The sequence below is a fragment of the Emydura macquarii genome, unplaced genomic scaffold (assembly GCF_026122565.2).
Source record: "Emydura macquarii macquarii isolate MOO-44397 ecotype Brisbane River unplaced genomic scaffold, CSIRO-AGI_Emac_v2 contig_3671, whole genome shotgun sequence".
Taxonomy (NCBI): Eukaryota; Metazoa; Chordata; order Testudines; family Chelidae; genus Emydura; species Emydura macquarii.
In genome coordinates, this window is record NW_027133808.1 from 410,364 (window position 1) to 482,452 (window position 72,089).

The 72,089-nt window shown below is 39.6% G+C and overlaps 2 protein-coding genes across 8 annotated transcripts; one reads left to right on the top strand and one right to left on the bottom strand.

The window, feature by feature from the left end:
* Positions 1-10,666: 10,666 nt before the first annotated feature.
* On the bottom strand, positions 10,667-43,738 carry ABHD13 (abhydrolase domain containing 13). 7 transcript variants are annotated; one of them, XM_067536813.1, is made up of 9 exons: positions 43,436-43,738; positions 38,538-38,705; positions 23,520-23,704; positions 23,242-23,411; positions 23,031-23,136; positions 12,727-12,783; positions 12,328-12,440; positions 12,080-12,230; positions 10,667-10,861 (listed from the first exon to the last, which is right to left on the bottom strand). In XM_067536813.1, the coding sequence occupies exons 3-9, from the start codon at positions 23,686-23,688 to the stop codon at positions 10,749-10,751; spliced, it is 879 nt and encodes a 292-aa protein (XP_067392914.1). In that variant the 5' UTR covers positions 23,689-23,704; positions 38,538-38,705; positions 43,436-43,738; the 3' UTR covers positions 10,667-10,748. The 7 variants fall into 7 exon arrangements, with proteins under 7 accessions (XP_067392914.1, XP_067392910.1, XP_067392909.1 ...); XM_067536809.1 differs by lacking the exon at positions 38,538-38,705 and adding an exon at positions 36,130-36,202 and having other exon boundaries at positions 23,242-23,704; XM_067536808.1 differs by having other exon boundaries at positions 23,242-23,704.
* Positions 43,739-43,947: 209 nt separating this feature from the next.
* On the top strand, positions 43,948-49,883 carry LIG4 (DNA ligase 4). The gene is made up of 2 exons (XM_067536854.1): positions 43,948-44,006; positions 46,030-49,883. The coding sequence occupies exon 2, from the start codon at positions 46,047-46,049 to the stop codon at positions 48,783-48,785; it is 2,739 nt and encodes a 912-aa protein (XP_067392955.1). The 5' UTR covers positions 43,948-44,006; positions 46,030-46,046; the 3' UTR covers positions 48,786-49,883.
* Positions 49,884-72,089: the final 22,206 nt, after the last annotated feature.

Sequence of the window (72,089 nt, forward strand, 5' to 3'; positions counted from 1 at the left end):
CCCCCTCCTTTTGTCCTAAAGCAACTAGTAGTAATAAAACGTTTGGCAGTAACAAAACTCAGTTCATGTCTGGGAAGCACCCAGGAAAACACTACATTGTGCCTTTTCTGTTACTTACTTGCTGCTGCAGTCATGGAGTGTCTGCAGGGATTAATGTGCTCTGCTACCTGCATTATCAGGGGGAGAAGAACTGGAGCAGGAAGACATTTGTCAGACGCAATCATATGGGTTGTCACCATTCTGCACATCTCTTCTCTGTGTCAGCAACAGTGTAGGCTAGGGTCTAGTTTTAAGCCAATTGTTATATCAATAAATAATGAAGATACAGACAATAATCGTCGACTCCGAAAAAGCAAATATTTGAGAAGACTAAACCAATGTGTGCAGAGTTGTAGCATCTGAGAATTTGACAATAGTATTGTAGGGATGTGGCTTGCACTACGATTATTTGGCCATAAGATCCTGTTTGGAAGGATTTGTAACTCTGATCTGAAAATTCATTACAGAAATTAAGTGACAGCCTGGAAAAACCCAAAGAAATGTGCTGGTTGACGGTATGCAAATAATACCCCTTATAACATTGATTAGCTGAGGGATCTGTTTTCTTTTCTCCTACAATTTAAAAATATTTTGGGGGAGACAAGGGAAGCAAAGACTCAGAGGACTGATAAGAAGATGCAGATATTTTCACTTTGGACCCAAGCCCATTGAATTGCTGCTTCATGGCTTTATGTCAAATGAAATGGTTCTTTGTGGACATGTGGCCACATCACATAATGACTGCTACAATTGGCACTGATTGGCAGTCCACGTAGACAGACCAAAGACTAATCAAGCATGGACCATTGATTTGTCCCTCACCTCAGAGCAGTTGAATTTTGGTGGGCCAGGGATACATTTCTTACTTCCCTTGTACAAAGTTAGTTATCTTTACAATTATTTGTATTGCAGGAGAGCCTGAGGGTCAGAACCCCATTGTGCCAGATACTGTACAAACACAGACAAAAGACAGCTCCTGCCTACAAGAACTTACAGTCTAAGTCTTAGATAACAGGTGGACACAGATGGACAAATTAATAGATTCCAAGGCCAGCAGGGACAATTATGATCATCTAGTCAGTCCTCCAGTATAACACAGGCCATGGAACATCCCTAAAATAATTGGAAGTGTGTATCTTTTAGAAAAAAACATCCCATCTTGATTTTAAAATTGTCAGCGATGGAGAAGCCACTACAGTCCTTGGTAAGTTGTTCCAATGGTTAATTATTATTAAAATGTTATGCCTTACTGACACCTAACTTCCAGCCATTGCATCATGTTACACCTTTCACTGCTAAACTGAAGAGCCCATTATCAAAATTTGTTCCCTAGTGAGATACTTATAGACAGTAATCAAGTCACTCCTTAATCTTCTCTTTAAAATAGACTCAAGGCGCTCAGTCTGTTTATCACCATAAAGCATGTTTCCTAATCCTTTAATAAGTTTTGTGGCTCTTCTCTGAACCCTCTCTAATATATCGACATCCTTCTTGAATTGTGGACACCAGAAAAGGACACCGTATTCCAGGAGCGGTCACACCAGTGCCAAATACAGAGGTAAAATAACTTCTCTTCTCCTACTTGAGATTCCCCTGGTTATGTATCAAGGATGGCATTAGCCCTTTAAGCCACAGTGTCACACTGGAAGCTCATGATCAGCTGATTATCCCAGTCCCCTGTGAGTGGCTGTATAAACCCCTGCATCAGTGATGAAGAGATTAAAGAGTTGCTGTGGACAAGGCTGGCCCCACCCTTCTGATCCTGTCAGTCACATCAGGAGTGGAATAAGGGCTTAAAAGCCAGAAGTTCCCAGCAGCTGATGGGCAGCTCTGGGAAAGAGCAGATGGTGGCTCTGCAGCTCCCAAAGGAGACTCCTGGAAGTCTTCAGGGGTACTGTTCTCGGGAAAGCCATTTACCAGGCCCCCGCTACTTGCCTCCCTCGTGCCCACTATTTACATTTAGATATATTAAAACACATATTATTTGATTGCACCCAGCTTACCAAGTGATCCAGGTTGCTCTGGATCAGCAACCTGTCCTCTTTGTTATTTACTCTCCCCCTAATTTTGTGTCATTGGTAAACTTTATCAGTGATGACTTCATGTTTTCTTTCGGGTCATTGATAAAAAGTAAAATAGCATAGGGTTGCGGGACCCCTTTAGAAACATACCTCTTTGATGATGATTACAATTATATATTGAGACTGATCAATTAGCCAGTTTTAAATCAATTTAATGTGTGCCATGTTAATTTTAATCTCATTCTAGTTTTTTAATCAAAATGTCATGAGATACCAAGTCAGATGGGGATAGCCCAAAGTAACGAGGATATGACAATGGTCAGCATGACAGGTAGTGGTCACTGCATACCAGGTGCTTCTAGCCGGATTCAGAAGTATGAAAGAAAGGCTCAGTTCTGCAGTATTTAAGCAGGCTATTTGTTTACTGAGGCCCTAGGGCTAACGGTATATGAGTGGCAGTTCTGCTCATCTTAGACGTCTTTCTCCTAACTTACTATCTAATGAAAAATAAAATAGATTAGTTATACAAGCCAATTTCCTTCTCTTGCCAAGAAAAAGGGTGGAAAAATCATCCTGTTTTCAGAACCTATTGCAACAAGACTAGACAGTTTAGGCTGCCTTCCAGTTCCTAGGCACAAAAGAGTAGTTCTTAATGTGCTTTCTTGTGCTGGGTGTTCCAGCAATATGAATTTTCCTGTTGTGCTGGTTTCCAGTGTGATCAGAGACATGCTCTGCTATGAATTCAAATCAAAGCTGGGATTTTTACTAGCATTTTGCATTTTGCTATGATTGGTATGCAAACAAGCAATCATGCATTTGGCATGTGACACAGCTGCCCTCTAGTGGCCATGTGCATGTGTATTGTACAGCTAAAACTACTAAATTGGACAGCTCACCAACAAGCCCATAACTGTGGCCAGTGATGTGGTTCCCAAGATAATAAGGTAGATGAGCTAAAATAGCTACAATTCAATTTAAAACTATCTTTCTCTCTCTTATCCTTTCACTTATGTGAAGAGTGGTGGAAACAGCGTAAAGGAGACAAGTGGAAATATGACGGTGAAGGAAGCCAGAAGAAGAGAAAGACTGGCAGGAACAGGGAAAGGATAAGGCAGAGAGAGGAAATGAAACAACAGAACCGTAAATGAAAGCAGCATAATTAAAATAGCAATACGGAAGATCAACTAAATAGGGATGGCAGTGCAGCCAGAACAATCAGCTGGCAATGGCAATAGTACCTGACTCTGTTGGCCACTGCTTCTCTTCTTCCAGGATTAGGTTTAGAGGAAAACATGTGGCTAGGGCTTCATCTGATGCAGTGCTTAATTTGGGCCAGAGCGTGCCAGGGCTGAGCCCCGGCACCTCTAGGCTTGGTAATTCATAGCCCTGACATCTCTGGGCTTGCTGCATCAATTCTGAATGTAAAAAAATTGCTTGAGCCCCAGCACCTCATTTATTACAAATTAAGCACTGATCTGGTGGGAGTGGACATGTCCCTGGGCAGAGTTTAGTCACAATCTTCTTGGGGAACAGGGGACGATACGTGGGGATTCTTCTCACCATTTTTCAGATGAGCATCTAGGAAACAAAGAAGTTGCCTTGGCCAGTATCCCAGGGTAAGTGTATAGCATAGCTGGAAAATGAACCCAGAACTCCTGGCTCCCAATCCTTAACTCTTCCTAGGTAACTACCTCAAATATCAGTGAGTGCCACAGTATCCACATATCATCTAAAATACTATACTGAACATGTGCCTGGTTTACAACTTTCCAGTACCTGCAGGTGATTGCCATGCCCCTCTCCAGCTGTTTCTCACTCAAGTTATACATATTTTGCTTTTATTCTCTCTTTATAAGTTAGTCTCTTCAGCTCCCTAATCCCATTTGCTGCTTTTCTCTGAAATTGCACCAGTTTGTCTATGTTTTTCTGGTACTGACGTGTGTTACCAGGTGAAAATTTATGGAATACAATTTGATATTACTGAGAGAACTTTAGAGTACAGAATTACCCCTAAAAAACTACTGGTACGGTAGTTCACTCTATTGGAATTTTCAGGGAAACAATCCTCCCTTGAAAGGCCATGGATACACCCCTCCGATCAAGATAGAACACATAAGCTGTGATACTTCAAAAACAGATACCAAGTTTATTTAAAAGTGAATGGTTACATTAAGTAGAAAAAGATAGAAATCAAGCTTGACATTGTAAGCTGATTTTTAGTTGCTTGACCACAGTTACTCCATTTTAGCTAGCCCCTTTGTTTTTAGAGACAGGCCAGGCCGTTCCACTCTGTACAAGGATCATGGAAAGTTTGCTGGAATACAGAAGGAGAGGAATGCAGAAGGAGATAAGCCTCGGCCAGATTAAGCAAGCTATGTAGCCTTGATAGATAAGATGTAGCTAATTGTGAAGTAGCAATAAGGTATAAAACTGTCTGTAATCCTTTGTTCGGGGTCTTTTTCCACTGTCCACTTGTGGGCTTGGGTATTGACCTTCTGCAGAATAAATGCTGTTGGAGACTGTCCTGACTGAAATCCTGTGTGGGTCTCTTATCGGTGCAGGGTAACGATCCTCACTTGGAATCTTTTTCCAACAGTTTGGCGACCGCGGCAGGACATGCTCTGCATGCCAACCACGAGTTCCTGCTCCGGACAACACCTCAGCCGGCACTGGGTGAGTTCACCCTGAAGGTTTTGAAAAGGGAGTGGAACTTGGTGGAAGGCTGTAAAGCGTCGAGACCCTTTGAGTCTCACAGTCTCCAGGGATTTCAGGTACCTCTATGTTTTGTGTTTGTTGTCTGTTTCTTTGTACTTGACAGGCTTTTCTCTTGGGAGATTCCAAAAAGGGCACCCTAGCATCGTCCTTGACGATGGCCATGGGTTGAGTTTGAGGGCTCATTAACGCAAAAGTCCAGGGTGGCACAAGTTTTTTTTTGTGCATGGAATCTCCCTATCCTTTCTTTGGTCTGTACCTTTAATTTTGCTTGTGGTAAAATTCCCCTGGAGGTAGGTTGAAGAGATATATGCATATCCTCAATTGTTCTGTGCACAGGGTGTCCACAGGGTGTGCTTGGGAGAAATACATGCTGGTTTAAGTACTAGGATTAGGGCTCAGATCAGATTGTCTGACCTGTTCTTTAAAGAACAAAACCAAGTGCTGTGTTAACACGGAACGCGTGCGAGTGTGTGTGGAGAGTGATAGTGCTGTGGACGGGAGATGGGGCTCGGTGGCACTAAAATCCCCGAGGGCAGCCCCTTAGGGGCGGTGTTAGCAGCATGGTCTGCGGGAAAGTTACCGGTACAAAAAGGAATGAAAAAAGCTCGAGCTAAAGAACTTAGCACAAAATGGTAGAAATATTATAGCAACGGTACCCAAATTTGGCCCTCACAGGATACTTGTATTTGAGGGTATTAGTAGTATTTTTGTATGTATACAAGTAGTTATAATGCTTTAAATGTAGTGCAGAAGAAATGCAAATAGGTATGCTGAACCCAGAACAAAAACAGCAGTATATAATATGTATGCTAAAATAAGAAAAATGGAACAAAGTTTAATGCAGTGTGGTGCTTTGCAGCACCAAAGCGGGGGGGGGGGGGGGGGGGAAGGGGAATTGTAGAAGTAAGGATTGGGCCCTTAAGAATCCTGGTTCGAACAACATGGCTTATGGGTAGAAGGAGAGGGAGGGCTGAAGATAAAATGCAGACAGGGTGAAAGCTCTAAAGAAAGACTGCATGGATCCCGGGTAAGGAGTCTAAAGGACTCCCCCCAAAAAAATTTGAAAATTCAGATAAAGGAGTATATAGAGAGGTTGAGGCCAGGGTCAGGGAGTGGGATGTGGTACCTTTTTGGCCCCAGGAGATTCCTCCTGCCACTATTGTGGACAGTTGGGACACTGGAAAGCAGAATGTCCAAAGCGATCTGGCCAGTCGAAGTGGACATTTGGGCCACCACCACCTCCTCCCCGAGACCAGACTCAACCTTTATATTAGGACAGCCTGGGGAATAACAACTTCATTAATGCACCCTTTTTGTTAATAGATTAATCAGGTCTTTATGTGTCTTGTCTTATTGATGGGAAACCAGTAAAATGTTTTATAGACACTGGAGCCAGCAGATCCACCTTAAAAGTTCAGGAGTTTTCTCTATTCCCTTATCAACGAAGAATGTAAATGCAGTAGAAATTTTAACCAATTAATGCCGCATCTAGTGTCTAAACCACTATCTGTTTCTTTGAGAACTATTTCTAATCAGCATGCTTTTCTTTTAAGTTCTTATTCTCCAGTTAACCTGGTAGGTAAAGATTCACTTTGTAAAATTTGATTGTACTATTTATTGTTTACCAGATGGGATTTATTTGTTATTTTCCTTGTGAAAATGAAAATTCTGTTTTGGCTGTATTTCTTGAACAAGGACAGGATCCTGAAATATCCAGCATACAAAAGGAATACGTCCTGTGATTATATCTCTCCTTAAACAAGGAATTATTGTGCCTACTCGAATCCCCTGTGACACCCCAATTTTCCCTGTTAGAAAACCTGGAAAAATGTTTATTGCTTTGTGTGGGATTTAAGAGCTGTTAATTCTGTTGTTTTACCTTCCTTTCCTGTTGTGAAAATTTAGATAATATGGTGTTTACAAAAAGTTTTGTTTTGATTCAAATGTGAATTATTTGCTCTTAGCCTTTCCTTCTTTAACAGCCTGTAAAAGGATTCTTTAACTCTGCTTTCTGCTCTGGCTAATAAGGGACACAAAGCCTCTAAAGGAAAATTGCAGCTTTGTCTGTCCCAAGTTCATTATTTAGGCCATGACATTTCCAACAACATGTAACCATATAACTATATATATATATTTATCAGAATACAACTATTAGAAAATATATTGTACAGAAAATAGTACTTAGATGACTATAACATATATGATATAAGAAAAACTACAACTTAACTCTATAACACTTAACACGATTAATCTGACAATAATATACTTAACATTTATCATTAAACATCTATACTTAAACAGCTATCATCCAGCAAGCGTGGATCAGGGGTTTGCTGGATGGGTGGAGAGGGAGGATTTCACTCAGACCACAAGCATCCAACTTTATTGACATGCAAACTCAGGTGCCCTATACTTACACAACCTTTGAAACATCCCTCTGTTCGTCAGGGAAGGTCCTTCTGCTCTGTGCATGAACTGGTAAGAGAGAGCTACCTCAGGCTCAGACACAGCACGGGGACTCAGTTAGCCCGGTTGTCCAAAGCCTAAGGTGCACCTTTGCTTTAGTGATGCTCACCGCTGCTTAGGTCTTGATACGAAGCTCCTTCCTTTCCCTGTTGGTTCTCTCGATCAGCCCTCCTTCTTATCTCTTCCTCTTCTCCGGTGATCTCAGCTCTCTGCAAAGCTTAGCCTGCTGATGATTGGCATATATAGCTGTCAGAACTTCAAAATGGATAGGGGAGCAGTGATGTTGGGAGGGAGTTCATCCAAAAGCCACCCAAGCTCAGCCAATCAGCTTGAAGTCCATCTAATATGCTAATTTGGCCATACCTGCCAGGTTAATTAGATACTGATATAAAAATACTGTAAGCCAATCAATTACTTAATATGCTAATTAGCCCCGCCTTCTATGCTAATTAGAATGGCAGGGCAGGAGGTTACGTGCCAGGGACAAGAGGGTTACGTCTGGAGTGAGAATGCCAAAACGGATAGGAGAGGGGCTAGGAGTGAGGCGGGAGTTAGGAGCAAACAGAGAGGGGAGCTATTTTCTAATTGCCAACGCCAGATTCATTTGCTAGTTTTTATCCTAAAGATCCTTTTCCTAAAACTTATCAATATTTTATGTAGCACAGAATGTCCAGATACTGATAGCACCCTTTCTCTATCCAACTGATGATTCTTATTTTTATTGAATTATAAACCCCTTCTGAGGGAGAGAGCCTGATCAGGGATAAAACTATAGCAACTGGGTCTGCAGTTGTACAGATCCAGTGGTTACAAAGCCTTGTTAATGGGGAGCACAGGGATTGCAGCCTCTTTTTCAGTGCAGGAACTAGAATAGGGGCTGTGGACCAGGTGTGGTAGAAAGAGAGAGTCCAGGCCCCTCCATATTTTCCTGCACAAAATCTATTTCCTCAAGCTTTCTGCAAGTTTAGGAGTGAATTTCACCCTAATGCATTTGGTCCTCTCCCTTCTGGGCCAAATGTGCCATACAGTCATTGAATTGTGATATACATTTAAAACTATACACTACCCTCAATCCACAACAGAACTCCCACTAGTGTCAATGCGAGGTTCATACAAAGATAAAGAGCAGAACCTGGCTTTCAGTAGTAATATAACTTTTAATTATTTATACATTACTTTATTGACACATTCACCACACTCAGTGAACAAATAGTCTACTCTTTAGACTCACCACTGCTTCTTCCCCTTTTTAATTCATCTTCCTTTTACTGTTATTATTTCTCTATCATTTCTTTCCCTGTAGTTATTCCTCGTTCCTCCCCAGTTTGTGGGCTTCACACTATCACCAGTGAAACAGTGCTTCCATTAGAAATGTTATCATTAGGAGTTAGAGATATCATCCCTTCAAACTGGACTAACAGAGATGGAGGAGCCCACACCTTTCAGAGATTGGTTCAGGATGGTATCAAGCACAAGGAAATCAACATTGTATAAGTCCCTGGTCTGTTCATATCTGGGAGGTTTTCTTCACAACGACAAGGTCTAGAAACTTACTTTTTATTATTAAATGAAAGCTGAGATTCTGTAGAATCTGACCATACCATGCAGTCCATGGAACTATAGCAAGTGGACCAGGTATTTGACACCACAGCACAAAAATGATAAGCATTATAGATGGCCACAATGTGATATAGCAAGTGTTTAAAAGAACAATGTGTGGCATCGTATTGACACACACAGAGGTCATCAGCAGTGCTGGATCATTTAGATCCATCACAGACATCTGCCACTGCAGGCGTGAGCTAATGCAGTAAAAGATAGCAATAGTAGGTTGTCATCTTTTATGTGCACCTGCACTGGATAGCAATGACACACTTTGCTAGAGCATAGTGGTGCTAACAGCTAGCCAGCTCAGGTCAAAACCTCAAAGAAGCATTAGGTGTACCAATTCACTCGTGCATGGGTATCAAAGAGATGTTAAGTGGGTTAGTGGACATAGGAAAATTTACTTGTGCTGGTAGCAATCAAGCCAATTCACTTTTCTGTTAGAATATTTCAAAGAAAAGTTAGTGCAATTGTCATGTATCTGTAACTTGTTAATTTGCATTATATATGTTTTCCCTGTGCTTAATTAACTCTAGATCAGAGGTTTGTTAGCATTAATATGAGAATTTGCTTGATGTGTAGACTTCCTGAAAACTAATGAATATTATATGTATTGTTTTCACTTATGTATTCCTATTAGAATGCAATGGCATGCAATTGCATATATGTATCACTGTAACTGGATTACTTGTGTATGCATAGATAATAGAAAGTTAATTTCAATGCAAGCAGTCCTTAATATGTTGACCCAAGGTCAAAGACTCAAAATGCATTATTCATCAAAAGGAGAGCCCATGCTGTGAAGGAAAGCATTTGTCTGTCTGGTTTTCAGGGAAGACAGCTAGAAAAGTGTGTCCTAGGAATTATCCTTCATCTCTGATCTACTTGGATGCTGTCCGGGGGAATTCCAGATACAAGACAGAGATCTCCAAAGCCATGCTGGGGAACCCTGAGAGACTTAGGGAAACTAGCAGACATTACATCACTGCTATTATTTTGGAGTTACAAACTTTGACTCACCTGTTACATACATTACCTGCTTTAACCTCTCAATAACTCTTATTTCTTTTTCTTTGCTAATAAATCTTTAGTTTACTAAAGAAACTGGCTTCAGTGTTGTCTTTGGTGAGATCTGAGCATACCTGGATCTGGGGTAAGTGACTGACCTTTTGGGGCTGGAAGTAACTAAATGTGTGATGAGCTTTGCTTTTAATAAGCTTTCATCATTATTGTTGTAGTTTCATATTTGCCTGCAGATTATTTAGCAGTTTCTCATATGCTGTACATTAATATGTATGTTGAGGGTTCTACTCTTCAGTGATTCTTTCTTATCCTTTGCTGCTTTAACAAACATGACTTCCTCAAGTTACTTCAGTACCTCCTGGATAATGATTTGCTAATCACAATGATCCTCATTACATCTGAGATATTTTGGGTCCAAGTCTGCAGCATCAAGGCCCTGCATGATGTCTCATGGACAAGAATTTTTTTCAAAGCTGTAAGACATGTCTGTACAGACGTCATAGGTGCTGAAATTAAGGGGGTGAGGGTGCTGCCACACTCCCTGGCTTGGAGTGGTTTCCATTATATAGGGTTTACCATTTGGTTCAATGGCTCTCAACCTCCCCCCTCCACTATAAAAATTGTTCCAGCACCCCAGACAGCAGTTATTTTTATTCCTCTGTTGCCTAAAATAATCTGTATTTCTGGTAATTCACATGACAGTCATATCACAAGCATGTCTGCTGGGTTTCCTGTTTTGGGCTGGCTCATCAAACCGAAGAAAAGGACTCAGAAAAAAAAAAGACTCAATTAGCAGCTTAACTGTATTTCCATTTTTTTTTTCAATTACATAGAAACAAAAGAAAACAGATCTAAGCATGATGTAAAAGTGAAAGAGCATCACAGGAGTCGAACTGCACCAAAAAAAGTGCCATCTCCATCCAATGATATTTTGGCCCTTCTCCGCGGTATTGTAAGTTGAAGTTCGTCCCCTTCTTCTAATTTTGCAATGCCTGGAAAAGAATTTGTAATATCTTTAAGTAAGTATTTTACAGCCAATAGTATTCTAATAGATCGTATTCAATAGTGTATTTTGTATGACCTAAATCTAAACACAGATTATTTGCAACCTTTTAAAAAAAAATATATATATATACATATATAATCATTGCGACCAATCCTGCAACCTTTACTCAGGCAAAACTCACATTTAAATTCACGTATGATTTTGACCTTACATTTGAATGTCATTCCCTAATGATTCCATTCTCTTCTTAAACAAATAGTGCTGCACTTTAGCAAAGTTACCATAACTATAATCAATTGCCTTGTATTGTTTGTCCTTTAATTGGTGATTACTAGAACATTTACATGGAAAGAACGTTTTCCTTTCTAATTAGCTTCCTGCTACATGATTCATTTAGCGATGGCACAATCCAGTGTCCATGTCCCAGCATTGCTTTTATTGTGGTGAACTGTGATGCCTGATACAACAAACTCTGGCATCAATGAATATATCAGGCACTTGGGCACAAGAAAAAGACACAGAAGAAAACAACAACGATGGAAAAAGAAGGGTAGAGAAGGACAATTAAAAAAGGTTTGATAAAATATAGTCTGACAGGCTGCAATAATGGTTCTTTAAATCCTGCACAGGAGTTAATATAGCACTCAAGTGTTTACAGCATACAACAGATTGCTGGAGTTCTGCTAATGTAAGAAGAATATAAGAACAATATAAGCTTATATTGGTGTGCATGTCTTGATTTACTTGCATGCAACATTTCTGGTGGGACTGTTAAACACAGTCAGCATTGGCCTAATTTTGTTTCCACCTACGTCAATGAAAAGTATGATCATGTGATCATAAGTCATCTTTATTAGGAGCACAGTCAGCCTGATACTGACTGCTTCATCCTAAAGATGCCTACATCCATATCTGATTGACTGAAGCAGCAGCCAGATGCCTAAAATGGCTATTGCAGTATCTAAATACAGATTTTTAGGCACAGAAGTATGAAAATTGAACTCTTTATGAAGTTTCAGTCATAAGAAAAACATATATGTAAACAGTCCATACACGAAGTATGCCATACTTTTACTGGCACGGTGATTTCTGAATGCATTACATTTTCTTTATAATGTAACAATAGGTAGTCATGTTTCCCCACAAATTATATTTGCTACAGCTTCACTATAAATAAAGAAGGGTTAAAAACTTAGATATTTACCAGCAGTATAGCAAGAATTGTTAGGATAAGAATGAGGCATGTTTTGGATACAACGAAATAATGTCACCAAACTGAGATCATCACCAAACACATGAGCCTTTTTCCTTTGTATTAGATGTCCCATAGCAAATGTTGTATCTGTATATAAAACCTGAAGAACAAAGAGAAACAAACTGTAGACATACAGTGTGACATATTAAGCATCCTAAATTGAAAGTCCAATATTAAAATGAAGTGACTATTTTTACCTGGCCATATATGAAAAAATAACCTGTTTCTTTGACCAATATTTTATTTCCTTGCTCTTCCAGAGCTGTTCCTCTTTTAAAGCTAAGAAGCCAGGGAACAATGCTTAAGTCATCTAGAAGAGAGAGAATAATTTCTGGTAAGAAAAAAACCCAAAATCAGTTAGTTACTTCCTTCTAGTTTCCATTTGCCAAAAATTGACAATGCTGACCTCTCAAAAAACAGTAGGGTTTAGAGAGCGGGATTTTCCCATTTAAATGAAGAGGAGATTTGCAAGAATTATCCAGCCCCAAAGTTTTTATTATTTTTTGTAACTGACAATATATTAATCGGAATAATTCTTGTTTGTTAGCCTGAAGCTTGTGTTAGAAAATCCGTGAATATGTGGAATGCACGGTTACCTTTCTGTTGGATGTTACTTTTGCTATCAGCAATCAGTTGCAGACAGGCCTGTATCACTGAAAAGCAAAAAGAAAAAAGAACACTCCTTTTGTAATCAAAGAAAACAAATGAGAGGAAGTAATTAAGAGAACGGTTTAAGATCTTGGGATGGTAAAAAATGTGATAAAGCACACTCATGAAGGAAATACTCATTCTCACTATCTGAAAGCAGGGTCTCCCATTTCTTCTTGTGGCAGATACTTGTCAGATGTGCAGAGCAGTCACCAGATTTTCACATTAAAAGGTACTGGAGAAATTCTGAGATCATGCAGCCAAGCTCAAAGCCTTGAACACTATGATAAAGCACTGTTTTTTCATCTAGATTCCTAATAATGTAGTATTAAGTCAAATGAGTTGGATGCTGTCAGTTCCATTAGTTTAGTTAAATTTCTAGCTAAAACTACAGCAGACACGATTCTCAGTTGCGATGGGTCAGGCTTTCAAAAGATATATTTTGTAGTATTTGCAAAAGATTTTTAGTTTCATATCTATTGAAAGAAAAGGTCTGGAGCAGTGATATTCAGACCTCATTGGCTCAGGAACCAAATTTGTGATCAGCATTACCCAGAAAAGCCACAATAGTGTGAATTTCTTGTTTCATTTACTAAAATACTATCAATTCATATTTAAACAGTATGACAGGGGAAATATTAAGTGTGTGTGGAAATATGTATTATTCTCACAGCTAAATGACTAACCAAGTATTATTATTTAATCAACTACAATTGATTAATAACATAGTAAAATCATCCTGATTGGTTAATAATTAAACAAAGAGTTTTTTAATATCGTGCTGCAAAGAGCCGCAGAAGACACATTAAAGAGTCTCTTGCGGCTCTCAAGCCTCAGTCTGAATATCACTGGCCTAGAGTGAATACTAATTCCTTTCCTATGATAGTCCTAAGAGTAAGACTTCCCATGTTCCAAAATGATGAGACTTTAGTAAGATTGCATAATCAAGAAAGTGCTGATACAATGTTTGTAAAAGAAATTGTTGAAATTACACCTACTAAAAAAATTTTTAGAACTTGTCAAAACTGATACATGGCTTTAAAGATTCGACACTGTGTGTACTGAATAGAAATGCATGATACAAATTTAGTCACAGAAATAGAAGAAATATTGTGATACTTTAAAGTGTTGGATCACAGGTAAATACCATTTTAGACACCTTAAAAAAATGCCACAGGTAAGTGGTAGAAATCTTAATGAAGTAAAAAAAGGAGCCTATAAAGTTGCTTTCACTAAGCACAGATCTCAGTTATGCCTTATGCTTTACTGTTATTTTCAAAAGATGAAGGTGTTAAATAAAAAATGTCTACAATACTGTCTAGAAATTGGATGAATATGCTAATCTAATAATTTATCAGAAATAAAGAGAAGAAAATCCTAACTTGTTGAATCCCACTTTCAGAATCAGATAAACTCTGCCACCCGTACTCACAGTGCTCCATAAGCAGTCCTATTTTTTTAAAAACTAAAATTATAGCCAACTGTTTGACGACCCTTTTGGTTGATATTGAAATGATTCAAGAGACCAAATAATCAACCTTAGTCAAATTTATTAGTCAAGACAAAGCAGTAAAACACAGAAAGGAAAAAGAGTTAATCCTTTACCAATCCAATCTGGAGAGCAGAGTCTTGCAGCATCTAATTTTGCTCCAAAAATACAGAATGGTTGTTTACAAGTTAGACAACATTCTATACATCACCCAAGACTTAACTCACCAATCAGCTTTCTGTCTTGTTTTTCTGTATTAGCCTGTTTCTTTTCCCTTGTTTGTGTGAAAACTCTCCCTACCTCTACCAGGATATAGTACTAATATATCTTCTCTCTTACAAATTTTGTATTTGTCAGTGCCAAAAGCTGAATTCAGCTTTGCAAAGTGTTACGGGATATACACCTTAGCATGGGTAAAACAGGAGTATATAGCATTTTGGGGAAAGCATAATACAACTCAGTTAACACAACTACCCATTGTTCATAAACAATATAACGTATCCAGTACTGATACCCATAAACATTAATGTAGGAGGGTGTATAATAGGTATTAATGTGGTATGCCCTATGCTAACATATATTTGCTAGCTAACATATCAATATCAGTGGGACCACTAGCAGTGTAAGGTACTAGTCATCATAAGAGAGACAGAAAATTTGGCCGTGTTCTGTCCATACTTCCTATGGCATCTCAAAGTAAGAATCTAAAGAGATTTCTAAATAAAAGAAAGGAAAGCTAACAAACTAAAGAAATCCCTATCCTCATCACACAGAAAAACTAACAAAAAGTGTAAACTTCTACTCATTTCTTTGCTCATAGTTGAGGAGTTCATTGAAAGAGAAGCCTTTCAAACAAGAGCAAAATAAAATGTCCTGAAGTTGCACAGCAGTGTCAAACAGGCAATATCTGCCTCTATAGAAGGTACTATACTTGAATCATTCATTCCTCTCTTTAAGAACTGTGTTCCTGATTACTGAGCCATATTAAATATTCACTGGCTCCCAAACTGGGCAGTAGACTACACTGACAATTGCATTCAGGCTTCAAGAAAAATCAGTCACCTTTGCAAATATAACTTTCTTTTAAAGGAAGTAGGAGAGATCTGGTGTCGCATGTGTGGTCCTGCTTCTACCACTGCTATGTCTGGTGAGCTTTATAGCATTTCCTTTTTTACTAACATACACTGCGCCAGATAGGCTGATTCATATCAGCTGAGTGACTTCATTGACTTCAATGGAATTATGCTTATTTACACCAGCTGAAGATTTGGCCTTGTATTTTTATTACTACCACAGTCACAAAACTATTCATCATTCCAGGACACTGCTGTATAATTATTAAAGCAATAAGACCTTTAGGATATTACATAATCTAAGAAACTTTTTCTTAACAAATATAAGTATCATATCTATTACCACACATAACATATTCCTAATTATAACCACTAAAGAAAACCCCTCTGTTTGTCTAATCTTTTAAATGCATCAAGATGGTAATGTTTATATTCACTGGAATACAATCAATTTACTTTTTTATAAGACGGGGGAAGGGAAGAGGATGATGTAGTTTTGTTCACTGGTGCTAGACCAAAATGGTAGCGGGCAAATTAAACCTCCTATTTAAAACCATTAATTAAACCACAGCAGTATCCAAGAAACCAATGTCTAGTTCAGAATTACAAACAGCAACAAGTTTTTGAAACTTGTTCAAAATTCAGGCGCAATAGGCCCCGATCCAGCAAATAATTTGCTTTGTTAACTTCAGTGGGACTACTCACGTTTAAAGCTGAGCAAATGCTTCTGGCCCTGATTCAGCAAAGGAGTAAAATTATGCTTGTTAAATCAGAAATAAGGAAGAAACTATTTTCTCTGGGGAATCAGTAAGGTTCCTCAGCAACACATTAGTTCCATTAATAACACATTAAGAACTGATAGTCAATCTGCAGTATTTCAAGAAGAAACCATGACTTACTCAGAGTACAATGCCATACACACACAATTAACAAATAGTGACTATTAATAATAATGGATTAGAATGAGTAAAAAATCCTACACCCTACACTATGTGTAAATTCAGATCTGAGTTCTAACTTTGTGGGCCAAGCCCTTCTGTAATAATAAATAATAAATATAATAATTAATAATGTTACAATGTGTATAAGAATTATTTAAGATAATCTAAAACGTATTATAAAAACTGAAGAAAATGTAGGTTACAACGTCATTGTGATGATAATATGCATTGCATCTCAAGCATTCAAAATTTGCATCATCTTTTGAGACCTCATACAATAGAGAGCTGCTCTTCTTATATAAGGTTTTCTAACTTGTACACTTCCAAGAGAAAAAATGACAAAATAAGTTTCAGAATGTAACATCTCTTCCCCGAGCTAAACAAATACATCTGAAGTTAGAGACTACAGATGCTTTAAATAACCACAGACCGAATTTCAAAGGATGTGGCCTAGCCAGCTGAGCAACGCATGCTTATTTTCCAAAATACTAGGAACAGCTGTCCTGTTAGTCCAGTGCAAGCTGCTGTCTAGCAACATGTTTCTTACACATGGGACTGCAGACTGGGTTTCGGTATACATCTATGCATGAATCAGAGACTTAGTATCAATATTATCATATTCCCTCCCATGTTAGTTTTACATAATTTTATTTGCATAGTTACTCATATCCTAATAACTTGGTACCTAACCTTCCAGTATACTGATTCTTGAAGAAATTTTCAAACCTGGGTGCCTAAAATTAGCAACATAATCCATATACAGATTCCTAACTAAAAGAGGCCTGAAGTGCCAAACACTAATAATTCCCACTGATGCCAAAGAGAGCTGGCAAAGTTCAGTAACTTTGAAAAACAAACTACTTATTTAGGTGCCTGAATGTGGATTCAGACACACAATTTAAGCGTTATTTTAGGCGACCCAAGTTTGAAAACATTGGTGTTCCCTCCCCCTAGATATATTTAGAGAGATGCTGTGCTAAAAGGATTTCCTCACCCCCATTATTTCTTTCATGATCTTCATATGTTCTCCATGGACTTTCTAAAACATGCATGAATGCTGTATAATGCTACATGAAGTAGGGTTTTGTTTGCTTTCATTCTATTTTTCTTCCAGTAGCTGCTTGCTGTATTTTTCATTCATAGAAGGGAATGATGAAATATCCCTGTACAATTCAATTGTGTATTTTTAAAACTGGTTAATCTGGCACTTTGTACTGTGGTGATTAGCACCTATAAATACTTCAGATATATAATCTAGAAAAGAGAGCCAAATCCCTGTGTTAAGACAGTTTAGTCATTTATGGGATGTGACTCAAATCTAACATATAGCTTCAAAATATTTGTTGCAGTGTCTTGATCTCAATAGACTGACCATTACTGTGTTATGTTCCACAAAAGTGATTTGTTATGTAATTCACCCTCAAATATTTCATGCACGTATGAATTGAACATTATAATAGGATTTATTTGTGTTTTATAAGGGAAGGTTTACTTTTGTGTAGCTATCTTTGAGTGCCCAGTATTTCACATAATATGCATAGGATTGATTCATCCATGCAGTAAACTGGATCTTTCATTAAATTGCATATTCTGGATTAATGCCCTGTGGTCGCAGAGGGGTTGCTTCCTCTTTGAGTTACACTGCTGTCAGCAGAAACAAAAAACAAACATTTTTCTTTTCCAGACCAGAAGTAGAACTTCTTGAGAACTGTACCCATCTTTCCATGACATTTGCAAAAGGACTGGGTATCCTCATTACCTGCTCTGGGCATTACACTAGTCACTCTTATTCCTTAGGGGATGGGAAGGGAAGGGAAGATTGGCCAATGCAGGGTGTGTTTTTTCACCTTCCCCAAAATAGGACTGGGAACCAGTGGGGTAGGGCAGAAGGGTTATATTATAATGTCACAACTTAATATACAAAACTCAGAGCTGATGTTCAGTGCTGGTATTTGTTATGGAAGGGATACAGTTATCAAACAACATGGATTAGAAAAGGACTAGAAAAAAGCATTCCTTAAGGGAGCTGAGGAAGTGGGGTTTGGAGCTTGTGTGTTGGTAGAGTGGGGAGCCTGCCCCCTCCTCATACCAGGAGAGGGCAGCAAGGTCGTAGCAATGGGACCAGGCTGGGACCAGGTTGAGAATTATATAGCAATGACGATTACCTGAACTGTACAATTTATTGCCAAGTACGTCCAAATATTTTAAGTGAATAAAACTGTGGACTAATTAAAGCCCACCTATTATCCCATCTTTCTTCTGGCAAGTCCGAACAATAGCTAGTAGAGACAGACATATAGCTATACACTATAGCTAACATTCAAGTTTGTATGATGTGACTTATTTAGTCTGGACACAGGTATCTGCAGAAGATGAGCTTGACAGTTGCTGGTGTAAAATTGGTGGCTTGTCTGCCAAATTAGGCTATTGTACTGATGTTTGAACTATTTGGTTAAAGGGAGGCCAAGACTTTTGTTAAGGAAATTTGAGTAGGTGCTTTGTGACTTCTCAATACCCCGCAGTAAGTTAATTTATGGAACGACCTGCCCCTCCGCCCCCGCCCCCCAACCCACCAACTTTACCAAAGCTTAAAATTACAAGGGGCTTGATTCTGATATTTCTTATTTTTCTCTGGCATCAAAGTTATTCTTGAGTTGCACTGGTGGAAATGAGATCAGAATCAGGCCCACACCATACATGTGAATGAAACTTTGGCACACAAAAACTAATAATTTGGCTCAGATGACCAAAAAACACATTCTTCTTCCTCGACATCAGGATGCACATATCTCATGCAGAAAACACACAGGCACAATATGAACAAATGTAACCGTGGTGTTTAATGGGGGACTAGTTTCAGTTGTGCTGAAGATCCTACATTTTCCTCTGTCAGGATGAAGGATACGCCCTGCTCTTAAAAAAAAAATAAAAAAATAAAAAGTCCTGTCATAAGTGGTTTGATGACTTGAGTGCCTGGGTGTTAATTATATGTACTCCTCGCAATTGTCTATTAACTCCCACTCAATGCAGCAAGAGCTCTGGCTTTGACTGATAACCATACCACTATATTTGGAATTGTTGATAGAAACCATCTCTTTCCAGCTACTTGGGCTTTTAACTTTCAAAGGTACATATTGTACTACCACTGGTAATTACATATCATAAAAATACAATATAGGCCTCCAAAATCTAACTTTTAAAAGACCATAATTGTGATGTGCTCAGAGACCTACCGTGTGGCTATTTTTACATGGCGAACTCCCAGTAAATGGAAAGAAGAGTATGAAGCAGAAGTCCCATGCAGGCAACAGCTGCTGGATTGGGTATATGGAATGAATGATGGCACATACTTTTCTGGGGTTTGTTTTCTTTTATATCTTCAATTAATAAAAAAGAGTTTGAATAAAAATATTTAACATAAAAAATATTTATAAACATAAAAATATCTTCATATTTAATTAAAGAAACTTAAAACACTGTCTTTTACCTACTTCCTAATGAAGAGATGCCATCAACAATATTTTAGATGATATTTTCTATCCATTATTAACTTCATTGGTTTAATAACCAATCACCAGTGGCCAATAATCTGATAAAAGTCAATATAGAACGTAAGATCATCAGAAACTAATTTATTCATAAAATATTTTACAGATAAATTGAACTAGGGAAGCACTTAAGCATGCATTTAACCTTATGCTTATGACATCAAAATGAATGAATTAAAATCCATAGAATAGTTCAGCACCTACAAGCACCAAAATGTGTGAGGACTTGAAGACAGTGACAATAATTCCCATTTCCATGACTAAACGTGAAAAGATTCAGCACCATGAACAACACCATCCTTCCTGGTTACTCCGGCCTCTCTGCTATAAGATTATCTGCACTGATGTTTATGAACCTCACGGGGACAGAAAGTTTGATCCAAGGACATACAGTTTCTTAGTGAACACTGGCAAGCTGATGTCAATGCAACAGAACATGCAATAGAGAAGAGGGACAATCCTACTACGAAGATCTGACTCTTGTTTTGACATCTGCCTCATTTTGCTATCTCTCTAAGAGTTACTTGTTATAAAGTAGTTCCTGCTGGAGACTATGCAGATTTTGGGGGCTGGAAAATGGATAGTGACATACCTGTGAGCCACAAAGGGACTTTAATATATGAGGTTTTCAACTTGCTTCACCAGTACTCTGTAACTTAAATTGTGGGCCTCATGAGTGACACTTTTGTAGTGATTACTGACTCAGTATAATTTTTCTTTTAAATCAATTTTGTTATTCTTTCTATTTTCTATACTATACCAATCAAAAGTCATCTTTATTTAAACTAACTGAAACCGGCTGTGAAGACTGGTAAGTTGGGGATACTTGGTGGTGGGAAGAAGAAACCTGAATTTTGACTTCAGAGGAGGCTGAGTAAGATTAAGGATAACACAGTTGCTCTCTCCAAATAATGTCTAAAGAAGGACTGATAAAAGCTACCAGAGACATATGACTGAGAGAACTGAATAGTCTGCAGAGTGCTAAGTCCTACGGCATTTATTAAAGCAGTTATCTGACCGTGTTATCTTTTGCTTGTATTTAAAGCATTAGGCATAGAAAAATAGTAAAAGTTTAAGCAAAAAACAAGGATGTTAGATCAGTGATTCTGGTGACATGCCATAAGCGGATAGGACTGCACAAATAGCACTAAGTTTTCTCATACTGCAGATTATTTCTGTATAACATCTCTAAGATACAGCCTTTCCTATTCATCCACACTGCTAAAACTCTTATCTCATCATGTTGTGTCTTAATCACTACAAGATCCTTTTTTCTGACCTTGACAAATGCAATCTTACCCTACTCGTATCCATTCAGAATACTGCTTCAAAGATAATTTTTCCAGCCTGTTGCTTTGATCATGTCACCTCTCTCTTGGAGTCCCTCTACTGGTGCCCCTTTCTCTATCGCATCAAACATAGGTGACTAGACTTCACTTTCAAGACCCTTTACAGCCTATCCCCACCCTACCCATCATTTCACATTTATTATTGAAATATCAACTCCCACCTCTGATTGGCCAACAGCGCCAACCTCCAACGCTCAAGCACCTTCATGCTTTTCTTCCATGCTGCCCCTCATGCTTGGGAGGTGCTTCCCATAAACATCCACAAAGCTACCTCATTATCCTCCACATTTTTTCCTAAAACTCTCCTTAGCGATGATGCCTACCGAAAACTTTACAAGGGTTAGGCTGCTGGTGTGCTGAGACCACTTCCTACGATGCTGACTAATGCTGTCTCATTATTTCCTTTTGCTCCCCATCTGTCTCCATCTGTTGTCTCATGTTTTATACTTAGATTGCAAGATCTTTGGGGCAGGGCCTGTCCTTTTACTCTATGTTTTGTACCGAGCCTAGCACAACGACAGGGACTCCTAGGCACCATGGTAATACAAAGAAAAAATAACAACTTGATTCAGTACTATATTGAGAGGTTTTTTAGACTAAGAACCTGAACCAAAGTCAATCATAATAATCCCACTGAATTCAATGGGTTTTGGATTAGATCCTAAGTGAATACAAAGTATTTTCTTTTGGGGGACTAAGAGGAAGGTAAGAGAAAATACAGTGTCTTGGGCTTTAGTCTACTAAATGACATTTCAGCTAAATAAACATCTCACTTTACTTAAAATGGGTCTTTAACTGATAGTTTAAAGTCTGACTTAAGGTTGATCGGCACACAAATTGCTCTGATTTAACTAAATCAATTACTGAATTAAACTAAATCACTATTCAGTCAAACTAATTTAAGAGAGTGTCCACATGAGGACTGTATTGATTTTATCAATTTACAAACCCCATTTAGTTAAATCAGTGTACTATGGGGAGGTAAACTTAGTCTTTCTTCATTTAAATAAAAAGCACACTGACTCTTTGAGAACTATAGGGACAACTTTAGCACTTTTCATGCACTTATACGTCTATTAATTTTATGGATCATCAGTAGACTCGGCAGAATAATAAAGCTTTAGTCTTTCATCAACAGAAAAAGAAAAACTATTCCATTAAAATTATAACTAGCAAAATTTTTTCTAAAGCATTTTTGAAGTTTTCTATGAAGCCTTAAATAAATGTTTAACAAAGCCACGAGAGAGAGTTCTGATATAATATAACATTTTTTTTACACGCCACCTTTTCATCACAGAAGCATGTACATCTTCTAAAGGGAAACATTTTGTGTTTGATTCTTTTTTGTTCTGCCTCATTTGACAGGTAAAAATGAGCTGTTCTCTGAGAAAAGAGACTTCCCCAAACAAAACTATGAAGCTGTCCCGCCACTTCTCTCTTTCATGAGGAACCTGACAATTTTCACCAGAAAAATGACTTTATGATGTTTTTGGGTTTTTTAAAAAAAAACCCTCAGAACACTTCAGAGTCATGTGGATTTACCACTATGGTTTGCTTCACTATAGAGAGATGCTTGAGTTATGAGAAGCAGGTTGGGAACCATATAAAAACTTGCCTGAAATGCAATGCTCAGATAGTATACATTGAGTAGGTGATCGACGTTCCATTTGGGTCATTACATTTAGGCTTAACACCAGTCACTGTACAGTAATAGTGCACAGCAATGGGAGACGTAGTGTTGCTTCTTGCACTTGAGACCGTGAATCAAGCTCTGCTGTTTTCCTCACCTCCCTGTGTCTCTCCAGCATCCCCACATCTTCCTCCCAGCAGGCCAACCCATCTTTTCACTTACCTATTTCTTCTGTGGGCAGAGCAGACCTTCTCCCTCTGCTTCTGCTTGCACTCCAACCTCTCTTTTCATCACCTTCACTTGGCTCAGAAGCAGGCAGCCTGATTTCCTGACAATGACAAACAAGATTAGAGCATGGAAAGCAGCTCCAAATACTCATCCCCTTCTCATCCCAGCAACCAAGAACAGGGTCTCACAGGCCACTGCAGCTCACCTGCCTGGCAGCGGCTGCTGATACCTGCAAGGAAGAAGAGGATAGGGTACTCTCTTTGCTCTCATCCTGGGGCTGGGGTAGTGGGGCCCTTGCCTGGACTCTGTAGATCAGTTCGCTGCGGAGAGTTGCTAGTTCTGCTTTCAGTGTGAGAACTTGGTAAAGAGATACTGCTGCAAGAGAAGAGGACAGGAGCATTGCAAGCCACAGGAATGTGACAGAGAAGAATCCTTTGCTGCCCAAAACAGCGCCAGGAAGGGCAGGAGAAGAGGAGGAGGTACCCTTCTGTTGGATGACATGCACACAGTCCACAGATTTCATCTCTGCTCTCTTCTTACTAAAGCCAGAGGGAACATTTAGCTGTGTCTTCTTCCGGGGTATAATCCATTTTGCCAGTTGCTGGCTGAAACTAAGGGTATCCAAAGTATCTGACCAAAACGCCCAGATCATTTCCTGTCAGATGGAGCTGTTGATACAAACATTAAGTTTGGGTAAGTGTCTAAGATGCAGGCTCTCTCAGTTTTCTTTTTACTGCTCTGCATCTTAGCAATTATTAGTCTCTCTTCAGCTGCTTGCTCAATTTACCTTCCTCATTTCACTTTCATTTATTTTTTATGGCAATTTGCCCATTACCATCTCCTGTTATCTCATATTCAGACACAATTAAAACATCTGATACCATTCGTTTCCTGAATCTTATCTAACAGTGCAGAACTGTAAGACGTTCTGGCAAAGCACTGTATCCCATCACAACCTAACACATAGTGTAGTTTCTAAAAATAGGAATATACAGTAGTTCTCAATAATAGAACATATATGTCAGTTCATGAAGTGACAGAATTTATCTCATTATCCTGTATCCTAAAACCAGAAAAAAAGTTCTCCAAGTACAAGTAGCAGAACATGGTATCTCTCTGACTTTGTGAGCTGCAGGCTCAATGGAGTGTCAGATGCACCCAAGAATTTGAGAACTTTGACTATAATTACCATTTGTTTAACAAATTTACCAATTTTGCTGTCGCGTTCGAGCATTTGGATGTGGGATTAGCCCAGGATTGATGCAAAGGGGATGGTAGAAAGGAAGGGTATGGAGAAGTCCAAAAAGAGGAAGAATTTGTTCCACCATGCATGCACTTTAGAAGGCAAAGATAATCCATGGAATTCAAAGCTGTTTGCTTAATTTTGCTTTGTAAACCTGTGTGCTTGGCTTTGGGCTCATCTCTTCCTATGGTCCCACTAATCCAGGGGTTCTCAAACTTTTTTTTTTTTTGGCTGGGATCCCTTTCGAAAATATTTCAGGCTGTGATCCCCCCACCTCCTTCCCCTTACCATGCCACCCTTACTCCTGTGCTGCTGCTGATGGCAGCCCTGCCTTCAGAAACTGGGTGCCTGGACAGCAGCCGCTGCTCTCACGTCCCTCCCTACAATAGTCTTGAGACTCCATTTTGGGTCAGGACCCCGTCTTTAAGAAACACTGCACTAATCCCTGCATCTCTCTGAACTTTATGACAGAATCTTAAAACGTGGGTGAGGGGAATCTAACTAATTTACACTCCATGAAAACATCAGGTGTGTCTACCACTCTCTACACTGACTTCCCATAAAAGTTCAGTTCAAGGTGTCAGTCCTTGTCTTCAAGGCACTCAATAATCTGGGCCCAGGACATCTAAGAGATCACATGACGTTCCAGGATGAGGACTGTGGGTGAACAGGAATAACAGAACTTTCTACTACAAGAGTAAAGCTCGTCTGTATAGGAAAAAGGACTGTCTCAGTGATGGTCTCACTCCTTCAGGAGCTAAAGATCATCATAAACCTCACGCTCCCTTGCTCTAAGTGCAAAGTGTACTTTTTCAACCTTGCCTTCCTAACAAAAACATAACTTTGTGTACCATAAAGTGAAACACTACACTGCACAGGAGAGAATGAGAAAAAGAACAAACCACATATTAGTCATCTCACTAAATATAGTACTGGAAGGTGCTCAGGTACCATTGTGAATAGGGCAGTTTGAGAACCTGTATAGAACAGAATCCCATAATCTCCTCCACAATAAAATTCAAGATAATTTTAGTTGCTATATGTTTTATGGGTTGTATATTGTAATGATTATATAACAACATCTGGTATTATGTTAAGTGTATTTTATTTTATTTGTATATTAAGTGTATATATTAGGTACATAAGCAGGAATTATAATTTGTATTACATAGTGCCTAGAAGCATCAGTTGTATAGGGTCCTATTGTTCTAGATATTGCACATACATGTAAGAGACAGTCCCCACTTTGAAGGGTTTGCAATCTAAATAGATCTAGGACAGACACAGGGGAGAGAATGGAAGATTAGTAAGTAGTAACCGAACATGTTGAAAAGAATTGACCAAAGAGCTCTCTGAATCATATGTTTATTTTTAAACAAATCTGGGAACACTGAGTTGACCAGAAAAAAGGCAATGTGCCAATATTTAAAAGAGGTAAATGGGATGACCTATAAAGTTTTAGGTTGATTAGTCTGACATCAATGCCAAATCATGAAATATGGGAAGATACTGATAGTGAATTAAGTAACAATAATAATCAATGACATTAACAGGTTTATGCAAAACAGGTCTTGTCAGACAAACTTATTTTTTGGTAAGATCATAAGTTTAGTTATTAAAAGTATCGGAGATGATAAGACTTGTGTAAAGCATTTGACATAGTCCAGCATGATATTCTGATACAGCTAGTGCTATACACAATCATACTAATGGATTAAAACTAGGTTAACATGGACCCCAAAAATTATAAATGGGAAATTGTCATCCAGTGGGGTTGTTTCTAGTGGAGTCTTAAAGCAATCTGTTCTTTACTCTTTAATAATCAATTTTTATAAATGATGTGGAAGAAAATATAAAATCATTGCTGGTAAAATTTGCTAATTATACTAAAAATTGTTAGAGTAATTAATTAAAATGGGGACAGGTCAGTTATATAGATTAATCTGGATCACTTGGTTAGGTGGGCTCATCTGAACAACATGCTTTTAAAAAGACAAATAAATGCAAGGTCATGTAGGAACAAAGAATTCAGGTCAGATGGGGGACTATACCCTGGAAAGCAGTAACTCTGAAAAGGACTTGGGGTCATGGCAAATAACCAACTGACCATGAGCTCCCAATGTGATGCTGTGGCTGAGAGAGCAAATTAATCATTGAATGTAGATGCAGACAAATATCAAGGATAAAGGATGGTAGTATTATTGATAAATATAACATCAGCGAGACCGTTACTGGAATCTGATTCTGGTTCCACATTTAAAAAAAAAATACTGAAAAATTAGAAAAAGTTCAGAAAAGAGATACAAGAACATACTGAGGTCTGGAAAACCTGCCTTAGAGTGAGATACTAAAATAGCTCAATCTATTTAGTTTATCCAAGAGATGCTTAAGAGATGACTTGATCATGGTCTATAAATGCCTCTGTTGGGAAGAGATTTCTGATAGACAGAAAAAGGCATGAGATTCAATGATTGGAAGCTTAAACTAGACAAATTCAGACTAGAAAAAAAGGGACAGATTTTAACAGTGGGGGAGGGGGGTAACTAGTTATGAGAACCACTTACCTAGGGACGTTGTGGATTCTCCATTAAGTTGAACTCTTTCTAAGAGGTATGCTGGAGTTCAAACAGAAATTGCAGGCTTGATGATGAAATTACAGGATGAGGGGTTTTTTTTGACTTGTGCTATGCAGAAGGTCAGACTAGATGACCATAATGGGCCCTTCTATCTTAAAAATCTATTAAGTATTATTGTTCCCATTACAGAAATGGGGAACTGAGGCACAAAGATTTATATACCCAAGATCCCACAGCAAGTCTGTGGTTGAGCCAGGAACTGAACCCTTGATTTCTTGCGTTCTAGTCCAGTGCCCTAACCACAAAAGCATTCTTCCTCTTTCAGGAATAAAAATCTCACACAAAGAAGTTTAAAAACACATAGAACTACAAATCTCATGAATAAGGTGGCCAGAAGAATATAAATATTTAAGAAATGGCCAAGGGATAAATTCAGAGAATTTAAAACAAAATCTCATGGTTTTAAAAATAGGTGGGAAAAATCCAGGGATGCCATTGTGCAGAATCTCTGTCCATTGAAGTCTGTGGTCTATGTTATAGGTGTATCTCCAGATGCAAAGTGCAGAACAGCTAACTGACCAATAGGTCTACATCTGATACTTCTAGCCTAGAGTGAGAATGACACTGGTTCCTATAACTGCTAATAAAGACCAAAAAACCCCCCAACAAACAAAAACGGAGCAAGTTGGCATGTCCCAGTAAACAGACAGCACGGAGCACAGAGATGAGAGTGAGGAATGCAAGAGTAAGCAGAGCTTCCATTTTAACAAATACATTATTCAAAGTCCTTTCTCTAACCCCCGCCCCTTTCCAAAGTGGCTAATCAGACTGTCTGACTGCAGACTGAATCTTATACAACAGCTCCCAATGAAAAGAAGTTACATTCACCTTGTCCCAACATAAGCAGCAACATGCTAGACCCAGTCCTCGAAGACGAAGTGCCAGTTTCCTCTGAGCACCTTCAAGCACCAGCATCTGGACCACATGACACTAAGAATCAGGAAATAAGAAGGAAGTCCCTGTCTCACACAGGGCCCAGCACAGCTATAGCTCTACCTTCATTGTTATGTTGGCTGTGCATGCAGTGTCTGGGGTGCTGCACAGGCAGTTAAAGTAAAATCACAATGTAAATTTAGAAAAGAAAAGAAAAAAAAAGCTAGAAAACATTAAGCAGATTTTCAAAGATTTTTTTCAAAAATGAAATAACCTTTGAGCCCTGCCTATTCATTATTTAAAACTACTTTTGACCCAGGTAGCATGAGTACCAGTGTACATTTTGGACAGGGGAAAAATGAGTGAAATACAGAGGCTTCCTCTCTAGCCCACTTTAGAGAAAATATCTCTATGTAACCTACTGATGTGTCCTACCCTCTAAATTTCCACTCACATGAAATTCACACTGAGGTCAGAAGCAATTTTGTCTGACCAAGAACTGCAACTTCAGGCCTTCACTCCATAATGCACACAAGTCATGTAAACTACACAGATGGACAATTGACATCTACAGTTCCATTGAAAGCTGTGTAAACATGGTTATTTTAGAGTGCCTTTTAAAGAGAACAGGAAATAGTACAGGAAAGAAAAATGATAAGCAGAGGACTACAGTAGAACCTCAGTTACAAAAGCAGCATTCTTCTTCTGTGGAGTAAAATTTCAAAGCTGTATTAAGTGAATGTTGAGTTGTAAACTTTTGAAAGAACAATGTTTTGAGTTATGTACCTCCATTCTCAAAGTGTTTAACTCTGAGGATCTACTGTATTTTATGAAGTAAACTGTAGAATAAGAAGAGCTCAAGTTCTATACAGAAAGTAAAACAAGATCAAATGAAATTGGATTTATATTTTGGAACTACCATGAGAAAATTATCAGCAATCATTTCTTTTTTTTTTTTGGTTGCATGCTGGAAAAGGAATTTAGGTCAGAATGCTTGAACTGGGGAAGCAGGAGAAAGACAAAGCTCATTTTATGCAAAATTCTGAATAGTTTAATTACCTATCAACATAACTGTACTGCCTTTCCCCAAGCCCTTATGCAAAAGGCAACTAAGCGGCTTTGTATATCCGAGCTAAAATGATTTGATGATGAAATCATCAGGAAATGGGTGCTCTGGATATACTACAGGAATTATTTTGAGGAAGTTTTAGGGCCTATGTTATACAGGTCAGACTAGATTATCACAATGCTTTCTTCTGGCCTTGGAGTCTATGAGTTCATGGACGATAGTAGTAGCTTGGGTCCTTGCACACCCAATAATAGGGGGAAGACAAAACTAAGGATCGAACTAGCGTCAAGTCAGTCATCTATCCCAGCCAGCTCTCTCATTGTGCTGCTGTCCTCTTCATGGAACACAGGATACCATGCCCTTGCATGGCCTTTTACTTTCAGATTTTACGAGTTGGCATACTGCATTGTGAGGTACAACTCCATCTTTGCCTCAAGACAGTAGGTGAAGCCAGCTTTCCCAATTGTTCAGATCAGCCCTGGGGGGGAGGGGAAGAGGAGGAGGGGGAAATCAAGCCAGTGCCAGAGGTTTTCCTTAGTGATTTTGGGTCACCAATCTGAGAGATTTTAAAGGAGTCTTTTTTCCAGGAAGCATTGAATACCATGCTTTGAAAAATTAAACCTCTTTAAAGATGTCTCAGGTGGGGCACAGAAAACTATTAAACACTTAAGTTTCATAAAGCAGTTCAGGATACCATTTATATCTATCCATAATTTCATTTTATTGAAATCCTTATACCATGCAATGAAATCACTTCTATTACACCGCATTTCTTAAATTAGCTGTTTATTGATTTTTCATAGTTAGGACAAGTGTAGGTAAACCTTTAACTTTTCAAAAATTAACGTTGAGCTCTTTCAGGCAGCAGATATTTACACCTAGATTACTTGCATGTGAAATATGCTTACTATTCTGGGATCTAGTATGCATTTGTGTAGCTTTTTTTGTTTTTATTTTTGTTACACGACAACTTTCCCTTGCAATTTTCCATTTTGAATTTAATTTCATTTGAGAACTAAACAAAGGAAAATTATTTTTGACTGGATATTCAAATGGTGAATTTTAAATGATCTGTCCTATAGGTATTTAAAAAGATAGGTAAAAAGTACCAAAACCCTTTTATGATTCAGGAGAGGGTAGCATTGAATTTACATCTGTAGAGAAAAGGGCAAGAAATCCTTCAGTCACAGACTACTGGTGATGAACAAAATGTCAATGGTAGTTTTCACATTTTTCTGCAGTAAGTAGGGCTTTGCCTACAACTTTAGTATAGTTTTGCAAGCACATGGTAAAAAGCAAGTATTATTATATAAGCCTGCATAAGATAAGGTATACCACAGGCATATTTTAAATTTATGTCTGAGGATGAGCAGGTAATGGAGCTAGTGAACATTTTTTTTGGGGGGGTGGAAGACATCTTGTACAGATTTCAGAATGTTTTCACCTTAGTTCCTTAATTTGGATTAAAAACAAGTATTCAGACAGACAATCTCTCAGTCCTCAAGAGGAAATGTAAGGGAGTGGTGGTGAAGGAAAAAGTCTGAAAAATGTAAAGGTGGTAAAGGATAACAGAAGGTCACTGAGTATGAGCTGTCCTCTGTAACTTTCCGGAAAGCTGACAGGTTAGACTAGAGGTCCTAGAACTGGATATTAGCAATTTAAAAAAAAAAAAAAAATCTAGTAACCAATCAATTTATCAATTATATTTCTGTGCAGTAACAGAACATCTTGTAATATGGGTAATCTGTATGCCACCTGCACTGATTTGTTGTGTAAATAAATTTCAAATATTAAAAACAGCAGCAGTTACAAGGCAATCCAAAATTCCTACATTCATACTGAAGACAGGTCACAAACTGGAACAAGACATTAATGGCACTTTTAATGTATCAATTTATTGCACGTCAGTACATAAAAATATAATGTGTTTTGTAAAATCAATTTTGTTGTAAAAACCAGACTAGAATGAAAGTGTTTGTAAAAACTGCAATGGTTAGCACATATACTGAAACATTTATGCTTAGTCTACACAATGTAGAATTAGAAGTACTACTTTATATGATACTTCTGGTTAAACTGAATACTAAAAAAATTTAAGACAATTCATTCCTTGAACATTCAATGACTGATTTTGAATTCAGAACATCAGCACTATTAACTTTAGAATATGCTTAAGATATATAACTTCTATTCTGCATGGTTCTAATGTAAACTATACAGACAGGACAGCATTATAAATTGTTCTAAATGGAACACACCAATTGTAGTTTGATCCCATCATGTGCAGGAGGCACTGGTTTTATTTTTGGCAATAGTGCCCCTTGCAAAGTAGCACATCATTTTTAAAATGCACTTTAAGAAAGTGATTTATGAAATATAACTGGAGGTATATCTGCATCTCTTTGCTAACTGAAAGTGTCAAGTCTTGGACACTTGTCAAATCTTGGGATTTTAGTGTCAGAACTACTCACCTTTGCATTTGTCACCATAAGAGCTTCCAAGGTGACACTATTGATTAGCCAGAAGATGCTGATGTGCATATTTTATATATTTAAAAAGAAGTTAATCCATCTACCCTTACAACTGGGAGATTGTCCACAAATATCAAGTTTGCCAAATATGTTTGTGCTGCATTATTTTACCTGAGAATGGACATGAGGGCACCTATATTAGTCTCCAGCTGCCTCCCCCCCACTTTGAAAGCACAGCTTATATCTTTGCATTTCACAGTTTCAAAACTAGATGCTGGGAATGTAAACATGGGTCAATAGGAAGCTTTAAGTGTTTCCACTAATTACATCAAGAAAGAAAATGTACTCTTGCAAGGGGGGAATTTATCACAAGGACACTACTTGCACAGCTACTCTATTTTGACTCCCAATTCTTTTGAAGTCTATTATAAGACAAGAGAGCTCCTACTTAAGCATATACTACTAGGTCTTTAAACCGAAGGGTGACCCCTCTGTAAATCCTGGAACCAGAGTACTTAGTCCCTTCTCCCCAAACAAGTCTATGATTGGTAATCGTACAAGATAAGAATATATACTGTTCACAGTTAAGCACTTTATCTGTTTTTTGCAAGAGGTAATATTCGAAACAGAAGAGCTCTGGCAAATGTGCAACTGACTAATTACCGTTCCATTTATTTTTCAGTTAAACACAAATGGTCAAACTGCTGTTTGGCTATTTTAGAGTATTACTGCTAACATTCTTCTGAATACCCAACCATAACAGTTGCTTTTCAAACTGGAAACTCACCAGGGAAAAAAGTGGTTTGTCACTGTGCAATTTGGAGCCAGAATGAGTACACTGATGTAGACAAAAATCTTGGCTTATCAGAAGTTCCAACTAGGAAGAATACCCTCACAGGGAAAAAAAATAATTCTCCACTTCGTTACCAATAATTAATCTCATTCACAGAAGTGCAGCATTTAGAGAAAATAATACCTAAACCAATTCTGTTAAGTATTCCCTCTTCACCTACCCTCCATGGATTTCAAAGCCAATGGATAAACTCCTGTTAGAGATTCAGTTTCTCATCTCCACTGCTTAACGTGAACCTATCCCTATACGACACAGGAAAGGAGTTTGAAAATGTTCGTGTGGTCGAGGGAGTGAAAAGGGAAGGGTCAATATTCAGTTTAATATATCTTATGACTATATGCACCTCATACCTGGGATAAATATTCATGACAATGTGCAGGTTTTCAATGCTACAACTTGAAATCTCACGGACACCATGGTGAAAACATATGGCTTGATGATCAAGAAGTGCACTGCTGAACAGTTCTAGTTTGTCATGATTTTCTCCTCTGCCACACCTGTTGCCTTGGCAACTATAGGCCCAATTCAGCTTTTCCTACTCTGATGATATGAGTGCATAAAGAGCCCTTTAAAGTCTCAGAGTTTACCTTGAAAATATACATTTAATTTATGTTCAGCTTTTGCTCTGGTAATCCATATTTTATACTGGGCATAATTTAATAATCACAAGACATGACAACTTTTGAAGCAGAATTTACAACCTTCAACGAATAAACTGCATGGGTGGCTGCTACTGTTAAAAAGTTTTTTCTTTCAGAACAGCAATGTCTGTCCTACTTATTTAGCTATAATTTATTTATTCTATTTTCCATACGAATTTAGTTAGCTCCAAATCTGTGATGTAACTGAAACAGTGCAGCACGAGAGCAAAATTTGTGAAAAATACATCTGGTCTGATAGGAATATATCAAATAAATAAACATAATGATCCATTAAATCCTCTTAGCAGTTAAGAAGGTTGTGACTTCTACAGAACAAAGGAGAAGAAACATACCGCATAACACTGACATGATTAGATGAGATAAGGAAGTCAGACAAATATAGTTAAGGAAATTTTATAACACTAGGCAATTCTAATGACTACTCCAGTCATTTTAAAGAACTTCTGACTGCTGCATTAAAAAAATACTTATAATTGAGATGGCAGTAATATAGGATATGACTTTATTAAGGAAAAAGGGTGACCATTGTAGAAAATTCTTTTCACTAGTAGAGCTATTTCACCTCTCATATCCATATTTAAATTTGTTGATAGCTACATATGCATGTATAATACCTGTACTTCCATGTGATAAAATAATGATTAAGGCACCAGTTCAGGAATGCAGCTTTGTTCACTGAAGCTAACATAACTAGACAACATGCTTAAGTGCTATTCCTAAACAGGAATGGACTTAAGCATGTGCTTAAATGCTTTCCTGAATTAGGGCATAATAATAATAGCAGAAAGGCTTAAGAGAATTCAATCTGAAATGCAATAGCACTGATTTTTGTATGGAAAACCTTTTTTCTCAGATAGCTTTTTCTATCAGACTATGGGTATTTGGTTAAACTGGATATTAGGTGCAGCAAATGAGTATTTAAACCTACATAAGGGATATTATATATTTGTAGTTGTTAACTGATTTGGCGCCAGACAGCTTTGGTATAGTTGTTCAAGCAAGGATCCTCATTCTAAAAGGATAGTCATGATCAGGTTCTTATCTTATTATTCAACATTGTTGACACGAAAGTGGTCACCATTAACATTGGCCCTAACTCTTAATGTGACTGGAAGAAATTCACATTTTTATTGATGGTACCTACAGTCAGTCTGCCCATTATATAATAAAATTTAAATAACAATTCTGCAAACAAAAGGCCAAAAAACATTAAAAATAAAGTGGTCTATATTCTCTAGAATTTAACAAATCCTAAATCATCTGAGTCTGATTTTTATGTGGTACTGTACAAATTAAACTTTATGTTTAAACAGACTACTTGTTTTAGAGGTGTATGTGGAGGGAAGAGGCATTTTTAATTTCACCAAATTTAAAATCAAGTATAAGTTTACATGCAGGACCTCAACTGCCACTTCTTCCACAAACAGTGCTATCTTGACTCACAGACATGGTATACCCTACTTGAACTGATGATTCTGTTCAGATGCCAACAAGAAATGACAGCTAATCACGGCTAAGTTGAAGAGCTGGGGATAAACAATAGTAGTTTAGAAAGAGTTATATTTGGATGGTACATTTTTTCCCTCTTCATAGGTTAATTATCTTCTGAGAGAGCAGGCTGCTCAAGGAAAAACATTTCAGCCTTTTGCTATGGACACTCAGATTTGTGGGCACTATTTATATAAATAATGAAATAAATATAGGAAAATTGGCTTTTCCTCCTGATCTTCAATTTGTAATAGAACATATATATAACCATAAAAATAATCCAGGATTGTCCACCCATAGATATATTCTACCATTACTGCTATTTACATTATTTAGCATATCTTGCATAACATAGAAATTCAAGAAATAAAGCACTTTCATGCATGGTATACTTAAACTAAATTCTAGAAGAGAAATATTGTTATGGGACATATTTTGCTACCATGATTGTCCAAATAGCTGATACATACAGCAGAGAACACTGAAGAGCCTTCTGTCACCTTAAACTAATGTAATTTGTAATAATGTAGTAATCAGAAAGGTTTTTTTATAGCCTCCATTGTATATATTGAACAAGTGGAAGAATAAACATATGCAAAAAAAGCATGGAAAAGATGTGAAGAACTGTTCACTCATTTACAATGTTGCAAATGTAAAAACTATCTGGATCATCATAATAAAGTATTAGACCTTTCCAAGTTTAATTTCACTCTTTAGGCAAGTACAGACATACTATACATTTTAAAAATTGACATTCTTTTACCATTTTTGACAAATCAAGGTACAGTGCAGTTTCATCAGAAAAAAAGAAGAGAATATCAATTATATTATTGTTACATTAGATGAGGTTTTTGCCATTTCTTCAGGGGAGTGACTCTTTATCACTTCTTTGATGAACTGTTCAAGTGCAGTGAAATAACCTTGACACTGCCAAGTATCATTATGAGTTCCATCTGGAAATATTGCCAATCTCTTTGTCCGAGATGGGGATAATTCATAAAGCTGCTTCATCATAACTGGTGGAATTAACTGGTCAGATAGCCCAGAGATGAAGAGAGAAGGCATTCTGCACTGAGAGATTTTTCTGTAGGATAGGAATTTATTTTTGTAGCACCACAAAGGAAGATATCTCATGGGGAAGAAAGAAAACAAAGTGCTGGCCATATGTGGGATGCTAAGAAACGTGTTCTCCACCATTATGGCAGAAATCCTATGGGAATTTTCAGAAGCTAAATGAATAGCCACTGCTCCCCCCAAGGAACGGCCAAAGAGAAAAATTTTTGTTTTATCAAGGTCAGACCTAGTCATCACATAGTCCAGCACAGCCTCAGAATCTAAGTATAGACCTTCTTCACTTGCTTCTCCTTCGCTTTTTCCATAACCTCTATAATCAACCAGCAGTAAGTTTACTTTCAGGTTTACCAGCATCAGCAAAGCATTTGGTAACCTGTGACCAATATTGCCTGCATTCCCATGAAAATAAATTATAGTAGGAGAATATGCTGCATTATCCCCAATGTATTTCACCAGAAGAAGATTGAGAAGTACTCCATCTTTGGTTTTGATTAAGATGTTTTCATGTGGTATACCGGTAGGCATAGGAACATAAAGGCGTGATGAAGAGGGCTGTTCTGGGAAGTAAAGCAGTACATCCTGGAATGTATATAGTATACCTGCTATTGATACAAATATTAACATAAGCAATGTAATGCCTCCATACAAATGAAAAGTTACTATCAAAGGTAAAAGAGAAATACGGCAGAGAGCCCAAGACCATGACACCAAAGCCAGTAGCCACCTTTCAACAAAGGTCCAAAGCATCCAGGACTTTTCCATTGTAGTAGTGAGTGATCTTTTAGTCCATATGTATCCTGTAAAAAAACCCAAACATATGTATATAAATATCAAACATGGAAAATAGTCAAGTATTCACATTCCTGAAGATTATTAATACATCATTGCATAAACAAACAGTAACAACAAAATTTGATGAAACAAACTGTTTGTTTAATCTTCTATATAACCTGATCACTAATCACTTCCTCAAGTTCAACTGTAATAATCAGTGAGAACAGTAAAATAGGCTTTGCAATCCCTAGGAGAGTTCTCTTTTGTTTCCATTTGAATACTACTTAGTACTAATAACCCCCTCAAATGCTGTGGCTGACTGCAACTTTAGCTACACTCAAATTGGAGAACAAAGCATGTACACAGATGGTGATTTGACCAATTTCTTAATCTGCTTCCTCAGCATTAGCTCTAGGATTCAGAGATAAAAAGGATATCACTCCTAATTCTAGGCATCTGACAACTATCTTCATTCTTTGACAACTTACACAAAAATATTCTCACAGGCCAACTTCCCTTCCAACCCCAATCCCTTGCAAATTCCTTGCTGCAACTTGATAGCCCTTGATTACCTGAAAAAGTATACTGGATGGATGAAGATGACCAGATAAAAAGACTCAATTGTGATGGATGCCAACTGCTTGCCCCTACTCCTCCTTCCCATTTTGTAGCTATGTTGCTTAATGCCACAGTTGGTCAAGTTCAGTTTAAGATTTCAGCTATTAGCTTTCTTGCCATATTTCCTATGGATTCATTTGTTACAAGCCATCAGGTGAGAATGATATTTAGAAGAAGTTGTGCCATCATCCAAGGTGGTGACATCAGGCGGTTTTAATGTCCTCCCAGGGTACTGATAGAACAGTCAGTTGTTTGTACCTCCTTTTGATCAACGGAAACAATACTGGTTCAGGAGAAGGTCAGGATGCCAAATCAAGTTCATGCCCCAGCGAGAAAAGTATATCCAAAGATCAAAATGAAGGAAACATGACACGGCAGTAAATGCTAGCCCTCCAACCACTGATCCAAATATATAAACCAGATCCAGAACATAGGCCATTATATGCATTGAGACAGAAGAACCAGTGATCATGAGAAGTTGAATTAACCCCTATAGAGTCCTCAGCTACTTAGTTACTAAAGACATTGAAGCAAGTAGTTTGGGTGCCTCCAGCACCACAGAAATGAACTGTCAAGCTCCAGAAGGGCCTGTGTTATGCTACAAGGGTGATCAGACATCAGCCCCAAAACATGCTAACTGCAATCTGAGGCTCACACACTAAACAGGATTGACTTTGGACAGGACCTCTTCTTTAGATATCACTGCAATCTACAGCCTCCAATGAATTTCTCTCTCTAGACAACTCTAGTTTTATTCTTTTTTCATGTATGCTTATTCTTACTTCTTTCTATCCTGAGTTCATCTGCAAATTTGGTAATGGACTTCACACTAAATACTCAATGGAAAAGAGACTAACAGATTTCAATTTTTGTGCAGCCACTGAATCGCAATACAAGAAACAACAGAACCGCAAGGGTAGGCACAGAAAAATTTTAAGTGAAGGACCTGACTGAAAACACCTGTGTTTGGTTTTTAAAGTGCCAACTGCAAGAATAATGGCAAAGTAGGTGACTGTGACATGGCAGAAAGGCTGTGCTTTCACTCTGTGGGGAAAAAGTAAAATGACTGCCCTTGAAATAAGAGGGAAAGGGATCGCAAAGACCTTTCTGATAAAAGCCATTCACTAGTGAGGGAAATACCTGTGATCTAATTGCATGAGGGTACCATTACCACCACCATCACAAACCCCCCCCCCCCCCAAAAAAAAAAAAACCAAAAAGGAACTGTCACAACATAAAGCAAATCTAAAGAATCTCTAGAAGTCATAAGAACTCTGGACTGAACTACATTAGACAACATACTTCACTACCTTAAGACTGACATTCACAAGTGAAACTTTACAGGATGACAGGCATCCTTCTTGTTTCAATTGTGCCTGCCTTACTGTGATGGAAGCAGCTCTGCAGACCATCCAAAGTGCTGTGTATGCCAGTCAGGGAGCTTCTTCTGTATGCTATTACTTAAGTTTTATAAAAGCTTTGTACCCAAAGTTTATAAGTGAAGTTGCAAAGCAAAGCCAGTCTGCTCTTGTAACTAAAAGTGAAGATTAAATTCTTAAAGTATTTTATTTAGTTAAATCAGATTGTCATGCACCTAAAGTTTTACAGACCTGGAAAAAACCACTACTTTAAACAAACAGGATTTTGTTTAATATGACAATAAGAAGAGGAAGGGAGGGAAGACTGTACAACCACAAATCCATCTCTTTTCACAATCAGTTACTTGATAGGATATTATACCTATCTGTGTCCTTGGGTATCTGGTCATCAACATTGTGGTCAGTTGGCTGCACAGTATTCTTCCCCACAATTATCTGAAACTAAACTGGTTCCATCAGATTCCATTAGGGTTGAATCCATTATCCTGTGTTCTATTATTGGTACTCAGCATTACAGCCAGTCAGAAGCCTAAAGGAGATTGGACAGAAGAGCAGTTTCAGACCCTCTATAATACTAGTGCCACAACAGTAGAGGTGGAAGAGATATTAAATTGGTAGCCAGACAGTACAAAGACAAAAGTTCAATAAGATTTTAAATTTTCCTTCTCTCCCCAGTGCCATTTGTAAGAGTGTGCTCGTGTGGGGTATTGAAGGTTCCTATCCTGAGAAAAATTAAATCCCTGGAAGAGACCCTGTAAACTATTATGAATGTAAAATCATTTTAAAGAAAGCTACAACTAACATTTTCTTAAGAGAGCTCTACTGCCATCAAGTTGTAAAATGCCTTACTACAATATATGCACAACATCTAATCTGATCTGTAGAATGGAAGAAGGAGTAGGCAAAGCTTGACTGCAATTAAAAGAGGAAAAAGGGGAAAGATGAACCTACAAATCAGGATCATTATTTGCTATTGGGTGAAGGCGCAGTTGCCCCTCCCCCCCAACTTTGCACAGAGTTAAGCAATAATAATTGCCTAGCTTTTCTCATTCATAATGCTATTTGGAACACAGAATGTTCTATTTGCTGACAGACCTCTACCTTCCCTTTGAAGTGATGCCCCTGCTACAAATCACTGCACTATAAGAATAAAATAACAAATATATCTCTAGGAAAGCCACACATTTTTAAACCCATGTTAATTTTGGTTTTGTAAGACAACAGGGTCATGCTGTCAACACCTTTTTGGTAATACTAGAAAGGTATCATTTGAAGGGGGAAAAAAAAAAAAAAAAAAAAGGATTTCACACGGAACCATGAGATATGTAACCTTAGTCACAATTTATTTATATTGTATTGTTTATATTTGAAGAATAAAACTATACATTTATCTTTAGTAGGTACACATACTCAAAATTAGATAACTAAACTATGAGTTAAAAATCACAGCAACAAAAATTTCCAACCTGGAAATTAAATTCAGCTAGAAATAGAATATAAACTTTGCATTTTTTTCAAAATTGCCAGCTGGGAGTACAGCAAAACCTTATGAACATCCAAGAACGAGTTCTCAAGATGTTTAAAACCAGCTTCTGTAGGAGAAACACTTATATCAAAAGTTTATCTTACGCCTTGTCTATACTAGAAAGGTAAACAACAACTGCGGTGATGCATGTCCTTGGGTCAGTGGTAGGCGTCCTCACCAGGACACTTCCACAGACCTAAGAGGGGCAGTGTGGGGAGCTGAGACCGGTCTCTCAGCTTCCCTGGCAGCTCCCTGCCGGGAGCCTAGCTGCCCCACGGGCTTCTGGGCTCACCTCCCTGTTTCCCCGCCAGGGAGCCAGGGTCTAGCCACCTGGGGCTGCTCCCTTCCCTGTTCCCCCACCGGGAGCCGGGGTCTAGCTGCCCAGATCTTTTCACCCTGCTCCGAGGCTTCTCCCCCCATTCCCAACCTGGAGCAGCGTCCAGCTGCCCCAGGCTTCTTGCCCCACTCCCAGACTGAAACAGAATCCAGATGTCATTCCTGACAATGTGAATACAGTGTCTATACTATATCTATACTGACATAAGCCCTACACCTCTCGTTAAGGTGGTTTTATTATGTCAGCATAGCAAGCAAGTTATATTGGTGGGAGGAGCATTTGAATGTGTACACCTCCGCTGTTTCGTCAACAAAAGTTAACTTTTGTCAATAAAACTCTCTAGTGTAGACCAGCCCTTAGAGAAATACAACATAGTTCAGAATAGAACTAGAACGACTGGTTATAGAAAAAGCAAAGAAGACTTAAAGTTTCTCTACCTTTCACAATATAGCTTTTAAAGAGTCATTTAAAGTCAGTTAACAAGTTTCTTGTGCAAAGAAATGTACATTTTCAAGAAATATTATATAAAAGAAGCCAAATACATCCCACTTTTTTATGCTAATAGACCTTCTAAAGCTAGGGAGGCTACCCATGTGAAAAGCAGAAGAATTTGGCACCAACTCCCACATTTTTGAAGGGTAACAGCAACTGTATTTTTAAAGATTTTTTCTTTAAATTAGTACGCTAATATTGGCCTTAATTGCTACTGTTTTAGATAAGAGTTGGTAAGTATCATCCTCATTTTACAGATGTGAAAGCTAGAATAAGATGACTTATCCCAGGATCACCAAATGGGTTGCTGGCGGAGCTAAAGACAACTGCAGTCTCCTGGGTCTGCAAATAAGAAACTGGATTATATTATCTACATGTACCTCCTTCCCATTCCTGAATAAAATATTAGCCCTTAATAAACACACACAAGATGGTTGCTTGTCATGGCCAAGAAAATCCAAGTGATTTTAGTTAAAGAGAGAAGTCATGGCCCACAATAGTTCAAGTAATATTGTGTTGTTTCTCTTGGAAAACTATGACAAGAGTCAAATGTCTTACTTTACCAAAAATGCTTAAGACAATTTAATGTTTGAAATGTTTAGACTACACACACATTCTGTTACACTGGCCAAAACAGCCTGGTCTAACAGGTGCAATGAACTTTTAAGAAAGTATCTAAAAATCACTTTTTTGTTATGGAAATCTCAGTTCTGTCTGACATGCAGACCTCAAAATCAGTAATCTTTCATGAGTCTTCAAATCAACATCTGTGAGGCCTGTATTTGTGAATATGTTAGCAGCTTCCTGAAACCAACTGTTCTTGAGTAGCAGTAAGAAGTAATGTCTAAGAGTTTAGTAATGCAAATAGAAAATATGTTCAAGATATTGGGTACCTGCAAAACAGTCAAAAAACCAACTTAACTAGATGGTAGGACATACTCCTGTGACAGGAGGATACCATCTTGGCAAGATGGCACAGTGTTAGATCTATGCTGCCTCCCTCCCAATGCCAGTCAAGGGGATGAGGCTGGCTGAAAGAGAACTTGACCCTTTTTGCTACAGCTTGCACAATTTAGAGCAATCTGAGACTGCTCTATATTGTTCCTCAGAACTGGACTGAAACCCGACAGTTACAGAGCCACACACATCACTCAGCCACTTTTGCATTCCCACACTCCATAAGCTGCATTGCACACTCAACCCAAAATCTGGCTCACCAGGTATTAGAGTTCTAAACTTACACATCCTGACATAGGTAATTGTTGATGGTACCAACAGAATCACTTATAAAACCATAAACCCTAAGCGTGAAGTATCTCATTGCCCAAAAGATTGCCTCATACTGTACTAAGAAGCCTGAATTAAGAATTAAGATAACTAGGAGTAAAAAAGTTCATCCTCAGTTAAACATACTTACACTATGAATAATTCCTGAATATAACAGATTAGTTTTAAACTGTAAGGGTTTAAAATTGTGTTATAACACTAAGTACCTGGATAAACTCTCATTGTTGCCATTACTTGATGTATCCAGAAGCCAGTCTTTAACATAGACATGTTACCATCTTAACAAGCATAATTATTCTATGGGTTACCAGCAGGGATAGCTAGAGTTAAGAGTTCATAGCTAAGATTTCAAATTGCTTTCCAAAACATTCATTTGAAGGGCTGAATTTTTCCCCTGCTTAATGTCTGTCTGCAAAACAGTTTATTTTGGGATTGTTGAGTTTTGCAAACTTTGTAATGTTTGAGTTATTAAAAAACATTTTTTTTATCTCAGATTATTTGGGAACATTTTAAGAAACACTCACTAAAGACAGGGGGCGGGGTGGGGGGTCCTAAAAATTAGAACTACATACTTTGCTGGTGTAAGTTAGTTTCTTACCACTCTACCTGTCAATCTCAATTCTTGTATGCCAGAAAGTTCTCAAATTTATAAAATACTATTTTGTTTCACTGAGAAGAGAACAACCCCAAAACATCTGAAACCCTAAACAAATTACATAGCGTAAAATATATATAGTTTATAGCAAGTAGTGTATGTGTTGGAGGATTTATCAATAAAAATAAATGAGAGGATCTTGTGGAAACATGCTATGCCCATGAATAAATGAAAAGAGATAACTTTCAAGCATGTTTAAGTATAAATGCAGCACAGATGAGTAATTACCCAACTGTTTAGTGAAATACTTTGCCAACTAAACTGAGCTACACATCAGGACTTCTTTAAACAGCCCTTTAGTTACTGACTACAACCCTTGACTATTTGATTGCTGAACTTCAACCTTGCATTATTATTATTTTAGATAGATTCAGCAGAACTGGGAAAAGCAGCTTATGTCCCGCTGTTTTTCCTTCTTTCCTCCTGTGCCCTCCTCCCCCAAACGCTGTGTCTACAAGGCTTCCTCCCGGCCTTTCATGCTCATTTGCGGGATCTCCCGGGGTGACGCTACTACAGTCCGCGCACAGAGACGGGGAGAGCGAGCGGAGTTATCCGGGGGGCTCCGCATTTGGGCCCAAGGAAAAATTCCTGCTCGAGCCTGACGTGGGCGGGAGCGAAACGGGGACGAAACCGTGCTCCGGCCGTGACACGGGCCCAGGCTCCGCCGCACCAGGGCTGGGAGGCCTCAATTACCGACCCAGCGTGGACCAGCCCCAGGACCAGGCCTGCGCGGGCGGTGCCCGAGGATGGCGCAGGGGCCGCCCGGGGGCAACCTCGCTAGGCTCTGACTGACCGACGGCGGGTCTCCAGGCGCCCGTCCGCCTCCAGGGACAGGCGCGGGGGAGGGCCCGGGGCAGCCCGGAGGCGGCTCCCCAGGAGCAGGAAGACGCCCCTTCAGGCAGCTCCACGGCCCGGGACTGGGGGCCGGTCACTCTCTGGCCGGCGCGCGTCTCTCTCACTCACTCAGAAGCGCCGCGCTGCCGGGGCCGCTCCCAGGCTGGAATCGGGCTCGGCGAAGCCCCCGCGCCTCATTCTCCTCCGCAGCCGGCACTCGCCGCCCCGCCCCCGCCGCGCTCGCTCGGCCCGAAGCCGGAACTAGCAACTTCTTCAGCCACCGCCGCTTCCGGGAACGAAACGACCGACGCTGCCGCTTCCGGGGTCAGAGGGCACCACCCTGCCGGAGCTTGCCCCGACCCGGTAACAAGCCAAACTATTGCCTAGGGCGGGGGTGGGGGGAGGAGATAGAACGAGGCAACCACCGCCGATGCTTTCTTCCTGGGATAAACCAACTCACGGGCGCTGGGGAGAGTGTAAGTGCTATTCACGGCCGGGACTGAACCATTGCGCGCGGGGACGGTGCTCGCCTTGGTCTGTCGGAACAATACTCCTCCCCCATCCACATCCTCCGAATGGGCGGGTCCGAGGAACGAGTTTCTGGGGGGCTGGTGCGTCTCCCTAGTGACGTGTCGCCGTGACGTGTAGAGGTGGGCAGGAGTCCAGGACTCAGCTGGGCTGGTTGCGGTAGTGAGCGGTGGTGAGTCCGTGGGGCTGGAGGGACTGAGCGGCGCCGCTCACGGTCTCTGTCCCCGACCCCCTCGGGGCGCGACTGCCCCGGGGCCGGGGGCTGCGCTTACTTGCCCCCCCCCCCCCCCCACACACACACACACTCCCCCCCGGCTTTTTTCTCCGCTTCCCTCCTGGGCGCGGCAGGGGGCTGCGCTGGGGTCGCTGTGACGCAGCCAGGCCAGGCGCGTTACCGTTACTGGCGGTTGGGTGGCACGTCACGTGCCGTGGCTGTATCGGTTGAGCGCTCTGCGCACCCCTCCCCCCGCTGCTCCCCACTCCCCGTCGCCGCTTTGGCAGGGGCCCCGTCATCCCAGATCCCCAGTCTTCCCATAGCTAGAGTGCGGTGTGTCCTCTTTCTCCCCTCCCCCCTACCCCCACTGCTGCTCTCTTTGCGTGATTGTTTGTACATCGTTCGGGGTGTCAGAGCCTGTTGGGGGCTGAGCAGAGCTGGGGCGGGCGACTGCTGGAATGTTAGGGGTCATCTGTCTCTGGCTGGGCTGAGCCGTTCCCCTTCCCTTCAGAGCAGAGCTCGTTTCCCGCTCCACTTTCTGGACCTTGCTTCTGGACTTTTCCTTGACCTCCCTGGGGCTACATGTGCAGGGGCACCTGGGCTGCCAGCACTGTCAGGGTGGTGAGTGGAAACTAGCCCCAGATCTTCCCCGCATCCTCCCGGGATACAGCGGGGGGAGGGACAAGGCATCACTGGGGGATGCTGGAGCACACTGCACCCCGAGCCTTGGGAATGCACTTCACTGCTCTGTAGTCTGCAGCAGCCAGGCTCGGTGGGGGAGGGGTGTGTTTTTCCTCTGATACCTTCATTTGATGTCAAACTTCAAAACAAACAGGAATAATGAAATAAACAAACACACCTTCATTGAAGATCCAGTTTTAAAAATTAAGAATTGCAAAGTTCATTTTAAAAGCTTGACAGCCCTGGAGACTGATATCCTAATTATCCTCAGAAGAGGTGCACGTGGGGATTTCCCTGCCAATATAACTCAGCCTTGAGCTGGAGAGCCCAGTTCCCAGATTAGGTGGTTTCAGTTTAAAGCCTTCTCAAACTGCTATTATTGTACTGAGACAGCCACCAAAGGAGCTAATTATGCAGTTTATGTACTTGAGCTCCTTATGGGCACATGAGTCCCATCCATAGCACTGCCACAGTTAGGAAACAGGGTGGGCAGTAGAGTTTTTCCACAATTCACCATGTTCCTAGGGCTAGCGTGTCGAAACGGGGGTCGGAGGAGGTGGCAGGAGATGTTGGGTCAATTCAGTCTTTTTGTTAATAGGATTTATGTTGCTAAGTGTCTCAGGATATGTCTACACTACAACTGCTATGGCAGCACAGCTGTAACACTGTAGTTATGCTGCTATAGCATGGACACTCACTTTAGTGACTAAACAGGTTTTTCCGTTGCTGTAGTAAATTCATCCCATTGAGAAACAGTAGTTAGGCTGATGGAAAAATTCTTCTGTCAACCTAGCTGCATGTTATGTCATGTCAGACAAAGAATGAAATTTCTTCATACCCCTGAGCAATGAGCTAGGTTGACCTATGTTTTACGTATAGATCAAGCCTTAGTAAGTTTTGGTAACAGTACTTAGGCTCCGAAATCACTTAAGCACTTTCAAACATTTTACCTCTAAGCTCCTTATGCCTCAATTCCCCTCAATCAGTAAAAATGGGTTTCTATTTCCTTTTTCCATCCTTTATCTGTCTTGTCAATGTAAAATGTATTCTGTTCAAGAGTTTACTGTGTGTTTTGTATAGTGGCTAGCAATAGGGGGCGCTGATTTCAGGTGGGATTACAAGGTGCTAATTGTAATATAAATGATGATAATGGTAGTTAAACTAAGTGTAGAGATGTCTACTGATTGCTCTATGCAAAAGTAATTTTTAAAAAACCTACGTAATTCTTTTGGGAAGTATGGCAACTTGGTGGTATATTTTCTGTCGCTTTAAATATTTTTGTTTTTGTTTTTTTTAATAGTGAAAAAGTGAAGCTTGATGTCTTCCATACCTACTTCACAATCTTCCCCTAAAAGAACTGTGGCATCTCTAGTTCCTTTTACAGATCTATGCTCAATTTTAGAAAGAATACAGAAATGTAAATCTCGTCCAGAAAAAACCAAGTATTTTAAGGACTTTTTAGATTCATGGAGGAAATTTCATGATGCTCTTCATAAAAAAGAGAAAGATGTCACAGACTCTTTTTATCCAGCAATGCGACTTATTCTTCCGCAATTGGAAAGAGAGAGAATGGCTTATGGAATTAAAGAAACTATGCTCGCTAAACTCTATATTGAACTGCTCAATTTGCCCAAAGAAGGAAAAGATGCCCTAAAGCTTTTAAATTATAGAACACCTACTGGCTCACATGGAGATGCTGGAGACTTTGCAATGATTGCCTATTTTGTATTGAAACCGAGGTGCCCGAATCAAGGCAGTCTGACCATACAACAGGTGAATGAGCTCTTGGATTCAGTTGCTGGTAATAATGCTGCCAAAAGGAAGGACCTAGTAAAGAAAAGTCTTCTTCAGTTGATAACTCAGAGCTCAGCACTTGAACAAAAGTGGCTGATCCGGATGATTATAAAGGATCTAAAACTTGGTGTTAGTCAGCAAACTATATTTTCCCTTTTCCATCCTGATGCTGTTGAGTTACACAATGTCACAACTGACTTGGAGAAAGTTTGTAGACAACTGCATGATCCCTCTGTATCGCTCAGTGATGTTTCCATCATGTTGTTTTCTGCCTTTAAACCTATGCTTGCTGCTATTGCAAATGTCCAGCAAATTGAGAAACAAATGAATCACCATAGTTTCTACATAGAAACTAAACTAGATGGTGAACGTATGCAAATGCACAAAGATGGAGATGTATATAAGTATTTTTCCCGTAATGGGTATGATTATACTCAGCAGTTTGGTGCTTCTCCCCTTGAAGGTTCATTAACTCCATTTATTCATAATGTGTTTAAAAATAGTATACAAAACTGCATTCTTGATGGTGAAATGATGGCCTACAATCCCAATACGCAAACTTTTATGCAGAAGGGAAACAAATTTGACATAAAAAGAATGGTGGATGATTCTGATCTACAGACGTGCTTTTGTGTGTTTGATGTATTAATGGTTAATGATCAGAAGTTGGGTCATGAGATACTAAGCAAAAGATACGAGATTCTAAATGAGCTGTTTACACCAATACCAGGCAGAATTCATGTAGTACATAAAACACAGGGTAGCACCAGGAAAGAAGTCGTTGATGCTCTAAATGAAGCAATAGATAACCGAGAAGAAGGAATCATGATAAAAGATCCTATGTCCATTTACAAGCCAGACAAACGTGGGGAAGGCTGGTTAAAAATCAAACCAGAGTATCTCAATGGGCTGATGGATGAACTAGACCTTTTAATTATTGGTGGTTACTGGGGAAAAGGTTTGCGTGGTGGCATGATGTCTCATTTTTTGTGTGCAGTTGCTGAGACTACCCCTCCTGGCAAAAAACCATCAGTCTTTCACTCTATTTGTCGTGTTGGTTCTGGTTATACTATGAAGGAGCTGTATGATCTTGGTTTGAAATTGGCCAAACACTGGAAGCCTTACCGTAAAAGAGATCCTCCTTGTAATATTTTATGTGGGACTGAGAAACCTGAAGTTTACATCGAACCTTGTAACTCAGTCATAGTTCAGATTAAAGCAGCGGAGATTGTTACTAGTGATATGTACAAAACTGATTGCACTTTGCGATTCCCTCGAATTGAGAAAATAAGAGAGGACAAAGAGTGGTATGAATGCATGACTTTGGATTTCTTAGAACAGCTCCGAGGTAAAGCATCAGGGAAGCTAGCATCTAAGCACCTTGATGTGGGTGATGATGAACCTCAAGAAAAGAAACGGAAAACTGTACCAAAGGTTAAGAAAATTGGAATCATGGATCAGTTTAAAGCCCCTGATCTTTCCAATGTAAACAAGGTTTCTAATATATTTGAAGATGTTGAGTTTTGTGTTATGACGGGAACAGACAACCTTTCAAAATCTGAACTGGAGAGTAAAGTAGCAGAAAGTGGTGGTAATGTGGTACAAAATCCTGGACCAGACACTTACTGTGTTATTGCAGGAATAGAGAATGTCAGAGTAAAAAATATTATATCTTCCAACAAGCATGATGTTGTGAGAGCAGAGTGGCTTCTACAGTGTTTTGGAACAAAAATGTTCGTACCATGGCAGCCTGCCTTCATGATTCACATGTCTCCAGATACAAAACAACATTTTGCATCTGAGTATGACCGTTATGGTGACAGCTACACAGCAGATACAGATGTGACCCAACTAAAGGAAGTGTTCTCAAGAATTAATAATAAAAATAATGAGAAGATGCCATGGGACATGATTGCTGACATAGAAGAACGTTATTTGTGGAACAGCTCTCCACTCAGTATGTTCAGGCAAAATACCATTTATCTGGACCTTTATACTGTTGTTAACAACCCCAGTACCAAGATGCAGGGAACAATGCTATCAGTTAGAGCTTTGGAGCTCCGTTTTCATGGAGCAAAAATAGCCTCACAGCTAAAGGAGGGTGTGTCCCATGTAGTTATGGGAGAAGATCGTACCCATGTGAAAGAGATAAAAGCACTTAGGAGAACATTTGAGAAAAAATTTAAAATCCTATCTGACCTGTGGGTAAGAGATTCAATAAAGGAGGGGAAGTTACAGAATGAAAATCAATACCTAATTTAAAGCAGGCTTTAACTAGAAGTAAAGGCATTGTGATTAACTTAGTGGACGTAAGAGTTTGATGAAGTTCTTCTGCATGTTTCCAGGTGTATACCTAGCCTATACAAAAGAGTAGCTCTAATTTTTATATGTTGCAAAAGGAAAAGGTAGTGTCTCCTATGCTGGGGAAGGAGGAAAAGACTTCAGACTACATTACACTTGGGGGAAAGAAAATGTCAGTGGTAATGAAATAATGACATGATTTGTGTGTTATAGCGATCTCCTTCAGGAGATTAATTGTTTTAATTACAGCTATGAAGATAACCGTGTACCATCGACTGACAAAACTTGCCTCTATTTAAATATTGGCTATTTCATACCATTTGATCTTTCTGAGATATGAGATTGAACTTTTAAATGAATAATATTTAAATCAATAATATTTAAAGAGACTGTTATTGAATAAAATAATTACAAAGAGCCTTTTAAACTAAAGCATTAGTACAGTTAAATGTTTTTATACAGTTAAATGTTCTACATAAATCATTGAATAATGATAGTACTGTATACATCGCTATATTCTGAAGTAGCTATTCAACCATATTTTTGAAAACTTTCAGAATCTATGCTGTTTGTAAATTTGGAGAAAGTGAGCTTCATGTATTTTAAGAATATTTTTTCAGTTGTTTAAAACATATGTTTAATGCTTTTAATGAAAGTTCCACTGAACATCAGTTATATAGACATATCTACAATTTTTTTAAATTTGTTTTTGTATATACTCTAAAAGCTATAAAATTTGCCAACCCTTCCTTGTATCACAACTATAGCTTGCAACCCTTATTCATGTTGAGTAACACTTTAATTTCAATAAGACTGCTTGTGTAAGTGCCGGATCTAAAGGTTTAGTTGAAGGGTTAATAAAATATCAAAGTAACTGTATATTGAGAATGTGCACATATTTAAAAGCAAGATTTCACCCCTGATTTCACCTTGACTTTCTATATGTAATGATGGGTTACTTTAAGTATTAAATAATGTGTCGCATTTTATTTCCAAATATACTTCAGTTTTAATCAAGACTTTGTTCTGAATGATTTAAATAAAGATCTATATTTTTTATTCCAGTCTGGAATGTTTTAATGGGAAAATACTTCTTTAATGGGGGGAAAAGGTACTTGAACATTTAGTGGCTGATCCCTTAACGTAAATAGGACTTTAGCCATTAACTTCAATGGAAACAAGATCAGGCTACACATAATAGTATTGGACCATATGGGTTTTTCAATAATAGTTATATATTATTAGGAAAATTATATCAAAGGCTAAACGGGAAGAAAGTAAGTTTCTCATTTTCTGCTTCCTCTTTATTAGTATAAACATGAAGGGCTAATTTCACAAATCCTTTAATCCATTTAGTTTCTTATAATAAATTTCTTATTTTAAAACACCTATTTTTTCTTATAATGTCATAGTTACCAGATGAATCATTAAACTGTAGAATACCTGGATCCATTGTCTTTGTACACTAAAAATACTAAAAGACAATGGATTTATTAAATATGGAGAAACTGTATACTAGCAGAAAATAGATAACACAAACTCATAACACAGAATCGTTTTAAGGTCCCATACAATGCAATACAACTTACTTTATTAGATCATTATTAATGGTAATATGTAATGAAAAGCATCATAGCAGATTTAATACATACATGAGAATTTCCAACACCAAAGTGCTTTTTTGCTGAACTTTTAAAAATCAATGTATTAAGAATTTTTTCTCTCCGCCTTATCGCTAAGCCATTTTTTTAAACCTAGCTTTCAAAAAAAGTCTTCTGCCTTTATCAAAAGTATGTCATACTTCAAACAAAAAGGAAAGGAGTTTGTTTTTGAAGTTTTGACAATCAAAAATAAAACTTGGAATAGTTTGCTGGCACCTCATTTATGGAGTTGCTACTGGAAATTTTATAATTCATACAGATATTCCAGATTGAATCACTGTTTTTTTCTGGATCCTATTAAGAGTTTATCTCTATATTCATTTCATATTCATTGATACAATGAAATTCAAAGTGTGCAATAAAATCAGTTTAATCCTTAATGTAATTCTTTTTATCAGAAATAACTTTGTTAATTTAATGAAATAACCGACAACCCAACTTTTTCCCATACATCCATGCAGGCTGGCAGTTGCTAGTAAACTTGTTTCGGGCAAAAAACATATCAAGATCTGGTAATAGTTACAGGACTGCCATGCTCCTTTTCCTAGAATTCTGCATATTTCGTAGGCTGGAAGTGGCGCGTGTTCATGTCTAGCCCTAAAAGGAATTTAGTTTTTTGTGGCAATGGTGAGGGGAATATCAGGGAAAGGATGGGAATGGTTGATTCCAGAAGTGGTATAAGATCTTGCCCTCTTCCCACCTCAAAATAATCCTACAAAAGTGAATTTGTATAAGTATCCAAAAAGTCTAACAGATGTATTAAGCCATGTACTTTAAGCATATATACAGGTAAGGCAGCAGAAGTTTAAGATTAGTCATTTACCATCACAATGCTGAGTGGATGTTGGTATCTTTCATAGTCACTGTTTTAACAATCTTCCTATCCCATAGTTTAATAGCAGCATGTCTCCTGGTTGTCTTCCTTAAGAGTGGCAGGCTGAAAATGTAGGGGTATAACCTGATATTTCAGTTTCTCTATTTTTATCTTGCAAATTGCCTCATGTTGAGTGAGGTTCTGATTCCAATCAGTTCTGCAAATGATGCCATGATTCATGTAAATTATGCATACATAATACTACGTGACAACAAGCAATTTGTTATATATTCTGCTACTTCTGTTTAATGCTTCACAAAATTACTTCCACTTTCCTCTCTAAAATGTAGAAATAAGAGATGTGTTTCACATGCCAGTGCAGGTGGGCATCCTTTGATGGTTGTGTGTTGAAATATTAGAGACTTCAGACTAAATTCTGCTGTCAGATATACTAGTGCATTCTCATTGAAGTTAATGAGGGGGATGGCACTTGTGTGTCTGAGGACTGAATTACACCCAGAATATAGAAATATGAGCAAGGATATATGAACCATCATGCCCCGAAGCATGGTTTATCACTCCTTGCTAAGTGGCTCTTTCAGAGGGAGACCTGATAGAGAGGATTTTGATGCTGCTTAGGCTCAAGTATGGTACAGGAGCAATTCTGGGCTGTATTAACAGGACTGCTTGCCTTGTAACTTTGAGTACCCTAATGCTATGCTTAGAGCTCTGGCAGCAGTAGCCATCTTTCAAGCACAGGTCAAATACTGCCTTCCACCTGCCTAGTTACTCTTTTCAGAGTGACCCCAACAGTCCTTCTGGTCCTGAGTTTCCTCAAATCCACCCTCCAGGTTCTTAACTAACTAGCAGACACTTCATCCATCTGAAATGTGTTAATTTACATTGTAAACTACCTATAGACCATTTTAGTGGTCTGAATGGCTGTTACTAAATGCATTATTTGAATGGCCTATTGAACGTTAAACAATGAGGATCACAGCCTGTCTGCATTTCCTATTCATCAAAGCCCAGGTGCTGAAGATGCCTGTCAGCTTGCTAGCCTGTTTCAACTGTAAAAGGGAAGCCTTGGGAGCAATCCTTACCTCTGATCTATCTGAATGCTGATAGGGAAGTTCCAGATGCCAAATAGAGGTCTGGGAAGCCCTGAGGGAATTTATGAATTCTCTGTCAGACTGGCAGATTGCTACATCTCTGCTTTCATTTTGAACCTACAAACTCTTAATTCCCCTGTAACCTGTTTTATCTGCTTTAACCTTGCTAAACTCATTACTTTTTCCTAATTAATAATTTTTTAATTTTAGTTTACTAAATGACTGGCTACAGCATTGTCTTTAGTGAGATCTGAAGTATATTTTGACCTGGAGTAAGTGACTGGAAGTAACCTAATTTGTGTGGTGAATTTTGGTTTTAATAACCTTTCATCATAAAGTTTCTATGATGAGGTGACTGGCTTTGTGGATGTAGGGAAGGCGGTGGATGTGATATACCTTGACTTTAGCAAAGCTTTTGATACTGTCTGACACAGTATTCTTATCAGCAAGTTAAAGAAGTATGGGTTGGATGAATGGACTATAAAATGGATAGAGAACTGGCTAGAGCATAGGGCTCAACGAGTAGTGATCAATGGCTCCATGTCTAGCTGGCAACCGGTCACAAGCGGAGTTCCCCAGGGGTCGGTCCTGGGGCCGGTTTTGTTCAACATCTTTATTAATGATCTGGAGGATGGGGTAGATTGCACCCTCAGCAAGTTTGCGGACGACACTAAGCTGGGGGGAGTGGTAGATACCCTGGAGGGTAGGGATAGGATACAGAGTGACCTAAACAAACTGGAGGATTGGGCAAAAAGAAATCTAATGAGGTTCAACAAGGACAAGTGCAGAGTCCTCCACTTAGGACGGAAGAATCCCATGCACAGCTATAGACTGGGGACCGACGAGCTGGGCAGCAGCTCTGCAGAAAAGGACCTGGGGGTAACAGTGGATAAAAAGCTGGATATGAGTCAGCAGTGTGCCCTGGTTGTCAAGAAGGCTAATGGCATATTGGGCTGCATTAGGAGTGGCATTGCCAGCAGTTCACGGGAAGTGATTATTCCCCTCTATTCGGCATTGGTGAGGCCGCATTTAGAATATTGTGTCCAGTTTTGGGCCCCCCACTACAAAAAGGATGTGGACAAGTTGGAGAGAGTGCAGCGGAGGGCAACCAAAATGATTAGGGGGCTGGAGCACAGGACTTATGAGGAGAGGCTGAGGGAACTGGGCTTGTTTAGTCTGCAAAAGAGAAGAGTGAGGGGGGATTTGATAGCGGCCTTTAACTACCTGAAAGAGGGTTCCAGGGAGGATGGAGCTAGGCTGTTCTTGGTGGTGGCAGATGACAGAACAAGGAGCAACGGTCTCAAGTTGCAGGGCGGGAGGTCTAGGTTGGACATTAGGAAAAAGTTTTTTACTAGGAGGGTGGTGAAGCACTGGAATGGGTTACCTAGGGAGGTGGTGGAATCTCCATCCTTAGAGGTTTTTAAGCTGAGGCTTGACAAAGCCCTGTTTGGGATGATATAGTTGAGGTTAGTCCTGCTTTGAGCAGGGGTTGGACTAGATGACCTCCTGAGGTCCCTTCCAACTCTAATATTCTATGATTCTATAAAGTCCGGTTTCTCTGAGTGGTAAAGAGAAGCTAAAGAGCATAAGGGGACTGTCTCTGGCTCCATGGTAAAACTAATATAGTGATCCAGGAGTACACTTTTGTTACTGGCCTGGTGAAATGTAATGATAAAACACACCAACGGTCTGTGGTGTATTCCCTGATTTCTAACAGTGGTCTGAGTTTGGCACTCTTAGCTGTGAGTCATTCCAGGCACCATGATGGGAGCCAGTGTTACATGGACAGCAGCTTGCTTAGATCTATGCCCTAGATGGCCTTAACTTTAAAGTCCTTCCCTATTAAGAGAGTTTGCCTTTTCTTTCTTTCCCCCTTTCTCTCTTTCTTTCTTTCTTTCTTGAATATAGGAAGGGCTAGTCTACACTTAAAATATGCAGTGGCACAGCTGTATTGATGTGGACAAACAAGAGAGTCCAGAAAAAGCAACAAAAATGATGAGAGGCTTAGAAAACTGGTTTATGAGGAAGGGTTTAAAAAAATGGGTATGTTTAATCTTGAGAAAAGAAGACCGACAGGGGACCTGATAAGTCTTCAGTTTCATTAAGAGCTGTTATAAAAAGAATGGTGATTGATTGTTCTCCATATCCACTGAAGATAAAACAAGAAGTAATGGGCTTAATCTGTAGCAAAGGAGATTTAGGCTAGACTTCAAGCAAATCTTTCTAACTATACGGATATTTACGTACTGGCATAGGCTACTGAGAAAGGTTGTGAAATCGCTGTCACTGGAGGTTTTTAAAAACAGGTTAGACAATCACCTGTCAGGGACGGTCTGGGTATACATGGTCTTGCCTGACCACAGTAGGATGGGCTGGATGACCTCTTCTGGTCCCTTCCAGCCCTAGATTTCTATGTTTCTATTAGCACAGACAATGGATTTTCCCCCAGTAATCCGTACATCAGACTCATAACTTCTAACTGAGCTAATGCATATCTTGTAGAAAGACATCCAGTCTTGATTTAGGGTACGGCTACACTGACGGTGGCAAAGTCGCTGCTGTCAGATCGATTTCTCTGGATCGACTGAGCAGTCAGTGAAGACCCGCTCAGTCTGTCCTGAAATTGACGTACTGAGACCACCTTCACAAGTGGCGTAGCACTGCGGCAACGGGAACACAGTTCCCGTTGGTGCAGTGAAGACAGCGTGCAGAAGAGGAGCAGAGAAGTTGAAGGGAGCTACGCAAGTTTTTTGCGTAGCTTGCGTAACTCCCGTTGACTGCCGCCGAATTCCAGAGGTAAGTGTAGACAGGTCTTAGACTCTAAATGTTGGAGAATACACCACTTGTGAGGCAGGCCAAAGAATCTGGGTTGACTGATAAGACCTACATTGACATTCAACTTTTGTAAAGTTAAAGCCTGATTTAACCCTTAATGCAAACCGTTTTATTAATGTGCTTTTATGTTTAAAATCCATCTCACTGTGCTACATATCTTTCAAAGACGGCTTCTGAGAAATGTACTGTATAAAAAGAAATGAGAAATTTCTTTTAGTGATGTAACATAAGTGGATTGTAGATAGTCTCCCAATATAGATAGCATTAGGGAAATTGTTTACAAAAGTAAGCCAAATATTGCTGAACATTTTTCATGCTTATGTGGAACTGACAGAATGCTTACATTTGCTGGATTTCAGTACTGAGAAGTGAGGAACTGCAGAACTCCAAAACAAAAAATTCTAAAGGACAAAGTATTTTATAATCTACAAGCAGCGCCTAGAAACTGTGCATTTTATTCAATCCCCCTGAAAAAGCTATTGCCACATCCTGATAGAAAAGGAAAAATTCAAGTAAATTAAACAAAGCCAATGTGTAATTGTGAAAGAATGCATCCCTGTGTTCGCACCCTGCACACTATTACAATAATCTTTGTACATAGTATGCCTTGTTAAGGTATCATTTGAAAACTCATAATTTCCTGATGACTATCATCCTGGTAAACTCTGTGGCAACATTGTATGTGAAGTTATAAGATTCTACTGTATAGTATTATTATCACATGTTCCAAACAGGATTTGGCAAACGGGTCTGTCTCAAACAAAGGAATGTTAGCTCTTCTTAATTTGCATTTAAGCAGTAAAGAGTATCAAGGAGGAAGGAAAACAAAGGAAGTTCAAACAGGTGAGGAAAAAGCATCAGGGAACATCCTTCCCTATAGACTTTTGGTCTCCTGGTACCGAGCCAGAAATGTCTTTCAAGAGGGGGACTGACACTATAAAAAGGAGGGACAAACATTCCAAGGCGCACACACACCCCCTCCCATTGATTCATTGCACCTGCAGTGACAAAGTAAACAGCCATTGGACTGGAGAAGGGGGTTCTGACCTAAGAAATTTGGTCAGTAAGACTGCTGAAAGCATGTGATGAGAAAACTTTGTTTTGAATTTAACATAGTTTATGTTAGGTACCTGTTGCATTTTAGCTTTATTTTTCTTGTAATCATTTCTGACTTTTATGCCTCATTACATTTACTCACTTAAAATCTCTCTCTCTGTAGTTAATAAACTTGTTTTCTTGTTTTATTTAATCCAGTGTGTTTAAACTGAAGTGTTTGGGAAACTTCATTTGCTGTAGCAAGTTGTATGCATATTATTTCTATCTAAAAAAAACCCAGACGATATAAACTTGTAGTGTCCAGAAGATGGCGAGGCAGTACAGGACATATATTTCAGGGAGAAAATCTAAGAATAGGAGTGGGTTGGGGTCACCCTGTGGTATAACCAAAGCTGGTGAGCACCAGAGTGTTACCCAAATGTGACTGGCAGCCTGCAGTTATACACAGATGCTCAGGGTGTGGTTTACATGTTGGAAGGCTATTTATGAGCCACCCAGGTGGGAGCTACTTCAGCAAGGCATTGCAAGGTGCTCGAGGTTGCAGGGCAAAAGTGGCACAGCTGCTCATTAGTCTAGATTGTACCCTGCCATGTCACAGTCATTATAAAGGGTCTTGCTTTGTTTCAAAAATAGCTGGTGGCAGTCTGATGTTTCAGTGTTCAGGATTAATCTGATGTTTCAATATCAAAGGGTCTTTAGTTTAGTACTGAAACATCAGCCTACCTGCTGCTGTTGGGCTTCTTGTCAAAATAAGTAAAGCCATTTTTTTTTTTTTTTGTTACATTTTGACTTGTTTCTGGATTGTCTTTTGGGGACAGAGGAAGTTTGTGGAGGGGAGATTAGCTTTGTTTTTTTTTTCCCCCTGGGCTTTTTATATTTGGTATACATTTTATATCTGGGTTTTCAGCGAACACTGTGTTTGGAAGTAAATCTCCCAATAGATCACCGTAATGAAATGGTTTTATGTTTATTTTGAGTTGGCTTCAATGCTGTGATATATGACCAGGCTGTGTCTTCAGGAGAGAGAAAAAAAGAAGAAAAAAACAGAATAAAAACTGCTTTTGGGGAAACCTGGGGGGAGTGAGGAGAATTTTCTTTATCTTTTTCCTGTTCACTGGCTTGTGACAGACATTTTCCAGATAAGTTGTCAATGGAGAAAAAGAAAAGGGAATGGTGCAGCTTATAGGATTTATTGTAGTGGAACACCTGACATACAGATGGGCTAAAGCAACTGAATGTAAAATCTATGGTGGTGTAGTTTCTTGTTCAGCTTCTTGTTCAGTTCTTGTAAAGCCATTTCTGTGGCACAAATAACTAACTGCACAACACATCAGGAATGTTTCACCATTTCTTTTGATAAGAAAATATTTAAAACAGTTTAATTAAAAACCCCCACCAAAACAACCTCCTTTATCCCCTACCCCACCTTCAGAGCCAACCTTTTCCCCTTCACAGGGGCATAAAATCTGAAAGGCAACTGATCCAGGGCAGTTCCACTGAGCAAATGGAACTGGCTGTGGGGAGCCCATGCAAGGGGTACAGACGTCCTCCTGTGCTTTGGGGCAATATTTTATGGAAGCTTTATCAGTTCGATTCCTCCCAGGGAGTTGGTGGAAACAGCAGCCACTGCGCCACATGGAATTGATTAAATCAGAGTTGTGCATACACCTCTAGCAAAATTAACACTGTTCTGTCAGAAATCAGCAGTAAACCTTGCTATTTAGCTGTTGGTCTACCATCTTGAAATATGTGTAAATATCTAGATCTGGGATGTTTATAAAATGAAAGGATATGATTTTTCCACTGGTATATTCCATTCACGTGGACAGTGAGTGTCAAAAATATTTTACACCTGCTCTGCACACGTTAAATGATCACAAAAGTAGCAGGGCAGCATATAATCAGGCATAATGTCACTTGTCATCTGTAACAACTAGAGGCATTTGACTAAAGATTGTGGGAAAGGCAAAATTATATGACTAGTGGTTTGATTTCAAATGAATAGCTTAAGTTTCTACTTTTTATTATAATAAATATCAGAACTGGTAGAAATTTTAAGATTTGGAGAAATTTCCAATGAAAAATAGAAAAAGTCTAAATCCACCAAAAATTTAGACTTTTTCCAATTTTTCCCACCAACTATGGCCCTGGCTGGAGAACAATTGGGGTAGACATTTCTGTAGCTCGTAGTCCAGTGGCATGTTATTGTTAACATAGCTGGATCTGCACCAGTCTGGGAAACCTGCCTATGCAGGTCTATTCCTCATTGATTTTATGGCTGCTTTGTGGCCACTGATGAACTGAGTCCCAAATTACACCAATTAAGACTAAAGTTTCCTTAAACTGACACACTGATGTGTAAATCACACTCACATTGTCACATGCAATTTGACCCACTGGTTGGCCAAATTGTGTGTGACAATTTGGGTGTGATTTACACATCAGTGTGTCAGTTTAAGGAAACTTTAGTCTTAATTGGTGTAATTTGCATGCAGAAGGTATTGAAATATGGTATAAATTACTTCATTTTAGCATCACTGATGAATTTGGTCCTTAAAATAATTTATTTAGTTTCTTCAGTTTCACTTATTCTCAAATAAAGGCTGAGGCAGCTATCTTACAAACCAAACCAGTAGTACATTCATGATTTGAAGATGAGAAGGTGAAGAAAGAGGCATTATTAAAACTGATGATTTTTTAGGCTCCTGACTGATTACCTTCCAGTAACTGAGCATTCAATGCATCAGTCACTCTTTTTAAAAAACTGATACAAGGAAGATTTGATTAGATGTAAATCATTTTCATGTTAGCACAACTTAGGTCAAATGATGCTCTCTGCTTTGCTTCATATACCTGTTTCCTAGACCTCTAGATTATAGAGTCAATAGATACTCTTTTTGCTGTTTTATGGTACTTAAAAAACCTTTCCTACTGATGCACTAAAGTACAAATAGCTGCAAAATGCAACCATGATTTAAATCATTACATTATTATTCTGGGTAATGTATTAGCTTGTAAAGTCATAGCTCTGAGTATGATTGTGATAATACAATAGGTTGCAGCCTGCTGTGCATATATATGTTGAAGGTACCTGAGTTTGTGTAATGTTGGACAAATTAAATCCCACTGAGTAGGCCACTATGTGCTGCTCTTTGTTGTATTTAGCAACAAAAACACAATTTATCAATGGCATTTTAGTAGCTTTTAATGTGTTTGTATAACTGTAATTTAATGTCTGTGTAGTGATGATAAAAAACAACTTCCTCAGTTTTTTCCCCAACCCTTTAGAAAGATATATTTGCAGAAAAAAGAAGAGGCAGGAAGAAACAGTGAGTCAACACAGGATACCATCTGTTTTCTCACATACTGTTCCTTATCCATATTACATGAAAAATGATCACCAGCTAGTTTAATAAAAACATTTAATCAGTCAGGTGGATTTAACTATCCTTTTGCATAGGGTCAATTAATGATTTAATTAATGATATTAGTAAAATTCCATTCTGTTTTAGTTACTAAACTAGTTTGTTTTTTAACTTTGATCAAGTCTACAGAACAAAAATGATTCATGTATATATCCTGTATAGCAAAATGACATACTTACTATATATTTCTTTTAGTACTTTGAAATTATCCTTGGTGGTGTACTAACTGAAAATAATACCTACAACACAGATGAGGCTATGCTATTTCCTGTGCCAGAACTCTGCTGAAGGAGAATCAAGTTCCAGGAGTCCAAAGTGCATGCACAATCATATTCTGAACACCTGTATAATCTCTTGTGAGTGGTAACTCGTGGATGAAGTTTATTTTGTGGGCAGAACTTGGAAGTATATCACCATGTTTATTTCCTAACCTGGCCCCTGTTGTGTGTGCAATCATCCATATGGAGGAATCAACTTCCAGGATTGGGGGCACAGTTTAAACAACTTCGAACACTTTTTTAATTTGCACAATAACACATTTATTAATCACATGCTTAAATACTTTTAGATCTTTGTCTAGTCTTCAGTCATGTGCCCAAAGAACCAGAACTTATTTTATACACATTAATTCTTTGGAAATTAATTTTGTGATATGGAATTAAAGAGCAGAAGAAAATTAAATTAATTAACGGGAGAAAAATAAAAGTTTGATTTATGCCAACACTAATAAACAATTGGATAAGATGTATTTTTATTTGCATGGAACTCCAGTTTAATGAGCAAATGGTGGATAATGAAGATTTTTCAGCTGCAGTGTTAGCATGGTTGACATGCTGTCCATTTTGATGCTCAACCTCAGTCTTCTTGATTAAAAACTATGTGATTATCTAACAAATCCTCTGTGTAACTTCAATATGAACTTTTCAAAAGAAGAACTTAGTGGTCAGTTGAAAATTACACCATATAGAAAAAAAGTATGTTCAGTAGAAGATAATCAAAGAAGTCACTTTAAAGACATTCTGTTGGATCAACCAAGCATAAAACATCTGTGCTGGAGGCAACAGCTGCCGTACCACCACTGAGTAGGACCATAAAATTTCACCCTCATTTGGCTTTGCTAATGAGTGAAAATGACTGCACTGTAGGAGCAGTCTATAATTGTCGGTTATTACAGAAGCCTGATAGGAGAGGTGGAGTTTGTGTGCATAATTAAAATTACCCTCAAATTTGAAAATAATGTAGAAATGAAAAGACATGTACAGCTGAAAGTATTTTTCTTTTGATAAAATTTGTTTTGCAGCTAAAGTGAGAAACTGTCATGAAGTGTAACTTTCCATCTATCCATTCTATATAATTTCTTTTTTGTAACTAGAAAGACTAAGCGGGGGAGAGCTTTTTATTTTAAAGTTGAATTGAAATTAGTTTCTACTTCCTTAAAATGAGCTTTTGGCCATATGGTTTTTAACAAAGCTTTTAATCTTTTTTACACTAGTTTCAAAAGTTTTTCATATGAAGAATGACGAAAAAGATACAGCATGTTTCAGCATGTTAATTTAGTATAGACTTTTTCTTTGAAACATGACTCAACTGATCAGTTCCTAAGTGTGCCACAGTTATATTGGCTTTAGTGAAAAAATAAATTTTACTCCTTCTTACTGGCTTACAGCTATTTTTGTTAATCTGTATTACTGTAGTGCCTAGAAGCTCTAGTCATGGACCAGGACACCATTGTGTTGGGCACTGGACAAACACAGAATGAAAAGATGGTCCCTGCCCCAAAGGGGCTTATAATTTAGAAGACAACAGGTGGAACCAGACAGACATGGTTGTACAGTAGAGAGAGAGAATATTGATCAGCACGATAGGCAGTGATCTCTGGACTTCAGCAGCCTAAATGTTGTCAGGTTATTGTATTCATCACAGCAAACAAGAGTTTTGAGGAGGAATTTAAAGGTTATTGTCACAATTCAGTGCAACTGCACATGTATTTCACCTCAGTGGCTCAGTGAGGGCACCCATGATCATTTAAAACCCACACTTTTATCCAAAAATCTTTTTCATTGTTACTGGAGAATCCAGTTTGAACTAGTACATGCATATCTCCCCACAGGGAATGGAAGTTGCTTCAAAGGCTGATAACTGAGTAATTTCATTATCATCTCCCCCTCCCTACTAGAGAAGGTACATACAATAACATATGCACAATTACATTTTTAATACAGTACACCAACAGTGTTGACTCTAATTCAGTAAGGTTTAATTTAACTCAATAGAGCTTGTCTTAATTCCAAAAACCTCATTCAGGATATTGTCAGTCTGTCACAGTGATAATCAGGGGATATTTATGGGGAGAGTTTCCTAAGCGTATGGGGCAGCATGGGAAAAACATGAAGGTGTTTGTTTAAAATTTAACAAGTGGTTAGTGGAGGCTGCCAAGATCACTCTTTTTTTCCCCTCTCAAATTGAAACTGTTCCACTGTATATAAATAATGAGTCATTCAAGCAGAGGGACTGGATGCTGGTTTTCTTGCTTCCTCAGTTGGTCCCCTAACCAGCTGGCTAGAAAGCCATTTTTGCTTTCTCTCTCTGGCCCAATGACTATTTAAATACTTATACAAAGTGATACAGCTTCAACAGGAGAGATTGAGGGAGCCCTGCATCTGAACATCCCAGAGTTCAGTGGCAAGGACATTCTCCTAAAAAGTGGGAGACCCCTGTTCAAATCTCTTCTCAGGCAGAGAGGGGTATTGAATTTGGGTCTCCCACATCTCAAGTGAGTGTTCTATTCTATATTTTTATACCACACTCATCACCATAGCCTCTGGTTGTAGGTTTATTCTGAGCAACGACATGAAACAATGAACAAAGCATGAATTAACAGTAGCCTTGTATATGCAAAATATGGTAGCTAGTAGAAAAGAGAAAGTAGGGAAGTAAGCAACATGCAACAGACAGCGTGTGTGGTGTTTGAACAGCTCATGATCTGTACGGAAATTGGTTCCCAGAAACTAATGAACCAGTCATAGAGTGCATGATCTTATGTGGAATAGAGGACGCATATGGCAGGTTGTTTTAGAATGTGTATATAAGCTGATTAATGATGTTGTTCTTGGATGTGCGGTATGCCCTATGCTTGAGTCTAATCAGCTCATGATAGCTTTGTTGGATGCCTAATAAAGGAACCTGAATGATGAGATGGGAGTCGAAGTGAGTTCTTGGGGAACCAAGTGGAAGAGGTCTCAGGGGAACCACAACACTGAGTGTCTTCCAGTTGTGCATTAAGCAATGTGACTAAACATCTGTCATGTGTTTCTCCTCTCCCCAGAGGGAGAAGCATGTGTAGCGGAGTGTCTTGTTGTGGTAGGATTTTTCTTTTTTCTTTGTTAAATAAATATTCTTGTTGCTATATGTTTATATTGGAGAAGGCAAGGTCAAAGAAATGGGCCTTGCACTTGGAGCAGAAAGTAGTGAGATTTGTGATGGCCCTTAGTTTCTGGGGGAATTCATTCCAGTCTTAGATCAGCCCCTAGAGAAAGTGCTGTCCTGCACAAAAAGCCTTGCTCTTATTGCTGAGAGTTCCACTGTGCCAGAGGAGTGAAATTGCCAATCACAGTCTTTGTCCCAGAGCTTTAGATAGTCTTTTAGGTATCAGAGTCCAGGCCATGGAATGCTTTGAAGATAAGGACCAAGATCTTGAATTTGATATTCTATGGTGTTACCAGATTTGCCCATCACTTTGGGGCACGCTCATTTATTAGAGTTACATTACTGGGGTCTCTGTAATTCTATCAATGTATTGCTTGTGTTACTTTTGTTTCTATACAGAGCTCTCTCTCTCCCTTCTGCAAGTCCTCACCCTCCAATGGAGCTACCCTGCTCCATTTTTAGGCGTTACAGGGATCTTTGCCTTAGGTAAGAGGAGTATTGCTGCAGAATGGGGAAGCTGAGAAAATGAAAGAGTAACTGAAGTTTGGAGAGAGTATGGCAACCAACTTGACCATAAAAGTTATTTTATTGCCAGGTATATGAAATTTATGATGATACTAGTAGTAATAGCCATACAAGGAGAGACAAACAAACAAAACAGTTATAATATTACACAGTTTTAATTGGGATATTGGGGAAATCTAACTCATGTTTGATCAACACAAATCAGGTTTAGAAAGCTATGTGTGGTAAGAGAGAGGGGAAAGACAGAGCTTTGAGGTCTCACCACTCAGGGAAGCTTGAACCATTTGAGGTTCCCAGGTGTTTATTGGAGCTTGTAGACAAGCTGTTCAGCTTAGGGTCTGGAGTGCATGAGACAGGCAGAGTCCCCAACATGATCAGTGAAGGTATTTCAGTCAGAAAAAGGTGAAGTCTCAGTGGAACTGGTGCAGCTTTTTGATCCAAGCACCAGAAAAAAAATTTGAGCTTGGGTAGGGGTTTTTGTAGGGAAGCAACATTGGTTCAAGGGAGAACACTAGATTTGTTTATGTATAAATGATGGCTCAAGGGAGTATACCAGAGTTGTTTTGTTTAGGCTGGACAATAGGAACTGATCATTCCTGGCTATGGGCGGTGTTACTCTGAGGGAGCTCACAGTGCAATCAGGCAGATTCAGTATTTTGGATACGCATAAAGGATTCATCAGTAGAATTGGTCTGATAAATGCTGAGCTGGATGTGTGCAAGCATGGGTTGATTAACATCTGGAGCAGAGATTCCCCCATTATGGAATGCTTCCCAGCTTCTCTGGTCCCAGAGTTCAGTGCAGTCCTTGCCTCGGAATCTCTGCTCTCTGCTCTGAATGCTAATGGAGGTGCCTCCATGTCCCATCTTTGATGCAAATGAGACTAAGGGAATTGCCTTAATCCTGTCACCCTTGTCCAGAGGGGTTTAGGTGTGTCTCCCGCTGCATTTTCATTGCTTTTTGTAAGTCTTTCTTCTGATCAGTTCTGGTTCAGGCAGAGATGTGGGGGGAGGGGAAGGAAGGCCGTTGTGAGTCAAACAGGCTGGGTACTGTGCCAGGGTTCCCAAGGAGTACAAAGCTGACAAGTAACAAGTCTCACATTACATTTTAACCAAGATGCAAAACCCTGCTGAAGGATTGGAAGGACTGGAACCTACCAGGTTCCTCATAAGCCTCATGGGGGATCGCTGGTAAGCTTAATGTATTTAGACCTTTTATTGATATGGTCTTTCTTGAAGGCTTTTGTATTTAAATAAATGTACTTTGCTTCATTTGGATTTCAGTATCATTGCTCTAAATAGAGTGAATTGCAGGTACTGGAACTGCTGGGATAATCACAGTAAATTGCAAGGGAGTCTGCAGTTTAAACCCCAGTCGGGGGGAGAGAGACACAGATCCCTCTGCAGAGAGCGGTCACAGCTATAGGCCTGAAACCTAAAGTGCATCCTTTCAGCAGACCATGGGGAGCGGCAGTTAACCTCCAAACTGTGACATAGATATCAATGGAAGCTGTGCATGCAAATTGTGGAAAATATGTGGCTCTTAAGCAGGCAAGAGTATATTACGAGTGGAAATTCTGAAGTACAGAGAAAATAGATCTCATAATAAGGAGCCACTGCAGGATAAATCACCATGTTAGTTCTCTAACCATCATCGAGAACTTTTTGGTCAGTGATGTACATTAGCTGTCTGCCTTCTGAATGTGGAATGTCTACAGATAAGTGTGCAGCAACATAAAAGTATATTGCATGACTTACAATCTGAGTCATGCAGTGGGCAATTCAAAAGATTCAAAATCTTATCCTTTTCCTTTCAGTAATTGTCTCTGCAGAGCACTGTATGCACGGTAAGTATGCACTCTTAAACTCTGCAGCCTGACATTTTTTCCTGCTTTGGACAAAGTAAAACTCTTGAATCTTAGAAGAATTCCTGGCCATGCTATCCCCTGGGGTATTTTCTCTCTGTTTGATGAAACTTGAAAAGCAACTACCACAGCGACATCCTTTGGAACAATCACAGAGAAGAGCTACAAATGCTTAGCACTGTGTATGGAACAAATCAGTTTTGCAGGAGGGTTTTTTATTTTTTAAGTCAGTAAAATTGACATTAAGCATAAAGCACAAAAAAAAGCTGATACATAAATGAGAGATATGGTTGGGGCTTTGTCAAGCTTCCAAACACAACATCTAGAAAGCAGATTTGCTTCCCCCTATGTCATCTACTGCAGTGTATAGCTCTATATTCTTAATGCATGCAGAAGTGTGTGTGCAGACTCAGAGATTTTTCCTTCAAATATAAAATATAATATCTCAGAATTTAGCAGTATATAACTATTCCATAATTTGCTGCAGTGAGAGATTTGTCCAGTGATTATATAATAAGAAATGCATTGAAAGTGCTATTTGGAGGAGTGTTTGTACAACAGATTAAGGGTAGGATGAATCTACTTTTTTGTATCCAATGAATGCCAAATACTTTGCCTTTGGTATTCAGCGATTCCAAATTCCATGGGAGTGATAGACTACTAATAGCAGGAGAAAGTTTCTCTGGAACTGGTCAGATAGAAGAGGAAGTTAAGACTGGTATGATGAGAGACCGGTGAGGTGGTAGCTATTTTAAGTATTTGTACCATTTTAGTCTCACAATCAACCCCCTGCAATTATCATAGACAGACTGAACCTAACAAGTATTTGTCAGACTATATTTGATTGTGTAAAGTAGGGCTGTGACAAGGTGTATATACTTCACACCAATGATAAAGGGGTTAAAGAGCTGCTGTGGGCCGGCCCTCCTCCATCAGTCATGTCAGGGTTGGAATGAGGGCATAAAAGCAGCTGCTGGGCAGCTCTGGGAGACAGCAGATGGTGTTGGCTCTGCAACTGCCAAAGGAGACTCCCGGGAGTCTTCAGAGAACTGCCCTCAGGAAGGCCATTTACCAGCTCCACCCCATGTTTACAAGGAGACAACAACCCTGGTATACTGAGTAGGATAGGTTTGGCAAGCTCCAGGGTGAGCGGGTAGGCACTTGGTCCAACTACCTTTTTACCCCTTTTGGGATTAGAGAATCTGAGACCACATGTGAGAGTGCTGGGCAGCAGCCCCTTAGCCAGCCCTCTGTCACACCAGCCCCAATTAAGTGAGGTAAATTGGAGCTTGCTAGGGACACCTGTACCTGATTTGTGAAGGGGAAGCAGCTATCTGCCTAATTAGCCAGGGGTTTTATATACAGGCCCAGGTGAAGGATGTAAAGAGAATGAAGCCGGGGGAGAAGCCAGGGAGTGAAAGAGGAGCAGAGGCGCTGCCTGTAGAAGCTGAGATGTCCCAGAGGCTGCTAGCCCAAGCTGTATGTTGTAAGAAGGTGGTGGGACTGCATGCTGTAAATAAACTGCACTGGTGACTGCGAAACTAGAGGGTCTTGGAGTCATTCATGACCAAGAGGGTGGCCGAAGAGGAGGGGCTGCGGCGGAGGACCCTTACAACACACTAAAGGAACCAGGCAAGTGGGAGCTAAGAGCCCCACCCCTTTCAAACAGAAAAGGACTGTTTAATTCAGTTTAATTCAGACTGTTTAATTCAGAAACTCCTACATGGGTAAATGGGGCACCTTAATGCCTGTACAGTAGGAGGTGCCCATTGGATTCCAATGTGAAGGACATAGTAGATTGTTTTGCCGTGATTCTCTAACTGCAATGGGGTGACAGATGGCACACACATCCCCATCTTGGCACCAGACCACCTTGCCAAAGAGTACATAAACTGAAAGGGATACCTTTCAATGGCGTTGCAAGCACTGGTGGATCACAGGGGGCGTTTCACTGACATCAGTGTGGGATAGTCAGGAAAGATGCATGATGCGCACATCTTTAGGAGCACAGGTTTGTTCAGAAAGCTGCAATCAGGGAATTTCTTTCCAGATGGCAAAATAACTGTTGATGATGTTGAAATGCCAAGAGTAATCCTGGGAGACTCAGCCTACCATACACTGGCCATCTGACAGCAATAAGGAGCGGTTCAACAATAGGCTGAGCAAGTGCAGAATGGTGGTGGAATGTGCCTTTGGACAATTAAAGGGTCGCTGACACAGTTCATTTACTAGGTTAGATCTCAGTGACAGCAATACCCCCATTGTTATCGCTGTGTGGTTCATAACATCTGTGAGACAAAGGGAGAGACGTTTCTGTAGGTGTGGGCTGTGGCGGTGGATATGCTGGCAGCTAATTTTGAGTAGCCATATACCAGGGCAATAAGAAGAGCCCCGTGAGCTGCTCTGCATTGCCAGGAGGCTTTGAAAACCGATTTTGCTAATGATCCTCAATAACGTATGCCGCTTATTTGTGTTGTGCCTTCCCATGCCATCCCCTGTGTTGCAGCAGTTTCCCTGGATCCCCCCTTCCCCTTGCCTCCAAACCCCCATGCCTGGAATAATTAAAGAATATTTCGTTCTAGAAACCTTGACTTTTATTGCACAAACATCAAGTAAAAGAACAGGACAATAATTTGACTTTGGGCAAACGGTGTGATTAAAATTGGGTGGGGAAGAAACAAATTCAGCTTGTCTATGACAGCACACAAGTCTTGCCATTCAAACGTCTTTGAATGGCCACCTTTCATTCTTAGTACCCTCTCCCGGTGTTGAATGGAAGGGATTGTGCATTTCCTGCAACGTTGAGGGAAGGGAGATTGGGAACAGGGCTATGCTCTCAGGCCATTCTGCAGGGGCTGCACAGGGAGTCAAGTCTCAAGCTGTTTTTCTTGAAGCTCAACCAGATACCTCAACATATCTGATGGCTCCTTCAGAATTCACAGTATCTTATCTGGCATGGCATGCTCATGGTCTTGGGATGCTCTCCATATCCAGCTTCTCAGACAATGCATTCCTTCAGGCTCTTAGCTACATGCCGTGGAGGCATTCATTATCTCGTTGAACATGTCATCACGTGTTCTCTTTTTCTGCCTTCTAATCTGCAAATGTCTCTCTGCTGGTGTGGAGGATGTGCTGAAGGCCAACTTTTCCACTGTAAGGCATGCAAAACACTTGGCAACCACTGTCAGTGCATACCCTGGATCTAGTGCAAAGTTGCTATTTAAAAATCACTCCCTTTATTACACTCCAGTGCAAGCCAGAACATAATCAGAATCCGTAGCTATTCAATGAACCAGTTTGCTGTTCCAGCCATGGTGAGTATGGCCCACCACATGGATGATGAGACTTGTGCTGCAACTTGTGGGAAACCCACATCAGGAGCACAGATGGGTAGTGTTGCAAAAAGATTCCAAGTGTCGTTCGTTACCCTGCACCCGTTACCCTCCCCCTAACAAGATGGACATTGCCATGCTTAACAGCATTAAGCCTCCCAATTTGTGGTTGTTGCCCAAGGCACCTTGGGATGGGGGGGATGGGAGAGAACACAGGAATCCCCACTCTCCCTCCCCCCTGTTTCCCTTAACACTGCTGGTAGTAATCGCCCTGGGTTTGCAGATTCTGAGGTCAACGCTGATCGCTGCATGTTACGGAAACTGGTTGAGAGACCCAGAAGTCACCATGGGTGGGGGAATCATATGCTCTATTGTTTGTGGTACAAGCACTGGAAATGACAACTTTTACCGTGTCCCCTAGGTGGCCCCATGTGACATCAGTCTGCTGAGGATAGCAGAGGTGGCAAGGGAGCAGATGCTGCAAGTATCTGGGTACAGACCTGGTCCTTACGCTGTTATGCTGTGTACCACAATGATGCCAGCAGAGTTAATACTGGAGTGATGTAGGAAAATGTCCTACCATAGTGGAATAAATAAGGCCTCTGCAGAAACCTTCTGCAAACAATTGCAGAATACCTCCATGAAAGTTTCCTGGAGGATTCCTAGGCCATCCCTGGGCACATAAACAGTCTTTTCTGGGGGCAACCCTCTGCATAGCAGGAGTGGCCACTGGGAAGCAGACACTCTCTGCACCTCACTTTTTCTTTATATTAAACATAAAATATAAGAGCATGTAACTCCTCCAGTTTGATTGGAATTGCATATTCACCAGAAATGCCTTTGCCGGCATCATACTTAGACACCCTAGTGTCCTGCTAAGGGCTGGACTGCTTCTGCATTACAAATAGCTCCTGGCTCTTGGGGAGAATGGATCCCCCACTTGCCTGTCCCATTCTCCTCCTTCCCCGATCCAGAATGTGCTCCTCGTTGTTGCCTGAGGTGGCCCGGGACTCCGACTCCTGGGAGGTAACAATGCTGCGTTGGGAGCAGTGATGGGTTTGCCGCCGAGGCTTGTATGTGGCTCACTGTAGAAGCGGCATGTCTGGGGTGAAGAACCAGACCAACTGTTCACCTACCTGGTCTTCTGGTATGCCTGCCGAAGTTCCTTGATATTCATGCAGCACTGCTGCATGTCCCTGCTGTGGCCCTTCTCCTCCATACCCTGCACAATCTTTTTGTAGATATCTACATTTCTTTGGCTGGATCGGAGCTGTGCCTGTACAGAATCTTCTCCCCACAGACTAATAAGATCCACCGCCACCTGTGTTCTCCAGGCTGGAGCACATTTGGGGCATTCAATAGCCATGAGCAGCTGGGCTGGCAAGTGTTCCATGTTGATCAAACAAGATATGGGGATTCAAAATTTCCTGGGGCTTTAACAGGGGAGGATCTTTTCTCTGTGTACCTGGCTGCTGCTGTGCAGCAGAGTTGAAACAATATCCAGAGTGGTCACAGTGGAGCACTGTGGGACACCTCCTGGAGGCCAGTTCAATCAACTTACACAGCTCTGTGTCTACACTGTCTCTTTGTTGACCGATCAACATTGAATTAAGCACTACGCCTCTTGTGGAGGTGGAGTAATTAAGTCAACATTACAGGCGAGTTAGGTTGGCGGACGGGACCTGGTAGTGTAGATGCATATATTATTAGGTCGACGTAAGGTGATTTCCATCAACCTAAGTTTGTAGTGTGGGCCAGGCCTTATATTACTGCTTTTTAAAAACAATTATTTGAACTATGCAATGCACAAGACTAAACTAAGGACTTAATCATATTGCTGTAATCTTTGTCTTTCTGTTCCTCAGCTCTGCTTTATCATTTAATGCCCTCACTATTATTCCATGTCTAAAATTTAGATTCTAATACACTCTTCAATGCAGGGCTAAGTCTTTCTATATTTTCTATAGAAGTTGCAGCACACGTTTGAATGCTATAAAATATAGTTAGTTTTATATTAACAGCCTTTAATGCAACAAAAAGTAGTTAAAAGGGTTTTAGCACGTAAAAAGTAATGTGTATTTCTAGACATTTTAGCCCTTTTGTGCCTTTGAAAATCTCCCTTAAGCAATGCAAAAAAACCCATGAGGTCATAAATATTATGGTTCAAAGAATAAACTAAGAAACATGGACAGCAGCTGGAAATATCTGTGGATGTTAATAGAAAAACTACTTTTGCTAAATAAGAGCAAGCCCAAGAGAAAAAGAATGTCCTCGTACTGTAAATAAATTAGACAAAAGTGAGTCAGTGTTCATCAGGACTGGGACTGTGAAGAAACACTTAAGACATGAATATGTCCTTTTCAAACATTCTCATAAAACAGATATAGCAAACAGATCTGAATGGCAGTCCTTAAAAATGAATAACAGTGAAATTAAGCAATCGCTTTAGCTTTGTTGGATGGCAGTTCTGATATTCTGTAACCCAATATCAGTGACAGCAGCTAACTCTTGATGCAGACAAAAGGCTTCCCATGAATACCCAGTTGACATTTAAAGTCTAATAATAAATCAGTTCAGGGAATACAATTTCAAGTGAAAACCCAATTCAAATATCACTACCAGTAGTTAATCCCTTAGCAGCACCCAGTGGAGCAGTATAACTAAACCTCAAAGGCACAAAAATAACACCAAGCAACAACTCTTAATCGTTTGGGAAACTTAATGGTAATATGGAACCCACAGACGTTAAGGGAATGAAGGATTTAATCCACAGTCCCTGAGTCATCAACCAGCATTCAGGGCCTCAATGGCTGAAATGTGAGCTACCGATTTAAACAAATAAAACATTTTCTTGAAAAATCAAAATCTGGAAAATTTTGACTAGCTTTAGGGACAGATCATCAACTGGCATAAATTGTCATAGCTGAGGAACTCCCCTTTAATCTGGATAGGTTCCTGTGTTGGGGTGTTCATCCCACACCAGAGAGGAAGGAATGAATGGAGGCCTCATGGGCCTGACATGCCCTTTCCCAGAAAGGAGCAGAGGTGGTGAGTCCTCCAAGCAGCCTAGGGAAGCTGCCCAGAAAGTAGCCAATTGGAGGGAGGCTGCACAGTCAGGTCCCAGGTCACATAAAAGGGAGCTGCAGGGCAGAACAAGATCAGTGGCTGTTGGGTGCTCAGGGAATGAGGACTGTGTTCCTGAGAGGCTAGGAACT

Bases quoted from the DNA above. Each gene is read 5' to 3' on its own strand.
- ABHD13 (XM_067536806.1), bottom strand. From the start codon at position 38,571: ATGTTGATGACCAGATACCCAAGGACACAGATAG. The intron at 36,203-38,537 runs GTATAATATCCT...GTTTTTTTACAG, and splicing joins ATACCCAAGGACACAGATAG to GATACATATGGACTAAAAGA.
- LIG4 (XM_067536854.1), top strand. From the start codon at position 46,047: ATGTCTTCCATACCTACTTCACAATCTTCCCCTAAAAGAACTGTGGCA.